Here is a 72,089-nt window from a genome sequence, read left to right on the forward strand (position 1 = left end):
CTCTACAATAGGGGCCGTTACTGCATCAATGCCCTCTACAATAGGGGCGTTACTGCATCAATGCCCTCTACAATAGGGGCCGTTACTGCATCAATGCCCTCTACAATAGGGGCCGTTACTGCATCAATGCCCTCTACAATAGGAGCTGTTACTGCATCAATGCCCTCTACAATAGGGGCTGTTACTGCATCAATGCCCTCTACAATAGGGGCTGTTACTGCATCAATGCCCTCTACAATAGGGGCTGTTACTGCATCAATAACCTCTACAATAGGGGCTGTTACTGCATCAATGCCCTCTACAATAGGGGCTGTTACTGCATCAATGCCCTCTACAATAGGGGCTGTTACTGCATCAATGCCCTCTACAATAGGGGCCGTTACTGCATCAATAACCTCTACAATAGGGGCTGTTACTGCATCAATGCCCTCTACAATAGGGGTTGTTACTGCATCAATGCCCACTACAATAGGGGCTGTTACTGCATCAATGCCCTCTACAATAGGGGCCGTTACTGCATCAATGCCCTCTACAATAGGGGCTGTTACTGCATCAATAACCTCTACAATAGGGGCTGTTACTGCATCAATGCCCTCTACAATAGGGGCTGTTACTGCATCAATGCCCTCTACAATAGGGGTTGTTACTGCATCAATAACCTCTACAATAGGGGCTGTTACTGCATCAATGCCCTCTACAATAGGGGCTGTTACTGCATCAATGCACTCTACAATAGGGGCTGTTACTGCATCAATGCCCTCTACAATAGGGGCTGTTACTGCATCAATGCCCTCTACAATAGGGGCTGTTACTGCATCAATGCCCTCTACAATAGGAGCTGTTACTGCATCAATGCCCTCTACAATAGGGGTTGTTACTGCATCAATGCCCTCTACAATAGGGGTTGTTACTGCATCAATGCCCTCTACAATAGGGGTTGTTACTGCATCAATGCCCTCTACAATAGGGGTTGTTACTGCATCAATGCCCTCTACAATAGGGGCTGTTACTGCATCAATGCCCTCTACAATAGGAGCTGTTACTGCATCAATGCCCTCTACAATAGGGGTTGTTACTGCATCAATGCCCTCTACAATAGGGGTTGTTACTGCATCAATGCCCTCTACAATAGGGGCTGTTACTGCATCAATGCCCTCTACAATAGGAGCTGTTACTGCATCAATGCCCTCTACAATAGGGGTTGTTACTGCATCAATGCCCTCTACAATAGGGCCTGTTACTGCATCAATGCCCTCTACAATAGGAGCTGTTACTGCATCAATGCCCTCTACAATAGGGGTTGTTACTGCATCAATGCCCTCTACAATAGGGGTTGTTACTGCATCAATGCCCTCTACAATAGGGGCTGTTACTGCATCAATGCCCTCTACAATAGGAGCTGTTACTGCATCAATGCCCTCTACAATAGGGGTTGTTACTGCATCAATGCCCTCTACAATAGGGGTTGTTACTGCATCAATGCCCTCTACAATAGGGGCTGTTACTGCATCAATGCCCTCTACAATAGGGGTTGTTACTGCATCAATAACCTCTACAATAGGGGCTGTTACTGCATCAATAACCTCTACAATAGGGGCTGTTACTGCATCAATGCCCTCTACAATAGGGGTTGTTACTGCATCAATGCCCACTACAATAGGGGCTGTTACTGCATCAATGCCCTCTACAATAGGGGCCATTACTGCATCAATGCCCTCTACAATAGGGGCTGTTACTGCATCAATAACCTCTACAATAGGGGCTGTTACTGCATCAATGCCCTCTACAATAGGGGCTGTTACTGCATCAATAACCTCTACAATAGGGACCGTTACTGCATCAATGCCCTCTACAATAGGGGCTGTTACTGCATCAATGCCCTCTACAATAGGGGCTGCTACTGCATCAATGCCCTCTACAATAGGAGCCGTTACTGCATCAATGCCCTCTACAATAGGGGCTGTTACTGCATCAATGCCTTCTACAATAGGAGCTGTTACTGCATCAATGCCCTCTACAATAGGAGCTGTTACTGCATCAATGCCCTCTACAATAGGGGCTGTTACTGGATCAATGCCCACTACAATAGGGGCCGTTACTGCATCAATGCCCTCTACAATAGGGGCCGTTACTGCATCAATGCCCTCTACAATAGGGGCTGTTACTGCATCAATGCCCTCTACAATAGGGGCCGTTACTGCATCAATGCCCTCTACAATAGGGTCCGTTACTGCATCAATGCCCTCTACAATAGGGGCTGTTACTGCATCAATGCCCTCTACAATAGGGGCCGTTACTGCATCAATGCCCTCTACAATAGGGACCGTTACTGCATCAATAACCTCTACAATAGGGGCTGTTACTGGATCAATGCCCTCTACAATAGGGGCTGTTACTGCATCAATGCCCACTACAATAGGGGCCGTTACTGCATCAATGCCCTCTACAATAGGGGCCGTTACTGCATCAATGCCCTCTACAATAGGGGCTGTTACTGCATCAATGCCCTCTACAATAGGGGCTGTTACTGCATCAATGCCCTCTACAATAGGGGATGTTACTGCATCAATGCCCCCTACAATAGGAGCTGTTACTGCATCAATGCCCTCTACAATAGGGGTTGTTACTGCATCAATGCCAGCTACAATAGGGGTTGTTACTGCATCAATGCCCTCTACAATAGGGGTTGTTACTGCATCAATGCCAGCTACAATAGGGGTTGTTACTGCATCAATGCCCTCTACAATAGGGGTTGTTACTGCATCAATACCAGCTACAATAGGGGCCGTTACTGCATCAATACCAGCTACAATAAGGGCCGTTACTGCATCAATACCAGCTACAATAGGGGCAGTTACTGCATCAATGCCAGCTACAATAGGGGCCGTTACTGCATCAATACCAGCTACAATAGGGGCTGTTACTGCATCAATGCCCTCTACAATAGGGGCCGTTACTGCATTAACGCCAGCTACAATAGGGGCCGTTACTGCATCAATGCCCTCTACAATAGGGGCTGTTACTGCATCAATGCCCTCTACAATAGGGGCCGTTACTGCATTAACGCCAGCTACAATAGGAGCTGTTACTGCATCAATGCCCTCTAAAATAGGGACCGTTACTGCATCAATGCCAGCTACAATAGGGGCCGTTACTGCATCAATGCCCTCTACAATAGGGGCTGTTACTGCATCAATGCCCTCTACAATAGGGGCCGTTACTGCATTAACGCCAGCTACAATAGGGGCCGTTACTGCATCAATGCCCTCTACAATAGGGGCCGTTACTGCATTAACGCCAGCTACAATAGGAGCTGTTACTGCATCAATGCCCTCTACAATAGGGGCCGTTACTGCATCAATGCCCTCTACAATAGGGGCTGTTACTGCATCAATGCCTTCTACAATAGGAGCTGTTACTGCATCAATGCCCTCTACAATAGGGGCTGTTACTGCATCAATGCCCTCTACAATAGGGGCTGTTACTGCATCAATGCCCTCTACAATAGGGGCTGTTACTGCATCAATGCCCTCTACAATAGGAGCTGTTACTGCATCAATGCCCTCTACAATAGGGGCCGTTACTGCATCAATGCCCTCTACAATAGGGGCTGTTACTGCATCAATGCCCACTACAATAGGAGCTGTTACTGCATCAATGCCCTCTACAATAGGAGCTGTTACTGCATCAATGCCCTCTACAATAGGAGCTGTTACTGCATCAATGCCCTCTACAATAGGGGTTGTTACTGCATCAATGCCCTCTACAATAGGGGTTGTTACTGCATCAATGCCTTCTACAATAGGGGCTGTTACTGCATCAATGCTCATTACAATAGGGGCCGTTACTGCATCAATGCCCTCTACAATAGGGGCTGTTACTGCATCAATGCCCTCTACAATAGGAGCTGTTACTGCATCAATGCCCTCTACAATAGGGGCTGTTACTGCATCAATGCCCTCTACAATAGGGGCCGTTACTGCATCAATGCCCTCTACAATAGGGGCCGTTACTGCATCAATGCCCTCTACAATAGGGGTTGTTACTGCATCAATGCCCTCTACAATAGGGGCTGTTACTGCATCAATGCCCTCTACAATAGGGGCTGTTACTGCATCAATAACCTCTACAATAGGGGCCGTTACTGCATCAATAACCTCTACAATAGGGGCCGTTACTGCATCAATGCCCTCTACAATAGGGGCTGTTACTGCATCAATGCCCTCTACAATAGGGGTTGTTACTGTATCAATGCCCTCTACAATAGGAGCTGTTACTGCATCAATGCCCTCTACAATAGGAGCTGTTACTGCATCAATGCCCTCTACAATAGGGGCTGTTACTGCATCAATGCCCTCTACAATAGGGGCCGTTACTGCATCAATGCCCTCTACAATAGGGGCCGTTACTGCATCAATGCCCTCTACAATAGGGGTTGTTACTGCATCAATGCCCTCTACAATAGGGGCTGTTACTGCATCAATGCCCTCTACAATAGGGGCTGTTACTGCATCAATAACCTCTACAATAGGGGCCGTTACTGCATCAATAACCTCTACAATAGGGGCCGTTACTGCATCAATGCCCTCTACAATAGGGGCTGTTACTGCATCAATGCCCTCTACAATAGGGGTTGTTACTGCATCAATGCCCTCTACAATAGGGGCTGTTACTGCATCAATAACCTCTACAATAGGGGCTGTTACTGCATTAACGCCAGCTACAATAGGGGCTGTTACTGCATCAATAACCTCTACAATAGGGGCTGTTACTGCATCAATGCCCTCTACAATAGGGGCCGTTACTGCATCAATGCCCTCTACAATAGGGGCTGTTACTGCATCAATGCCCTCTACAATAGGGGCTGTTACTGCATCAATAACCTCTACAATAGGGGCCGTTACTGCATCAATAACCTCTACAATAGGGGCTGTTACTGCATCAATGCCCTCTACAATAGGGGCCGTTACTGCATCAATAACCTCTACAATAGGGGCTGTTACTACATCAATAACCTCTACAATAGGGACCGTTACTGCATCAATAACCTCTACAATAGGGGCTGTTACTGCATCAATAACCTCTACAATAGGGGCCGTTACTGCATCAATAACCTCTACAATAGGGGCTGTTACTGCATCAATGCCCTCTACAATAGGGGCTGTTACTGCATCAATGCCCTCTACAATAGGAGCCGTTACTGCATCAATAACCTCTACAATAGGGGCCGTTACTGCATCAATGCCCTCTACAATAGGAGCCGTTACTGCATCAATGCCCTCTACAATAGGAGCCGTTACTGCATCAATGCCCTCTACAATAGGGGCCGTTACTGCATCAATGCCCTCTACAATAGGGGCCGTTACTGCATCAATGCCCTCTACAATAGGGGCCGTTACTGCATCAATGCCCTCTACAATAGGGGCTGTTACTGCATCAATGCCCTCTACAATAGGGGCCGTTACTGCATCAATGCCCTCTACAATAGGGGCTGTTACTGCATCAATGCCCTCTACAATAGGGGCCGTTACTGCATTAACGCCAGCTACAATAGGAGCTGTTACTGCATCAATGCCCTCTAAAATAGGGACCGTTACTGCATCAATGCCAGCTACAATAGGGGCCGTTACTGCATCAATGCCCTCTACAATAGGGGCTGTTACTGCATCAATGCCCTCTACAATAGGGGCCGTTACTGCATTAACGCCAGCTACAATAGGGGCCGTTACTGCATCAATGCCCTCTACAATAGGGGCCGTTACTGCATTAACGCCAGCTACAATAGGAGCTGTTACTGCATCAATGCCCTCTAAAATAGGGACCGTTACTGCATTAACGCCAGCTACAATAGGGGCCGTTACTGCATCAATGCCCTCTACAATAGGGGCTGTTACTGCATCAATGCCTTCTACAATAGGAGCTGTTACTGCATCAATGCCCTCTACAATAGGGGCTGTTACTGCATCAATGCCCTCTACAATAGGGTCTGTTACTGCATCAATGCCTTCTACAATAGGAGCTGTTACTGCATCAATGCCCTCTAAAATAGGGACCGTTACTGCATCAATGCCCTCTACAATAGGGGCTGTTACTGCATCAATGCCCTCTACAATAGGGGCCGTTACTGCATTAACGCCAGCTACAATAGGAGCTGTTACTGCATCAATGCCCTCTAAAATAGGGACCGTTACTGCATCAATGCCAGCTACAATAGGGGCCGTTACTGCATCAATGCCCTCTACAATAGGGGCTGTTACTGCATCAATGCCCTCTACAATAGGGGCCGTTACTGCATTAACGCCAGCTACAATAGGGGCCGTTACTGCATCAATGCCCTCTACAATAGGGGCCGTTACTGCATTAACGCCAGCTACAATAGGAGCTGTTACTGCATCAATGCCCTCTAAAATAGGGACCGTTACTGCATTAACGCCAGCTACAATAGGGGCCGTTACTGCATCAATGCCCTCTACAATAGGGGCTGTTACTGCATCAATGCCTTCTACAATAGGAGCTGTTACTGCATCAATGCCCTCTACAATAGGGGCTGTTACTGCATCAATGCCCTCTACAATAGGGTCTGTTACTGCATCAATGCCTTCTACAATAGGAGCTGTTACTGCATCAATGCCCTCTAAAATAGGGACCGTTACTGCATCAATGCCCTCTACAATAGGGGCCGTTACTGCATCAACGCCCTCTACAATAGGGGCTGTTACTGCATCAATGCCCTCTACAATAGGGGCTGTTACTGCATCAATGCCCACTACAATAGGAGCTGTTACTGCATCAATGCCCTCTACAATAGGAGCTGTTACTGCATCAATGCCCTCTACAATAGGAGCTGTTACTGCATCAATGCCCTCTACAATAGGGGTTGTTACTGCATCAATGCCCTCTACAATAGGGGTTGTTACTGCATCAATGCCCTCTACAATAGGGGTTGTTACTGCATCAATGCCCTCTACAATAGGGGCCGTTACTGCATCAATAACCTCTACAATAGGGGCCGTTACTGCATCAATGCCCTCTACAATAGGGGCTGTTACTGCATCAATGCCCTCTACAATAGGGGTTGTTACTGCATCAATGCCCTCTACAATAGGGGCTGTTACTGCATCAATAACCTCTACAATAGGGGCTGTTACTGCATTAACGCCAGCTACAATAGGGGCTGTTACTGCATCAATAACCTCTACAATAGGGGCTGTTACTGCATCAATGCCCTCTACAATAGGGGCCGTTACTGCATCAATGCCCTCTACAATAGGGGCTGTTACTGCATCAATGCCCTCTACAATAGGGGCTGTTACTGCATCAATAACCTCTACAATAGGGGCCGTTACTGCATCAATAACCTCTACAATAGGGGCTGTTACTGCATCAATGCCCTCTACAATAGGGGCCGTTACTGCATCAATAACCTCTACAATAGGGGCTGTTACTACATCAATAACCTCTACAATAGGGGCTGTTACTGCATCAATAACCTCTACAATAGGGGCCGTTACTGCATCAATAACCTCTACAATAGGGGCTGTTACTGCATCAATGCCCTCTACAATAGGGGCTGTTACTGCATCAATGCCCTCTACAATAGGAGCCGTTACTGCATCAATAACCTCTACAATAGGGGCCGTTACTGCATCAATGCCCTCTACAATAGGAGCCGTTACTGCATCAATGCCCTCTACAATAGGAGCCGTTACTGCATCAATGCCCTCTACAATAGGGGCCGTTACTGCATCAATGCCCTCTACAATAGGGGCCGTTACTGCATCAATGCCCTCTACAATAGGGGCCGTTACTGCATCAATGCCCTCTACAATAGGGGCTGTTACTGCATCAATGCCCTCTACAATAGGGGCCGTTACTGCATCAATGCCCTCTACAATAGGGGCTGTTACTGCATCAATGCCCTCTACAATAGGGGCCGTTACTGCATTAACGCCAGCTACAATAGGAGCTGTTACTGCATCAATGCCCTCTAAAATAGGGACCGTTACTGCATCAATGCCAGCTACAATAGGGGCCGTTACTGCATCAATGCCCTCTACAATAGGGGCTGTTACTGCATCAATGCCCTCTACAATAGGGGCCGTTACTGCATTAACGCCAGCTACAATAGGGGCCGTTACTGCATCAATGCCCTCTACAATAGGGGCCGTTACTGCATTAACGCCAGCTACAATAGGAGCTGTTACTGCATCAATGCCCTCTAAAATAGGGACCGTTACTGCATTAACGCCAGCTACAATAGGGGCCGTTACTGCATCAATGCCCTCTACAATAGGGGCTGTTACTGCATCAATGCCTTCTACAATAGGAGCTGTTACTGCATCAATGCCCTCTACAATAGGGGCTGTTACTGCATCAATGCCCTCTACAATAGGGTCTGTTACTGCATCAATGCCTTCTACAATAGGAGCTGTTACTGCATCAATGCCCTCTAAAATAGGGACCGTTACTGCATCAATGCCCTCTACAATAGGGGCTGTTACTGCATCAATGCCCTCTACAATAGGGGCCGTTACTGCATTAACGCCAGCTACAATAGGAGCTGTTACTGCATCAATGCCCTCTAAAATAGGGACCGTTACTGCATCAATGCCAGCTACAATAGGGGCCGTTACTGCATCAATGCCCTCTACAATAGGGGCTGTTACTGCATCAATGCCCTCTACAATAGGGGCCGTTACTGCATTAACGCCAGCTACAATAGGGGCCGTTACTGCATCAATGCCCTCTACAATAGGGGCCGTTACTGCATTAACGCCAGCTACAATAGGAGCTGTTACTGCATCAATGCCCTCTAAAATAGGGACCGTTACTGCATTAACGCCAGCTACAATAGGGGCCGTTACTGCATCAATGCCCTCTACAATAGGGGCTGTTACTGCATCAATGCCTTCTACAATAGGAGCTGTTACTGCATCAATGCCCTCTACAATAGGGGCTGTTACTGCATCAATGCCCTCTACAATAGGGTCTGTTACTGCATCAATGCCTTCTACAATAGGAGCTGTTACTGCATCAATGCCCTCTAAAATAGGGACCGTTACTGCATCAATGCCCTCTACAATAGGGGCCGTTACTGCATCAACGCCCTCTACAATAGGGGCTGTTACTGCATCAATGCCCTCTACAATAGGGGCTGTTACTGCATCAATGCCCACTACAATAGGAGCTGTTACTGCATCAATGCCCTCTACAATAGGAGCTGTTACTGCATCAATGCCCTCTACAATAGGAGCTGTTACTGCATCAATGCCCTCTACAATAGGGGTTGTTACTGCATCAATGCCCTCTACAATAGGGGTTGTTACTGCATCAATGCCCTCTACAATAGGGGTTGTTACTGCATCAATGCCCTCTACAATAGGGTCCGTTACTGCATCAATGCCAGCTACAATAGGGGCTGTTACTGCATCAATGCCCTCTACAATAGGGGCCGTTACTGCATCAATGCCCGCTACAATAGGGCGCCCTGGAGGTTTTGTAACATTCTTGTGTAATTTCGGCAAAGTATAGAAAGTGGCAATTTTAGGGTGTTGAACAGCCAAAAAGTCATGTTCTTTTTTGGTTATCTGACTAGAACTTAAATACCCATCTAGGACAGTAAAGATAGTATTCTGTAATTGGGAAGAGGGGTCACTTCTGAGTTTCTTGTAAAAGGTGTTGTCAAGCAGCTGTCTATGACACTCATGTACATAAGCTGTCCTATCCATGAGTACAACCGACCCGCCCTTATCAGCAGGACGAATAAGGACTGACGTATCAGATTGTAAATCAAGCAAAGCCTGTTTTTCATCCTTAGGTAATTATGGAAAGATTTGGACTCCTGTTTGTTCTTAAGGAGATGAGCAACATCTTTTTCAACAAGTCTGCAATATGTCTCAATAGAGTGATTGTGATAGGCTGGAGGTATAAAATAACTCTTGCTTCTAAAAGGAGTCGGAGTATGTGCAGGTGAGTAACCTACTGGTTCAATAGAAACATCAGGATTAGGGGAGCTAAAGTATCCCCTTAAACGGATGTTTCTAAACAACTTAAACATGTCTACCGATAAGAGCTCTCACTGTACAAGACACGGAAATCTAACATACTGTATGCCCAAGTGTGTAAAGTCATTTGGAGCCATAAGGCTGATTTCAATATCCAACATGATGGAAAAGCCTGCTATTCATTTCACTATCAATACCACTGTCTATATTTGACCTTCTACTGTCTGCTATAACATTTACCGTCCTGCATATTTGCTATCGTTTTTCAGTTGGGTTTACAGACACCAATCTACTGAAACCATTTGTCACACTTGACTGGCCATTCATACTTCTGGAGAGTTTATCATCTGAATGTTTACACATAGTTAGATTTTATGTTATGTTAATTTGAAGAGTTTTCAAACGGAATAGTAAAAGGACACTATCACCTATTCTCTCCTCTGTGGCGGTTTTCTGTTGGATTTGAATGTTTAACAATATGCATCTATAAGAGTCACAATGTCATGTTTCTAGCTCAATGTACTGATGTGATGTTAATTACTGAATGATACAAAAATAAAATAAACTATACAAAAGAGGTAGAAAAGCACATTGAATAACCTATTTAATAAAAATGAGTTTAAAAACAAAAATCAAATCAAAGAAGACAAGATATGATGCAACCAATTATCAGGGATCTCATGAGAAACTAAAGCAGGTTCATCTATAGAGGCGTCTCAATTATCAGGGATCTCATGAGAAACTAAAGCAGGTTCATCTATAGAGGCGTCTCAATTATCAGGGATCTCATGAGAAACTAAAGCAGGTTCATCTATAGAGGCGTCTCAATTATCAGGGATCTCATGAGAGACCTAAAGCAGGTTCATCTATAGAGGCGTCTCAATTATCAGGGATCTCATGAGAGAAACTAAAGCAGGTTCACCTATAGAGGCGTCTCAACTGACAGTAGTGAGATAAAACATGGACTTCTAAAACTAAATATGATAAAATATTGTTGTTTAGTGCACCAGCCATAATAGTGTAAGTCGCTCTGGATAAGAGCGTCTACTAAATGACTTAAATGTAAATTTAAATGTAGTGTAGGGATGTGGAACATATCCTGAAATATTTCATCATGTAAGAATTGCAGCCAAAGAAAATGTGATTTTTCTGCCGCTTGGGTAAGAGTGGAGTAGTTCTGCCGCTTGGGTAAGAGTGGAGTAGTTCTGCCGCTTGGGTAAGAGTGGAGTAGTTCTGCCGCTTGGGTAAGAGTGGAGTAGTTCTGCCGCTTGGGTAAGAGTGGAGTAGTTCTGCCGCTTGGGTAAGAGTGGAGTAGTTCTGCCGCTTGGGTAAGAGTGGAGTAGTTCTGCCGCTTGGGTAAGAGTGGAGTAGTTCTGCCGCTTGGGTAAGAGTGGAGTAGTTCTGCCGCTTGGGTAAGAGTGGAGTAGTTCTGCCGCTTGGGTAAGAGTGGAGTAGTTCTGCCGCTTGGGTAAGAGTGGAGTAGTTCTGCCGCTTGGGTAAGAGTGGAGTAGTTCTGCCGCTTGGGTAAGAGTGGAGTAGTTCTGCTGCTTGGGTAAGAGTGGAGTAGTTCTGCCGCTTGGGTAAGAGTGGAGTAGTTCTGCCGCTTGGGTAAGAGTGGAGTAGTTCTGCCGCTTGGGTAAGAGTGGAGTAGTTCTGCCGCTTGGGTAAGAGTGGAGTAGTTCTGCTGCTTGGGTAAGAGTGGAGTAGTTCTGCCGCTTGGGTAAGAGTGGAGTAGTTCTGCCGCTTGGGTAAGAGTGGAGTAGTTCTGCCGCTTGGGTAAGAGTGGAGTAGTTCTGCCGCTTGGGTAAGAGTGGAGTAGTTCTGCTGCTTGGGTAAGAGTGGAGTAGTTCTGCCGCTTGGGTAAGAGTGGAGTAGTTCTGCCGCTTGGGTAAGAGTGGAGTAGTTCTGCCGCTTGGGTAAGAGTGGAGTAGTTCTGCCGCTTGGGTAAGAGTGGAGTAGTTCTGCTGCTTGGGTAAGAGTGGAGTAGTTCTGCCGCTTGGGTAAGAGTGGAGTAGTTCTGCCGCTTGGGTAAGAGTGGAGTAGTTCTGCCGCTTGGGTAAGAGTGGAGTAGTTCTGCCGCTTGGGTAAGAGTGGAGTAGTTCTGCTGCTTGGGTGGAGTGGAGTAGTTCTGCCGCTTGGGTAAGAGTGGAGTAGTTCTGCCGTTTGGGTAAGAGTGGAGTAGTTCTGCTGCTTGGGTAAGAGTGGAGTAGTTCTGTCGCTTGGGTAAGAGTGGAGTAGTTCTGCCGCTTGGGTAAGAGTGGAGTAGTTCCATCACAAGAAGAAATAAATCAAAGTTTCCACATTTCAGAATCTAAAGCAACAAAATGAAGTGAAAACTGTGCAGTGGTTCACCTACTTTATCACCTCACTAGACATTTTGTTTTTATGGCAAACTATTTTAAACATGAGTATATATCTAAACATACAGTAGTATCGTTCTTTGAGTTTTGCCCTTCTCTAAAAAAAGTATTGGATTGTAGAACTATGATCATTTTTCAAGTGTAGATTTTGCTGTAAGGTCTTGTCTGAACATCAGTGAAGACCCCCAGATGGACCACAGATTACTATATCATACTGTATGTATGTGATATGTTAAACACCTATCCAAGCATTGTGAGATTTGTCATGCGTCTGCAATGTAGTCAACCTGGAACTTAGGCATTTACAGTACTGTAATGTGTCTCATTTGCATACATATGCACACTGTGGGTATCAACCCTCATCTAATTAGTCATGTCTCATGGGTATTAAGCCAATCAGCTGTGACTTCTGGGGAGGAGTCAGGTAATCTCATCAGTTCCTCTGTGTTCTTGATTCTAGAGTGAAAGTTGTAACACGTTAATCTGTATGTATGTGAAGGATCAATATCACCACACCAATGTCCAATTGAGTTATAGAGTGGTGATGAACAGAACACAAAGTAACATATCATATTATTGTTCTGTATATTGACAACCTGTGTATGATAGTATATATAGATAGTGTATATAAATAGTGTATATAAATAGTGTATATAAATAGTGTATATAAATAGTGTATATAGATAGTGTATATAGATAGTGTATATAAATAGTGTATATAGATAGTGTATATAAATAGTGTATATAAATAGTGTATATAGATAGTGTATATAAATAGTGTATATAGATAGTGTATATAGATAGTGTATATAAATAGTCTATATAGATAGTGTATAAAGATAGTGTATATAAATAGTGTATATAAATAGTGTATATAGATAGTGTATATAAATAGTGTATATAAATTGTGTATATAGATAGTGTATATAGATAGTGTATATAAATAGTGTATATAAATAGTGTATATAAATAGTGTATATAAATAGTGTATATAGATAGTGTATATAAATAGTGTATATAAATAGTATATATAGATTGTGTATATAAATAGTGTATATAAATAGTGTATATAAATAGTATATATAGATTGTGTATATAAATAGTGTATATAAATAGTATATATAGATAGTGTATATAAATAGTGTATATAAATAGTGTATATAAATAGTGTATATAAATAGTGTATATAGATAGTGTATATAAATAGTGTATATAAATAGTATATATAGATAGTGTATATAAATAGTGTATATAAATAGTGTATATAAATAGTGTATATAGATAGTGAGTATAAATAGTGTATATAAATAGTGTATATAGATAGTGTATATAAATAGTGTATATAAATAGTATATATAGATAGTGTATATAAATAGTGTATATAAATAGTGTATATAAATAGTGTATATAGATAGTGAGTATAAATAGTGTATATAAATAGTGTATATAGATAGTGTATATAAATAGTGTATATAAATAGTATATATAGAGTGTGTATATAAATAGTGTATATAAATAGTGTATATAAATAGTGTATATAGAGTCTGATTCTGTTTCAGCTCTTCACCTGGACTATGTAGGTTAACATCAGGAACTGATACACTAAACCACACTGGACCCTGAACATATTAACTCATCTATTTAAATAAGACCTCAAACTAAAAGGTTTTTACAAAGATGTCATGGCTTCCTCTTCAGTCCACAGTAGAATGTAATGGTTTATCCTCATTTATGGCATGGAAGGTTCTGTGTTCGTTACGTTAATAAGTCTGATTTCATCAATATGAATCAAATGTCTTTGTTCATTCATTTTCACCTTGCTAGTATTTCATTATGTTATTTCTCAGTTTTATTACTAGAAGAGTTTAATCATGTTCCATTCTCTATTCAGACATCAGATAACTCTCATTTGGTTATGCACACTGTGGATATCATATCTCATTTCATTGGTCCGCTCCCATTGGCATTAAGCCAATCTCACGTGACCTGTTAGAAAGAGGGAAGTCCGTGTATGGTCTGTCAAATGAAGTCAAGTTGTATTAGTCACATGCGCCGAATGCCACAGGTGTAGACCTTACAGTGAAATGCTTACAAGCCCCGAAGCAACAATGCGTTTTAAAACATACGAATAAGAAATAAAAGGAACAATAGTGAGACTATATACAGGGGGTACCAGTAAAGAGTCAATGTGCGGGACACCGGTTAGTCGAGGTAATTGAGAGAATGTGTACATGTAGGTAGAGTTATTAAAGTGACTATGCATAGATGATAAAAACAGAGAGTAGGGGGGTGGAGCAATGCAAATAGTCTGGGTAGCCATTTGATTAGATGTTCAGTAGTCTTATGGCTTGGGGGTAGATGCTGGTTAGAAGCCTCTTGGAACTAGACTTGGCGCTCCGGTACAGCTTGCCGTGCGGTAGCAGAGAGAATAATCTATGACAAGGGTGGCTGGAGTCTTTGACAATTTTTAGGGCCTTCCTCTGACACCGCCTGGTATAGAGGTCCTGGAAGGCAGGAAGCTTGGCCCCAGTGATGTACTGGGCCATAAGCACCTCCCTCTGTAGTGCCTTGCGTTCAGAGGCCGAGCAGTTGCCATACCAGGCAGTGATGCAACCAGTCAGGATGCTCTTGATGGTGCAGCTGTAGAACCTTTTGAGGATCAGAGGACCCATGCCAAATCTTTTCAATCTCTTGAGGGGGAATAAGTCTTGTCATGCCCTCTTCACAACTATTTTGATGTATTTGAACCATGTTAGTTTGTTGGTGATGTGAACACCAAGGAACTTAATGCTCTCAACCTGTTCCACGACAGCCCAGTCAATGAGAATGGGGGCGTGCTCGGTCCTCTTTTTCTTGTAGTCCACAATCATCTCCTTTGTCTTGATCACGTTGAAGGAGAAGTTGTTGTACTGGCACCACGCGGCAAGGTCTCTGACCTCCTCCCTATAGGCTGTCTCGTTGCTGTCGGTGATTTGCCTCATCGGCAAATTGAATGATGGCGTTGGAGTCGTGCCTGGCCGAGCAGTCATGAGTCAGGGAGTATAGGAGGGAACTGAGCACACACTCCTGAAGGGCCCCTGTGTTGAGGATCAGTGTGACGGATGTGTTGTTACCTACCCTTACCACCTGGGAGCGGCCCGTCAGGAAGTCCAGGATCCAGGGCACTATGGTGTTAAACGCTGAGCTGTAGTCAATGAATAGCATTCTCAAATAGCAGGGCATTGTGGAGTGCAATAGAGATTGCATCATCTGTGGATCTGTTAGGGTGGTATGCAAATTGGAGTGGGTCTGGGGTTTCTGGGATAATGGTGTTGATGTGATCCATGACCAGCCTTTCAAAGCACTTCACGGCTACAGACGTGAGTGCTACAGATCGATAGCCACTATGGTGGTCTGCTTAAAACATGTTGGTATTACAGAGAGGTTGAAAATGTCAGTGAAGACACTTGCCAGTTGGTTAGCGCATGCTCACAGTACATGTCCTGGTAATCCGTCTGGCCCTGCGGCCTTGTGAATGTTGACCTGTTTAAAGGTCTTACTCACATCGGCTGCGGAGAGCGTGATCACACAGTCGTCCGGAACAGCTGGTGCTCTCATGCATGTTTCAGTGTTATTTACCTCGAAGCCAGCATAGAAGTAGTTTAGCTCGTCTGGTAGGCTCGTATCACTGGGCAGCTCTTGACTGTGCTTCCCTTTGTAGTCTGTAATGGTCTGCAAGCTCTGCCACATCCCAATGAGCATCGGAGCTGCTGTAATACGATTTGATCTTAGTCCTGTGTTGACGCTTTGCCTGTTTGATGTTTCGTCGGAGGGCATAGCGGGATTTCTTATAAGCGTCCGGGTTAGAATCCCGCTCCTTGAAATCAGCAACTCTGGCCTTTAGCTCAGTGAGGATGTTGCCTGTAATCCATGGCTTTTGGTTGGGGTATGTACGCACAGTCACTGTGGGGACAATGTCATCAATGCACTTATTGATGAAGCCAATGACTGATATGGTGTCAGAGGAATCCCGGAACATATTCCAGTCTGTGCTGGCAAAACAATCCTGTAGCTTAGCATCTGCTTCATCTGACCACTTTTTTATTGACCAAGTCACTGGTGCTTCCTGCTTTAGTTTGTGCTTGAAAGCAGGAATCGGGAGGTTAGAATTACGGTCAGATTTGCCAAATGGAGGGCGAGGGAGAGCTTTGTATGTGTCTGTGTGTGGAGGTAAAGTGGTCTTGAGTTTTTTTCCCCTCTGGTTGCATATTTAACGTACTGATAGGAATTTGGTAAAACGGAATTAAGTTTCCCTGCATTAAAGTCCCCGGGCCACTAGGAGCGCCATACAGATGAAAAACTCTCTAGGTAGATAGTGTGGTCTACAGATACACTACCTCATGCGAGCAAAACTTTGAGACTTCCTTAGATATCGTGCACCAGCTGTTGTTTACAAATACACATAGACCACCCCCCTTGTCTTACCAGAAGCTGTTATTCTATCCTGCCGATACAGCGCATAACCAGCCAGCTGTATGTTGATAATGTTGTCGTTCAGCCACAACTCCGTGAAACACAAGATAGTAGAGTTTTTAATGTCATGTCCTCTTTTTCTCCGTCTTCTCTTCACGCAAATGATGGGGATTTGGTCCTGTTCCGATAAAGGGAAAAAAAGCTTTTGCCAGTCCGTGGTGAATAATCGCTGCTCTGATGTCCAGAAGTTATTTTCCGTCATAAGAGACAGTAGCAGCAACATTATGTACACAATAAGTAAAAAAACAAGTTACAAACAACGCAAAATAACGATTTAAAAATCACAGTTGGTTAGGTGCACATAAAACGTCAGCCACCTTCTCCGGCATCAGCCACCTTCTCATGATACATGATTGGTTCTTTTGTATTCCAACCCCCTCCTCTGTATTCTACCCCCCTTCCTCTGTATTCTACCCCCCTCCTCTGTATTCTAACCCCCTCCTCTGTATTCTAACCCCCTCCTCTGTATTCTAACCCCCTCCTCTGTATTCTACCCCCTCCTCTGTATTCTAACCCCCTCCTCTGTATTCTAACCCCCTCCTCTGTATTCTAACCCCTCTCCTCTGTATTCTAACCCCCTCCTCTGTATTCTACCCCCCCCTCCTCTGTATTCTACCCCCTCCTCTGTATTCCAACCCCCCTCCTCTGTATTCTACCCCCCTCCTCTGTATTCTACCCCTCCCCCCATTCCTGCCCGTTACCCCGTCTGCTAATGATAATAAAACACCGGTCTAATGAAGTGTATGCTCTGAACTTAACTAAACACCAGAAATATCCATTTAATTTTGAGAAATTTGTTTGGGATTCCTTCCATTTCAAAATAATTAATTAAAATGTATTTAAAATTGAAACCTGTAAAAAGTTCAGTTGTATAGTAGCCTAAATTAACATGGCATTATGCTAATGAGAAGCATCATTCCCCCAAAATATACAATATTACTTTTTTGTTTTACTTGAACTTTTGTGCAGTTGAACAGAAATGTACAAGATGTTGACAACATATTCTCCATCTTGTCTTTCTCCATCTAAAATGGAGGAGAATAAAGGACCTAAAAGCAATAATATTTAAAGCAGCTGATAACGACTTTATGGGATACATGTCTCTCTCCATCTGGACCTAAAATCAGAACATATTCAAAGCAACTGATAACTAATTAAAGTGTTACAATTGTTAAGGTCAGAGTAGTTGGAGAAAGACTGAAGGTCCATTGTCACAGGTCTGGTCAGAACAGTATTTAAAGGGTCACCTCTTCCAGCTTTAGTAGGCTCTGACCATCATAGAGAAGACCCTTCACTCTCTCCTCTCAACAGGGAAGACCCGTCACTCTCTCCTCTCAACAGGGAAGATCCTTCACTCTCTCCTCTCAACAGGGAAGACCCTTCACTCTCTCCTCTCAACAGGGAAGACCCTTCACTCACCTCTCAACAGGGAAGACCCTTCACTCTCTCCTCTCAACAGAGAAGACCCGTCACTCTCTCCTCTCAACAGGGAAGACCCTTCACCTCAACTCAAAATTCACTTGTCTGACTCTCTAGAGGTGAGCTCAACGTAATGGGGGAGCAGTGTGTCTTTTCATCAGTCTGTCTCACCTATATCTTTTAGTCAAGGGGAGAGTGGGGTATGTTCAGCCACTTTAGGGTAAGTGGCTGATGGTGTCCTGTTATGATGCTTGATAGGTCAAATTTTAATTCATGGAATGGGGGTGTGGTATATTGTATAAATAAAGTATGCCTACATTCAGATATAGATCTCTCTGTTCAATATCGCTCAGAGTTCCGTTTATTGACCAGTTGCATTTGAGGCAACTAAGCCCATTAAACTGGTCCGTGAGATTCTTGATATGATTATCAAGCTCAGACTCCACGACATCAGATAAAACCTTGTGTTCCCCTGCTACTCTATCATAGCCTCTCTTTATCAAGCTCAGACTTTTAGACAGGTGTATGTTCATATGATCAAGTTTGAAGTTGTATTGGTCATATGTACAGGATACACATGGTATACAAGTCCAATGACAGAATGCTTACTTGCAGGTTCCTTCTGGACAATGCAACAACAAACATAAATAATAAAATATATGAATATATACATAAAGTAGATGGTTCAGTAGAATAGAATAAACATTTTAACATATATATATAATACAGGAAGGCACAGTGCAGTATTTAACGATCATAAATAAGAGTCAGGTAGCAGCAGTTGTGATGTGTGTGAAGTATGAATGTGTGTGTGTGTGTGTATAAGTGTGTGTGGATGAGTGGATGTCTGTGTGGGAGTGCCTGAGTTCTAAAGTGTGGAGAATCAGAGCAGGTGGTCCGTCCAGTTGTGAAGAGTTCCTGGGGTGGCATGCGGGATTTCTTCAGCCGCCTTAGTCAGTAAAGGCGCTGTTGTGGCCTCTTGACAAGAGTGGTGGTGTTGCTGGTCCATATCAAGTCCTTGGTTATGGGGAAGCAGTGGAGGAAAAAGGACTTGAGTAAAAGTAAAGATACCTTGATAGAAAATTACTCAGGTAAAAGTGAAAGTCTTCCAGTAAAATACTACTTAAGTATAAGTCTAAAAGAATTTTGGTTTTAGATATATTTAAGTCTCAAAGTAAAAAATAATTGCTAAAATATACTTAAGTATCAAAAGAAAAAGTAAAGGTATAAATCATTTCAAATTCAGCAAACCAGATGGCACAATTATTTATTTACATTTTTTATGGAGAGCCCGGGTCAATCTCCAACACTCAGACATCATTTACATCCAATTTTCAAAATGTACATTTTAGGGTCAAGGAAAATTTGTGGAGTAAAAAGTACATTCTTTTCTTTAGGAACACTCAGACATCATTTACAAACAAAGCATGTGTGTTTAGTGAGTCTGCCAGATCAGAGGCAGTATGGATGACCAGGGATGTTCTCTTGATAAGTGCGTGAATTGGACAATTTTCCTGTCCTGCTAAGCATTCAAAATGTACATTTTAGGGTCAGGGAGAATTTGTGGAGTAAAAAGTACACTATTTTCTTTACGAAGGTAATGAAGTAAAAGTAAAACTTGAAAATATAAAAATACCCCCAAAAAACTACTAGATAATTACTCAAGTATTTTCACTTGAGTACTTTACACAACTGTGTAGATGATAAGGAAGTTAAAACTGCTGACTCTCTCTACTGCAGTCCCATTGATGTGGATCGTGGGCATGTTCCCTTCTCTGCTTCCTAAAGTCAACAATCATCTGTTTTGCAGATGTTGAGGGATGCCTGTTCCTCAATGCCTGTTCCTCCTCCCTATAGGCTGACTCGTTGTTGTTAGTTATTAGGGCTATTGCCGTGGTGTCGTTAGCAAACTTGATGATGGATTTGGTGACGCGCAAAGCCACGCAGTTGTGGTGGAACAGGGAGTTGGGCAGAGGGCTGAGGACACAACCCTGTGTTAAAAACGTTTTTGGGCTGTTTATAAAAACTATCTATTTTCACCAGTAATTTTGAGGTTGTGTTGTATTACTATAAATTTAGCAACACGTTCATGTTTCAATCACTGTCAGTCTGACATTTGACTGTAGCTCCTACAACTCTCAGATAACTCCATTAACTCCAGTGGTAAGCTACTGTACCCTATAGCTAGAAATGGGTTATTGAGATTCAAATGTCATTTGAAGAGTCATAGTTACAGTGGCCAAAATGAATGCGAAGACACTTAGTGCCCTCTGAAATTAACATGTGCTTGACTCCTCTTTAATTAGCATCTCTGTTTGATCCTGTCCAGCATTTCCCCTGGACAGCCATGAAGATGACAATAAAGCAGACCTTAACTTTGGCCATTTTGCTTTTTCAACTGACCATCTCGGTTGAAGGAGGGGTAAGTGACGTTAAATAAATAATCTCCTAATCTACTAGTATGATATATACCGTCTCGTTAGTAGGTATCAAACAAAAGTGAGAAACGCTTTTGCTAATTGAACATGTTATTTTAATTGAAAATAGTTACTGTTTTGTTATGAATCAATTGCCTCTCTGTTTTACGAACAGGGGCCTGGGTCTGTGCCGGTTCAACAGGTAAAACAACCAGAACTACAAACACTACATTATTGATTTACTGAATAATATGGCATACTGTGTGCTGGTAGTCCATTTAAAAACGAGTCATTCAAGTAATATCGTTACGATAATGCATTTGTAGTATTATTAATTTAGTTTATTATTATTAATTCACTTTTTAGAGAAAAGTTTCTGAAGTAATTAACAGTAAATTACTAACTGAACATGTTTTTATTTGAAAAGTAGTTTTTTGTTCTGAATATATAACTTGGGACTCCAACACACTTACACTTTGTGAAAATGTGCCATAATTGTCAGTTGCATTAGCATTATACATTGTCAATGAATACAGTGAAATTATTGCCTGCTCTGGGTGTAACTACTTTTTAAAATATATGGATTATGTGATTTACAGGCAAATATCAATGTAAATAGCAATTAGCGTCAGACAATTCAGGTATTACTTGTTCCTATAATGTTTCTATTTATTTATTTAATCATCTTTTAGTATAATTTTGGGGATATCATCAAATTTGATCGAACTGGGTTCAACCACTATGCAATTTGGGTGGGTGATGAAGTGTTTGGCGATCCCAACATAAGAAAAAATGGACAGAATATTTTTCACTTCCCAGGTAAGTTTAAAATATGAACAATATGAAACATGAGCCTATACAATCCAAAATATTATTATAAAGTCACCAATTACAAAAATGTCTGATTTCATTTCCATTTCTCTATCAGGTGAAGTAATCTCCACAGTTACAAAATGTGCCTTTGATTCACTGGATGCGGTTAAAGGCAGTAGTACCCCTGTGAAGGCCAATTATCTAGATGGAAAAGACCATTTTATTATCAGAACACGTAACGAGATGATTCAAGATATTCTGACCCTGAATAACGATTGTGGGAAATACTTTGTTATCGACAACAATTGTGAGCATATTGCCACAACTATTCGCTACGGTGAGGCTGTCTGCTTGCAGGTACGTGTGTTTATTTAATCAGACTCTGAAGAGGCTATACAACAACTGAAGTGTGTAGTGAACTTCCATTCCATCAAACACAAACTCTCTTTCTTGTCTTGACAACTGGATTTTGGGGGATTTTGGATATGGATCAATTTATTACTGAGCATATTTAAATGAGGTGAAGGCTCGCCATCAATGTAGCTAGAACCATGACGGCATTATGCTGAATTGCTGGCCTGACTTTTCTCTCCTTCAATGGTCCATAGCAAGGTTCCAATCTACTTACTGAAACTGTGGCGAGATTCTGCTGTGCTACCAATAGAGTTGCTGAAACACTCAAGAAGAATCAGAAGAGGGGGCGTGGCAGAAGAGGTCTTGGTCTCCTATAGGATGAAACCAGTGCCAACCAGGGTGCACCAGCTGCTTGAGTTCTAAACCTTTCAGATGTTCTCTCTCTCTTCCATCCTCTCTGTCTCTGTATGAAGTGAGGTCTAAACCTCTCAGATGTTCTCTCTCTCTCTTCCATCTTCTCTGTCTCTGTATGAGGTGAGCTCTAAACCTCTCAGATGTTCTCTCTCTATTCCATCCTCTCTGTCTCTGTATGAAGTGAGGTCTAAACCTCTCAGATGTTTTCTCTCTCTCTTCCATCCTCTCTGTCTCTGTATGAAGTGAGGTCTAAACCTCTCAGATGTTCTCTCTCTCTCTTCCATCCTCTCTGTCTCTGTCTCTGTATGAAGTGAGGTCTTAATAATAATAAAACATGAGCAAGAATTCTGTTTCCTGTCTGTTTTAATAAATGGGTAAGCCGTCAATTAAGAGTTACATTTTTTTAAATATGTTATAACTCACTTATTAACATTCATCTCGTGTTAATTGATTTATTGGTAATATGGTGTTTTACTGTAAGATGAGGAAATGTTGGAGACATTACTGTTAGCAGCACATGGACATGATTATCACTGATGTAATAGTTGAATCCCAACACCAGATGGCACACAATGTACAACCTAAAGACCTTTGGTCTCGTGCTCTTAAATTATATTCTGGACCTTTGTGCCAGTTTGACTGCATTTTTTAAATTCTTCCCTTCTAATCAGGGACTGATTTATACCTGGGACACCAGGTGGATGCAATTCATTATCAGGTAGAACAGAAAACCAGCAGCAATCTGGACCTCCAGGGTAGTTTTGGATACCCCTGGTCTAGTGTATTACAGTGGACTATTTATAATAAAACTACATGATAACTAATTGAGAACTAACTGATAACTAATCTATAACTAAATGAGAACTACCTGATAACTAATTATAACTAAGTGATAACTGCACAATCACTAATAGGTGATATGATGATAACTGCTAATATGAGCTAAGTACTATTGGATTCTAAATTGACCCCTGACCCACAGCCGCAGGAAGTTGTTTGGGGTTTTGGGGGGAGCTGAGGACTACTTTCCTGGAGTAATAAAGGGCCATTTCATAAAGTACAGAGGAGTAATGTTTCTCCACTTATACAGGAGTAATAAAGCCCCTCCCCCAAACAAGCCCTGCTTGTTATCTAATTTGTAAATCCTCTAAGAATGCTGGTGACATCACACGTATTCCACAGAGAGGACACACTCAGTTTGTGTTCACCTGTGAGTGCATGCGTATGTCTGTGTGTTAGCCATGCTCTTCTGTCAAGATTTGTCATCCAGTAGCCCAGTAAAGTCCCACTGGAAGGTGAAGGTTTTATGGAGGGTATACAGTAGGTATGATGGAGGGTCTACAGTAGGTATGATGGAGGGTATACAGTAGGTATTATGGAGGGTATACAGTAGGTATGATGGAGGGTATACAGTAGGTATGATGGAGGGTATACAGTAGGTATGATGGAGGGTCTACAGTAGGTATGATGGAGGGTATACAGTAGGTATGATGGAGGGTATACAGTAGGTATGATGGAGGGTATACAGTAGGTATGATGGAGGGTCTACAGTAGGTATGATGGAGGGTATACAGTAGGTATGATGGAGGGTATACAGTAGGTATGATGGAGGGTATACAGTAGGTATGAGGGAGGGTAAACAGTAGGTATGATGGAGGGTATACAGTAGGTATGATGGAGGATATACAGTAGGTATGATGGAAGGTACATAAGGTATGATGGAGGGAATACAGTAGGTATGATGGAAGGTATACAGTAGGTATGATGGAGGGTATACAGTAGGTATGATGGAGGGTATACAGTAGGCATGATGGAGGGTATACAGTAGGTATGATGGAGGGTATACAGCAGGTATGATGGAGGGTATACAGTAGGTATGATGGAGGGTATACAGTAGGTATAGGGGCTACAATAGGGGCTGTTACTGCATCAATGCCAGCTACAATAGGAGCTGTTACTGCATCAATGCCCTCTACAATAGGGGCTGTTACTGCATTAATGCCAGCTACAATAGGGGCCATTACTGCATCAATGCCCTCTACAATAGGGGCCGTTACTGCATCAATGCCAGCTACAATAGGAGCTGTTACTGCATCAATGCCCTCTACAATAGGGGCTGTTACTGCATCAATGCCCTCTACAATAGGGGTTGTTACTGCATCAATGCCCTCTACAATAGGGGTTGTTACTGCATCAATGCCCTCTACAATAGGGGTTGTTACTGCATCAATGCCCTCTACAATAGGGGCCGTTACTGCATCAATGCCAGCTACAATAGGAGCTGTTACTGCATCAATGCCAGCTACAATAGGAGCTGTTACTGCATCAATGCCCTCTACAATAGGAGCTGTTACTGCATCAATGCCAGCTACAATAGGGGTTGTTACTGCATCAATGCCCTCTACAATAGGGGTTGTTACTGCATCAATGCCCTCTACAATAGGGGTTGTTACAGCATCAATGCCAGCTACAATAGGGGTTGTTACTGCATCAATGCACTCTACAATAGGGGTTGTTACTGCATCAATGCCCTCTACAATAGGGGCTGTTACTGCATCAATGCCCTCTACAATAGGGGCCGTTACTGCATCAATGCCAGCTACAATAGGGGTTGTTACAGCATCAATGCCAGCTACAATAGGGGTTGTTACTGCATCAATGCACTCTACAATAGGGGTTGTTACTGCATCAATGCCAGCTACAATAGGAGCTGTTACTGCATCAATGCCATCTACAATAGGGGTTGTTACTGCATCAATGCCCTCTACAATAGGAGCTGTTACTGCATCAATGCCCTCTACAATAGGGGTTGTTACTGCATCAATGCCCTCTACAATAGGAGCTGTTACTGCATCAATGCCCTCTACAATAGGGGCTGTTACTGCATCAATGCCCTCTACAATAGGGGCTGTTACTGCATCAATGCCAGCTACAATAGGGGCTGTTACTGCATCAATGCCAGCTACAATAGGGGCCGTTACTGCATCAATGCCCGCTACAATAGGGCGCCCTGGAGGTTTTGTAACATTCTTGTGTAATTTCGGCAAAGTATAGAAAGTGGCAATTTTAGGGTGTTGAACAGCCAAAAAGTCATGTTCTTTTTTGGTTATCTGACTAGAACTGAAATACCCATCTAGGACAGTAAAGATAGTATTCTGTAATTGGGAAGAGGGGTCACTTCTGAGTTTCTTGTAAAAGGTGTTGTCAAGCAGCTGTCTATGACACTCATGTACATAAGCTGTCCTATCCATGAGTACAACCGACCCGCCCTTATCAGCAGGACGAATAAGGACTGACGTATCAGATTGTAAATCAAGCAAAGCCTGTTTTTCATCCTTAGGTAATTATGGAAAGATTTGGACTCCTGTTTGTTCTTAAGGAGATGAGCAACATCTTTTTCAACAAGTCTGCAATATGTCTCAATAGAGTGATTGTGATAGGCTGGAGGTATACAATAACTCTTGCTTCTAAAAGGAGTCGGAGTATGTGCAGGTGAGTAACCTACTGGTTCAATAGAAACATCAGGATTAGGGGAGGATGTTTCTAAACAACTTAAACATGTCTACCGATAAGAGCTCTCACTGTACAAGACACGGAAATCTAACATACTGTATGCCCAAGTGTGTAAAGTCATTTGGAGCCATAAGGCTGATTTCAATATCCAACATGATGGAAAAGCCTGCTATTCATTTCACTCTCAATACAACTGTCTATATTTGACCTTCTACTGTCTGCTATAACATTTACCGTCCTGCATATTTGCTATCGTTTTTCAGTTGGGTTTACAGCCACCAATCTACTGAAACCATTTGTCACACTTGACTGACCATTCATACTTCTGGAGAGTTTATCATCTGAATGTTTACACATAGTTAGATTTTATGTTATGTTAATTTGAAGAGTTTTCAAACGGAATAGTAAAATGACACTATCACCTATTCTCTCCCCTGTGGCGGTTTTCTGTTGGATTTGAATGTTTAACGATATGCATCTATAAGAGTCACAATGTCATGTTTCTAGCTCAATGTACTGATGTGATGTTTATTACTGAATGATTAAAACAAATAAAACATATACAAAAGAGGTAGAAAAGCACATTGAATAACCTATTTAATAAAAATGAGTTTAAAAACAAAATTGAATCAAAGAAGACAAGATATGATGCAACCAATTATCTGGGATCTCATGAGAGAGAACTACTCCACTCTTAGGTTCATCTATAGAGGGGTCTCAACTGACAGTAGTCAGATAAAACATGGAATTCTAAAACAAAATATGATATGGCACCAGCCATAATAGTTTAGGGAATATTTCATCATGTAAGAATTGCAGCCAAAGAACAAGTGATTTTTCTGCCGCTTGGGTAAGAGTGGAGTAGTTCTGCCGCTTGGGTAAGAGTGGAGTAGTTCTGCTGCTTGGGTAAGAGTGGAGTAGTTCTGCCGCTTGGGTAAGAGTGGAGTAGTTCTGCCGCTTGGGTAAGAGTGGAGTAGTTCTGCCGCTTGGGTAAGAGTGGAGTAGTTCTGCCGCTTGGGTAAGAGTGGAGTAGTTCTGCTGCTTGGGTAAGAGTGGAGTAGTTCTGCTGCTTGGGTAAGAGTGGAGTAGTTCTGCTGCTTGGGTAAGAGTGGAGTAGTTCTGCCGCTTGGGTTGGGTAAGAGTGGAGTAGTTCTGCCGCTTGGGTAAGAGTGGAGTAGTTCTGCGCTTGGGTAAGAGTGGAGTAGTTCTGCTGCTTGGGTAAGAGTGGAGTAGTTCTGCTGCTTGGGTAAGAGTGGAGTAGTTCTGCCGCTTGGGTAAGAGTGGAGTAGTTCTGCGCTTGGGTAAGTGGAGTAGCTTGGGTAAGAGTGGAGTAGTTCTGCTGCTTGGGTAAGAGTGGAGTAGTTCTGCTGCTTGGGTAAGAGTGGAGTAGTTCTGCTGCTTGGGTAAGAGTGGAGTAGTTCTGCTGCTTGGGTAAGAGTGGAGTAGTTCTGCTGCTTGGGTAAGAGTGGCCGCTTGGGTAAGTAGTTCTGCCGCTTGGGTAAGAGTGGAGTAGTTCTGCTGCTTGGGTAAGAGTGGAGTAGTTCTGCCGCTTGGGTAAGAGTGGAGTAGTTCTGCTGCTTGGGTAAGAGTGGAGTAGTTCTGCTGCTTGGGTAAGAGTGGAGTAGTTCTGCTGCTTGGGTAAGAGTGGAGTAGTTCTGCTGCTTGGGTAAGAGTGGAGTAGTTCTGCTGCTTGGGTAAGAGTGGAGTAGTTCTGCTGCTTGGGTAAGAGTGGAGTAGTTCTGCTGCTTGGGTAAGAGTGGAGTAGTTCTGCTGCTTGGGTAAGAGTGGAGTAGTTCTGCTGCTTGGGTAAGAGTGGAGTAGTTCTGCTGCTTGGGTAAGAGTGGAGTAGTTCTGCTGCTTGGGTAAGAGTGGAGTAGTTCTGCCGCTTGGGTAAGAGTGGAGTAGTTCTGCTGCTTGGGTAAGAGTGGAGTAGTTCTGCCGCTTGGGTAAGAGTGGAGTAGTTCTGCTGCTTGGGTAAGAGTGGAGTAGTTCTGCTGCTTGGGTGGAAGAGTGGAGTAGTTCTGCTGCTTGGGTAAGAGTGGTAGTTCTGCCGCTTGGGTAAGAGTAGTAGTTCTGCCGCTTGGGTAAGAGTGGAGTAGTTCTGCTGCTTGGGTAAGAGTGGAGTAGTTCTGCTGCTTGGGTAAGAGTGGAGTAGTTCTGCTGCTTGGGTAAGAGTGGAGTAGTTCTGCTGCTTGGGTAAGAGTGGAGTAGTTCTGCTGCTTGGGTAAGAGTGGAGTAGTTCTGCGCTTGGGTAAGAGTGGAGTAGTTCTGCTGCTTGGGTAAGAGTGGAGTAGTTCTGCTGCTTGGGTAAGAGTGGAGTAGTTCTGCCGCTTGGGTAAGAGTGGAGTAGTTCTGCTGCTTGGGTAAGAGTGGGTAGTTCTGCCGCTTGGGTAAGAGTGGAGTAGTTCTGCTGCTTGGGTAAGAGTGGAGTAGTTCTGCTGCTTGGGTAAGAGTGGAGTAGTTCTGCTGCTTGGGTAAGAGTGGAGTAGTTCTGCTGCTTGGGTAAGAGTGGAGTAGTTCTGCTGCTTGGGTAAGAGTGGAGTAGTTCTGCCGCTTGGGTTCTGCCGCTTGGGTAAAAGGAGTAGTTCTGCTGCTTGTGGTAAGAGTGGAGTAGTTCTGCTGCTTGGGTAAGAGTGGAGTAGTTCTGCCGCTTGGGTAAGAGTGGGAGTAGTTCTGCTGCTTGGGTAAGAGTGGAGTAGTTCTGCTGCTTGGGTAAGAGTGGAGTAGTTCTGCTGCTTGGGTAAGAGTGGAGTAGTTCTGCTGCTTGGGTAAGAGTGGAGTAGTTCTGCTGCTTGGGTAAGAGTGGAGTAGTTCTGCGCTTGGGTAAGAGTGGAGTAGTTCTGCTGCTTGGGTAAGAGTGGAGTAGTTCTGCTGCTTGGGTAAGAGTGGAGTAGTTCTGCTGCTTGGGTAAGAGTGGAGTAGTTCTGCTGCTTGGGTAAGAGTGGAGTAGTTCTGCTGCTTGGGTAAGAGTGGAGTAGTTCTGCTGCTTGGGTAAGAGTTCTGCCGCTTGGGTGGAGTAGTTCTGCTGCTTGGGTAAGAGTGGAGTAGTTCTGCTGCTTGGGTAAGAGTGGAGTAGTTCTGCTGCTTGGGTAAGAGTGGAGTAGTTCTGCTGCTTGGGTAAGAGTGGAGTAGTTCTGCTGCTTGGGTAAGAGTGGAGTAGTTCTGCTGCTTGGGTAAGAGTGGAGTAGTTCTGCTGCTTGGGTAAGAGTGGAGTAGTTCTGCTGCTTGGGTTGGGTAAGAGTGGAGTAGTTCTGCTGCTTGGGTAAGAGTGGAGTAGTTCTGCTGCTTGGGTAAGAGTGGAGTAGTTCTGCTGCTTGGGTAAGAGTGGAGTAGTTCTGCTGCTTGGGTAAGGTAAGCCGCTTGGGTAAGAGTGGAGTAGTTCTGCTGCTTGGGTAAGAGTGGAGTAGTTCTGCTGCTTGGGTAAGAGTGGAGTAGTTCTGCTGCTTGGGTAAGAGTGGAGTAGTTCTGCTGCTTGGGTAAGAGTGGAGTAGTTCTGCTGCTTGGGTAAGAGTGGAGTAGTTCTGCTTGGGTAAGAGTGGAGTAGTTCTGCTGCTTGGGTAAGAGTGGAGTAGTTCTGCTGCTTGGGTAAGAGTGGAGTAGTTCTGCCGCTTGGGTAAGAGTGGAGTAGTTCTGCTGCTTGGGTAAGAGTGGAGTAGTTCTGCCGCTTGGGTAAGAGTGGAGTAGTTCTGCTGCTTGGTAAGAGGTAAGAGTGGAGTAGTTCTGCCGCTTGGGTAAGAGTGGAGTAGTTCTGCTGCTTGGGTAAGAGTGGAGTAGTTCTGCTGCTTGGGTAAGAGTGGAGTAGTTCTGCTGCTTGGGTAAGAGTGGAGTAGTTCTGCTGCTTGGGTAAGAGTGGAGTAGTTCTGCTGCTTGGGTAAGAGTGGAGTAGTTCTGCCGCTTGGGTAAGAGTGGAGTAGTTCTGCTGCTTGGGTAAGAGTGGAGTAGTTCTGCTGCTTGGGTAAGAGTGGAGTAGTTCTGCTGCTTGGGTAAGAGTGGAGTAGTTCTGCTGCTTGGGTAAGAGTGGAGTAGTTCTGCCGCTTGGGTAAGAGTGGAGTAGTTCTGCTGCTTGGGTAAGAGTGGAGTAGTTCTGCTGCTTGGGTAAGAGTGGAGTAGTTCTGCTGCTTGGGTAAGAGTGGAGTAGTTCTGCCGCTTGGGTAAGAGTGGAGTAGTTCTGCCGCTTGGGTAAGAGTGGAGTAGTTCTGCTGTTCTGCTGCTGGGTAAGAGTGGGTAGTTCTGCTGCTTAAGAGTGGAGTAGTTCTGCTGCTTGGGTAAGAGTGGAGTAGTTCTGCTGCTTGGGTAAGAGTGGAGTAGTTCTGCTTGCTTGGGTAAGAGTGGAGTAGTTCTGCCGCTTGGGTAAGAGTGGAGTAGTTCTGCTGCTTGGGTAAGAGTGGAGTAGTTCTGCTGCTTGGGTAAGAGTGGAGTAGTTCTGCTGCTTGGGTAAGAGTGGAGTAGTTCTGCCGCTTGGGTAAGAGTGGAGTAGTTCTGCCGCTTGGGTAAGAGTGGAGTAGTTCTGCTGCTTGGGTAAGAGTGGAGTAGTTCTGCCGCTTGGGTAAGAGTGGAGTAGTTCTGCTGCTTGGGTAAGAGTGGAGTAGTTCTGCTGCTTGGGTAAGAGTGGAGTAGTTCTGCTGCTTGGGTAAGAGTGGAGTAGTTCTGCTGCTTGGGTAAGAGTGGAGTAGTTCTGCGCTTGGGTAAGAGTGGAGTAGTTCTGCTGCTTGGGTAAGAGTGGAGTAGTTCTGCTGCTTGGGTAAGAGTGGAGTAGTTCTGCCGCTTGGGTAAGAGTGGAGTAGTTCTGCTGCTTGGGTAAGAGTGGAGTAGTTCTGCTGCTTGGGTAAGAGTGGAGTAGTTCTGCTGCTTGGGTAAGAGTGGAGTAGTTCTGCCGCTTGGGTAAGAGTGGAGTAGTTCTGCTGCTTGGGTAAGAGTGGAGTAGTTCTGCTGCTTGGGTAAGAGTGGAGTAGTTCTGCTGCTTGGGTAGAGTGGAGTAGTTCTGCTGCTTGGGTAAGAGTGGAGTAGTTCTGCTGCTTGGGTAAGAGTGGAGTAGTTCTGCCGCTTGGGTAAGAGTGGAGTAGTTCTGCTGCTTGGGTAAGAGTGGAGTAGTGTAAGAGTAGTTCTGCTGCTTGGGTAAGAGTGGAGTAGTTCTGCTGCTTGGGTAAGAGTGGAGTAGTTCTGCCGCTTGGGTAAGAGTGGAGTAGTTCTGCTGCTTGGGTAAGAGTGGAGTAGTTCTGCTGCTTGGGTAAGAGTGGAGTAGTTCTGCCGCTTGGGTAAGAGTGGGTAAGAGTAGTTCTGCTGCTTGGGTAAGAGTGGAGTAGTTCTGCTGCTTGGGTAAGAGTGGAGTAGTTCTGCCGCTTGGGTAAGAGTGGAGTAGTTCTGCTGCTTGGGTAAGAGTGGAGTAGTTCTGCCGCTTGGGTAAGAGTGGAGTAGTTCTGCTGCTTGGGTAAGAGTGGAGTAGTTCTGCTGTTCTAGTTCTGCTGCTTGGGTAAGAGTGGAGTAGTTCTGCCGCTTGGGTAAGAGTGGAGTAGTTCTGCTGCTTGGGTAAGAGTGGAGTAGTTCTGCTGCTTGGGTAAGAGTGGAGTAGTTCTGCTGCTTGGGTAAGAGTGGAGTAGTTCTGCTGCTTGGGTAAGAGTGGAGTAGTTCTGCTGCTTGGGTGGAGTAGTTCTGAGTGGAGTAGTTCTGCCGCTTGGGTAAGAGTGGAGTAGTTCTGCCGCTTGGGTAAGAGTGGAGTAGTTCTGCTGCTTGGGTAAGAGTGGAGTAGTTCTGCTGCTTGGGTAAGAGTGGAGTAGTTCTGCCGCTTGGGTAAGAGTGGAGTAGTTCTGCTGCTTGGGTAAGAGTGGAGTAGTTCTGCTGCTTGGGTAAGAGTGGAGTAGTTCTGCCGCTTGGGTAAGAGTGGAGTAGTTCTGCCGCTTGGGTAAGAGTGGAGTAGTTCTGCCGCTTGGGTAAGAGTGGAGTAGTTCTGCTGCTTGGGTAAGAGTGGAGTAGTTCTCGCTTGGGTAAGAGTGGAGTAGTTCTGCCGCTTGGGTAAGAGTGGAGTAGTTCTGCTGCTTGGGTAAGAGTGGAGTAGTTCTGCTGCTTGGGTAAGAGTGGAGTAGTTCTGCCGCTTGGGTAAGAGTGGAGTAGTTCTGCGCTTGGGTAAGAGTGGAGTAGTTCTGCTGCTTGGGTAAGAGTGGAGTAGTTCTGCCGCTTGGGTAAGAGTGGAGTAGTTCTGCTGCTTGGGTAAGAGTGGAGTAGTTCTGCTGCTTGGGTAAGAGTGGAGTAGTTCTGCTGCTTGGGTAAGAGTGGAGTAGTTCTGCCGCTTGGGTAAGAGTGGAGTAGTTCTGCTGCTTGGGTAAGAGTGGAGTAGTTCTGCGGCTTGGGTGGAGTGGAGTAGTTCTGCTGCTTGGGTAAGAGTGGAGTAGTTCTGCTGCTTGGGTAAGAGTGGAGTAGTTCTGCTGCTTGGGTAAGAGTGGAGTAGTTCTGCGGCTTGGGTAGAGTGGAGTAGTTCTGCCGCTTGGGTAAGAGTGGAGTAGTTCTGCTGCTTGGGTAAGAGTGGAGTAGTTCTGCTGCTTGGGTAAGAGTGGAGTAGTTCTGCCGCTTGGGTAAGAGTGGAGTAGTTCTGCCGCTTGGGTAAGAGTGGAGTAGTTCTGCTGCTTGGGTAAGAGTGGAGTAGCTTGGAGTAGTTCTGTAGTTCCGCTTGGGTAAGAGTGGAGTAGTTCTGCCGCTTGGGTAAGAGTGGAGTAGTTCTGCTGCTTGGGTAAGAGTGGAGTAGTTCTGCCGCTTGGGTAAGAGTGGAGTAGTTCTGCTGCTTGGGCTTAAGAGTGGAGTAGTTCTGCCGCTTGGGTAAGAGTGGAGTAGTTCTGCCGCTTGGGTAAGAGTGGAGTAGTTCTGCTGCTTGGGTAAGAGTGGAGTAGTTCTGTAAGAGTGGAGTAGTTCGCGCTTGGGTAGAGTGGAGAGTGGGTAAGAGTGGAGTAGTTCTGCCGCTTGGGTAAGAGTGGAGTAGTTCTGCCGCTTGGGTAAGAGTGGAGTAGTTCTGCCGCTTGGGTAAGAGTGGAGTAGTTCTGCCGCTTGGGTAAGGTGAGTAGTTCTGCTGCTTGGGTAAGAGGAGTAGTTCTGCTGCTTGGGTAAGAGTGGAGTAGTTCTGCCGCTTGGGTAAGAGTGGAGTAGTTCTGCTGCTTGGGTAAGAGTGGAGTAGTTCTGCTGCTTGGGTAAGAGTGGAGTAGTTCTGCCGTAAGAGTGGAGTAGTTCTGCCTGCTTGGGTAAGAGTGGAGTAGTTCTGCTGCTTGGGTAAGAGTGGAGTAGTTCTGCCGCTTGGGTAAGAGTGGAGTAGTTCTGCCGCTTGGGTAAGAGTGGAGTAGTTCTGCTGCTTGGGTAAGAGTGGAGTAGTTCTGCCGCTTGGGTAAGAGTGGAGTAGTTCTGCTGCTTGGGTAAGAGTGGAGTAGTTCTGCCGCTTGGGTAAGGTAAGAGTGGAGTAGTTCTGCTGCTTGGGTAAGAGTGGGTAGTAGTTCTGCCGCTTGGGCAAGAAGAGTGGAGTAGTTCTGCCGCTTGGGTAAGAAGAGTGGAGTAGTTCTGCTGCTTGGGTAAGAGTAGGCTGCTTGGGTAGTTCTGCTGCTTGGGTAAGAGTGGAGTAGTTCTGCTGCTTGGGTAAGAGTGGAGTAGTTCTGCTGCTTGGGTAAGAGTGGAGTAGTTCTGCCGCTTGGGTAAGAGTGGAGTAGTTCTGCTGCTTGGGTAAGAGTGGAGTAGTTCTGCTGCTTGGGTAAGAGTGGAGTAGTTCTGCCGCTTGGGTAAGAGTGGAGTAGTTCTGCCGCTTGGGTAAGAGTGGAGTAGTTCTGCCGCTTGGGTAAGAGTGGAGTAGTTCTGCTGCTTGGGTAAGAGTGGAGTAGTTCTGCTGCTTGGGTAAGAGTGGAGTAGTTCTGCCGCTTGGGTAAGAGTGGAGTAGTTCTGCCGCTTGGGTAAGAGTGGAGTAGTTCTGCTGCTTGGGTAAGAGTGGAGTAGTTCTGCTGCTTGGGTAAGAGTGGAGTAGTTCTGCCGCTTGGGTAAGAGTGGAGTAGTTCTGCTGCTTGGGTAAGAGTGGAGTAGTTCTGCTGCTTGGGTAAGAGTGGAGTAGTTCTGCCGCTTGGGTAAGAGTGGAGTAGTTCTGCTGCTTGGGTAAGAGTGGAGTAGTTCTGCTGCTTGGGTAAGAGTGGAGTAGTTCTGCTGCTTGGGTAAGAGTAAGAGGAGTAGTTCTGCTGCTTGGGTAAGAGTGGAGTAGTTCTGCTGCTTGGGTAAGAGTGGAGTAGTTCTGCCGCTTGGGTAAGAGTGGAGTAGTTCTGCCGCTTGGGTAAGAGTGGAGTAGTTCTGCCGCTTGGGTAAGAGTGGAGTAGTTCTGCTGCTTTGGGTAAGAGTGGAGTAGTTCTGCTGCTTGGGTAAGAGTGGGGTAAGAGTGGAGTAGTTCTGCTGCTTGGGTAAGAGTGGAGTAGTTCTGCTGCTTGGGTAAGAGTGGAGTAGTTCTGCCGCTTGGGAGAGGAGTAGTTCTGTTCTGTTCTGCTTGGGTAAGAGTGGAGTAGTTCTGCCGCTTGGGTAAGAGTGGAGTAGTTCTGCCGCTTGGGTAAGAGTGGAGTAGTTCTGCTGCTTGGGTAAGAGTGGAGTAGTTCTGCTGCTTGGGTAAGAGTGGAGTAGTTCTGCTGCTTGGGTAAGAGTGGAGTAGTTCTGCCGCTTGGGTAAGAGTGGAGTAGTTCTGCCGCTTGGGTAAGAGTGGAGTAGTTCTGCCGCTTGGGTAAGAGTGGAGTAGTTCTGCTGCTTGGGTAAGAGTGGAGTAGTTCTGCTGCTTGGGTAAGAGTGGAGTAGTTCTGCCGCTTGGGTAAGAGTGGAGTAGTTCTGCTGCTTGGGTAAGAGTGGAGTAGTTCTGCTGCTTGGGTAAGAGTGGAGTAGTTCTGCTTGGGTAAGAGTGGAGTAGTTCTGCTTGGGTAAGAGTGGAGTAGTTCTGCCGCTTGGGTAAGAGTGGAGTAGTTCTGCCGCTTGGGTAAGAGTGGAGTAGTTCTGCTGCTTGGGTAAGAGTGGAGTAGTTCTGGGTAAGAGTGGAGTAGTTGCTTGGGTAAGAGTGGAGTAGTTCTGCCGCTTGGGTAAGAGTGGAGTAGTTCTGCCGCTTGGGTAAGAGTGGAGTAGTTCTGCCGCTTGGGTAAGAGTGGAGTAGTTCTGCTGCTTGGGTAAGAGTGGAGTAGTTCTGCTGCTTGGGTAAGAGTGGAGTAGTTCTGCTGCTTGGGTAAGAGTGGAGTAGTTCTGCTGCTTGGGTAAGAGTGGAGTAGTTCTGCTGCTTGGGTAAGAGTGGAGTAGTTCTGCTGCTTGGGTAAGAGTGGAGTAGTTCTGCTGCTTGGGTGGGTAAGAGTGGAGTAGTTCTGCTGCTTGGGTAAGAGTGGAGTAGTTCTGCCGCTTGGGTAAGTAGTTCTGCCGCTTGGGTGGAGTAGTTCTGCTGCTTGGGTAAGAGTGGAGTAGTTCTGCTGCTTGGGTAAGAGTGGAGTAGTTCTGCTGCTTGGGTAAGAGTGGAGTAGTTCTGCTGCTTGGGTAAGAGTGGAGTAGTTCTGCTGCTTGGGTAAGAGTGAGTAGGCTTGGGTAAGAGTGGAGTAGTTCTGCTGCTTGGGTAAGAGTGGAGTAGTTCTGCCGCTTGGGTAAGAGTGGAGTAGTTCTGCCGCTTGGGTAAGAGTGGAGTAGTTCTGCTGCTTGGGTAAGAGTGGAGTAGTTCTGCTGCTTGGGTAAGAGTGGAGTAGTTCTGCCGCTTGGGTAAGAGTGGAGTAGTTCTGCCGCTTGGGTAAGAGTGGAGTAGTTCTGCCGCTTGGGTAAGAGTGGAGTAGTTCTGCTGCTTGGGTAAGAGTGGAGTAGTTCTGCTGCTTGGGTAAGAGTGGAGTAGTTCTGCTGCTTGGGTAAGAGTGGAGTAGTTCTGCTGCTTGGGTAAGAGTGGAGTAGTTCTGCTGCTTGGGTAAGAGTGGAGTAGTTCTGCCGCTTGGGTAAGAGTGGAGTAGTTCTGCCGCTTGGGTAAGAGTGGAGTAGTTCTGCCGCTTGGGTAAGAGTGGGTAGTTCTGCTGCTTGGGTAAGAGGAGTAGTTCTGCCACTTGGGTAAGAGTGGAGTAGTTCTGCCGCTTGGGTAAGAGTGGAGTAGTTCTGCCGCTTGGGTAAGAGTGGAGTAGTTCTGCCGCTTGGGTAAGAGTGGAGTAGTTCTGCCGCTTGGGTAAGAGTGGAGTAGTTCTGCTGCTTGGGTAAGAGTGGAGTAGTTCTGCCGCTTGGGTAAGAGTGGAGTAGTTCTGCTGCTTGGGTAAGAGTGGAGTAGTTCTGCTGCTTGGGTAAGAGTGGAGTAGTTCTGCCGCTTGGGTAAGAGTGGAGTAGTTCTGCCGCTTGGGTAAGAGTGGAGTAGTTCTGCCGCTTGGGTAAGAGTGGAGTAGTTCTGCTGCTTGGGTAAGAGTGGAGTAGTTCTGCCGCTTGGGTAAGAGTGGAGTAGTTCTGCCGCTTGGGTAAGAGTGGAGTAGTTCTGCTGCTTGGGTAAGAGTGGAGTAGTTCTGCCGCTTGGGTAAGAGTGGAGTAGTTCTGCCGCTTGGGTAAGAGTGGAGTAGTTCTGCTGCTTGGGTAAGAGTGGAGTAGTTCTGCCACTTGGGTAAGAGTGGAGTAGTTCTGCCACTTGGGTAAGAGTGGAGTAGTTCTGCCACTTGGGTAAGAGTGGAGTAGTTCTGCCACTTGGGTAAGAGTGGAGTAGTTCTGCCGCTTGGGTAAGAGTGGAGTAGTTCTGCCGCTTGGGTAAGAGTGGAGTAGTTCTGCCACTTGGGTAAGAGTGGAGTAGTTCTGCCGCTTGGGTAAGAGTGGAGTAGTTCTGCCGCTTGGGTAAGAGTGGAGTAGTTCTGCCGCTTGGGTAAGAGTGGAGTAGTTCTGCCGCTTGGGTAGTTCTGCTGCTTGGGTAAGAGTGGAGTAGTTCTGCCGCTTGGGTAAGAGTGGAGTAGTTCTGCCGCTTGGGTAAGAGTGGAGTAGTTCTGCCGCTTGGGTAAGAGTGGAGTAGTTCTGCCGCTTGGGTAAGAGTGGAGTAGTTCTGCCGCTTGGGTAAGAGTGGAGTAGTTCTGCTGCTTGGGTAAGAGTGGAGTAGTTCTGCTGCTTGGGTAAGAGTGGAGTAGTTCTGCCGCTTGGGTAAGAGTGGAGTAGTTCTGCCGCTTGGGTAAGAGTGGAGTAGTTCTGCTGCTTGGGTAAGAGTGGAGTAGTTCTGCTGCTTGGGTAGAGAGTAGTTCTGTAGTTCTGTTCGCTTGGGTAAGAGTGGAGTAGTTCTGCTGCTTGGGTAAGAGTGGAGTAGTTCTGCCGCTTGGGTAAGAGTGGAGTAGTTCTGCTGCTTGGGTAAGGTGGAGTAGTTCTGCTGCTTGGGTAAGAGTGGAGTAGTTCTGCTGCTTGGGTAAGAGTGGAGTAGTTCTGCTGCTTGGGTAAGAGTTCTGCCGCTTGGGTAAGTGGAGTAGTTCTGCTGCTTGGGTAAGAGTGGAGTAGTTCTGCCGCTTGGGTAAGAGTGGAGTAGTTCTGCTGCTTGGGTAAGAGTGGAGTAGTTCTGCTGCTTGGGTAAGAGTGGAGTAGTTCTGCTGCTTGGGTAAGAGTGGAGTAGTTCTGCCGCTTGGGTAAGAGTGGAGTAGTTCTGCCGCTTGGGTAAGAGTGGAGTAGTTCTGCTGCTTGGGTAAGAGTGGAGTAGTTCTGCTGCTTGGGTAAGAGTGGAGTAGTTCTGCCGCTTGGGTAAGAGTGGAGTAGTTCTGCCGCTTGGGTGGAAGAGTGGAGTAGTTCTGCCGCTTGGGTAAGAGTGGAGTAGTTCTGCCGCTTGGGTAAGAGTGGAGTAGTTCTGTCGCTTGGGTAAGAGTGGAGTAGTTCTGCTGCTTGGGTAAGAGTGGAGTAGTTCTGCCGAGTAGTTCTGGGTAAGAGTGGAGTAGTTCTGCTGCTTGGGTAAGAGTGGAGTAGTTCTGCCGCTTGGGTAAGAGTGGAGTTCTGCTGCTTGGGTGGAGTAGTTCTGCCGCTTGGGTAAGAGTGGAGTAGTTCTGCCGCTTGGGTAAGAGTGGAGTAGTTCTGCTGCTTGGGTAAGAGTGGAGTAGTTCTGCCGCTTGGGTAAGAGTTCTGCCGCTTGGGTGGAGTAGTTCTGCTGCTTGGGTAAGAGTGGAGTAGTTCTGCTGCTTGGGTAAGAGTGGAGTAGTTCTGCTTGGGTAAGAGTGGAGTAGTTCGCTTGGGTAAGAGTGGAGTAGTTCTGCTGCTTGGGTAAGAGTGGAGTAGTTCTGCTGCTTGGGTAAGAGTGGAGTAGTTCTGCTGCTTGGGTAAGAGTGGAGTAGTTCTGCCGCTTGGGTAAGAGTGGAGTAGTTCTGCCGCTTGGGTAAGAGTGGAGTAGTTCTGCCGCTTGGGTAAGAGTGGAGTAGTTCTGCTGCTTGGGTAAGAGTGGAGTAGTTCTGCCGCTTGGGTAAGAGTGGAGTAGTTCTGCCGCTTGGGTAAAGAGTGGAGTAGTTCTGCCGCTTGGGTGAGAGCTTGGGGAGTAGTTCTGCTGCTTGGGTAGAGAGTGGAGTAGTTCTGCCGCTTGGGTAAGAGTGGAGTAGTTCTGCCGCTTGGGTAAGAGTGGAGTAGTTCTGCCGCTTGGGTAAGAGTGGAGTAGTTCTGCCGCTTGGGTAAGAGTGGAGTAGTTCTGCTGCTTGGGTAAGAGTGGAGTAGTTCTGCCGCTTGGGTAAGAGTGGAGTAGTTCTGCTGCTTGGGTAAGAGTGGAGTAGTTCTGCCGCTTGGGTAAGAGTGGAGTAGTTCTGCCGCTTGGGTAAGAGTGGAGTAGTTCTGCCGCTTGGGTAAGAGTGGAGTAGTTCTGCCGCTTGGGTAAGAGTGGAGTAGTTCTGCCGCTTGGGTAAGAGTGGAGTAGTTCTGCCGCTTGGGTAAGAGTGGAGTAGTTCTGCTGCTTGGGTAAGAGTGGAGTAGTTCTGCCGCTTGGGTAAGAGTGGAGTAGTTCTGCCGCTTGGGTAAGAGTTCTGCTGCTTGGGTAAGAGTGGAGTAGTTCTGCCGCTTGGGTAAGAGTGGAGTAGTTCTGCTGCTTGGGTAAGAGTGGAGTAGTTCTGCCGCTTGGGTAAGAGTGGAGTAGTTCTGCTGCTTGGGTAAGAGTGGAGTAGTTCTGCTGCTGTAGTTTGGGTAAGAGTGGAGTAGTTCTGCCGCTTGGGTAGAGTGGAGTAGTTCTGCCGCTTGGGTAAGAGTGGAGTAGTTCTGCTGCTTGGGTAAGAGTGGAGTAGTTCTGCCGCTTGGGTAAGAGTGGAGTAGTTCTGCCGCTTGGGTAAGAGTGGAGTAGTTCTGCCGCTTGGGTAGTTCTGCTGCTTGGGTAAGAGTGGAGTAGTTCTGCCGCTTGGGTAAGAGTGGAGTAGTTCTGCCGCTTGGGTAAGAGTGGAGTAGTTCTGCCGCTTGGGTAAGAGTGGAGTAGTTCTGCCGCTTGGGTGCTTGGGTAAGAGTGGAGTAGTTCTGCCGCTTGGGTAAGAGTGGAGTAGTTCTGCCGCTTGGGTAAGAGTGGAGTAGTTCTGCCGCTTGGGTAAGAGTGGAGTAGTTCTGCCGCTTGGGTAAGAGTGGAGTAGTTCTGCCGCTTGGGTAAGAGTGGAGTAGTTCTGCCGCTTGGGTAAGAGTGGAGTAGTTCTGCCGCTTGGGTAAGAGTGGAGTAGTTCTGCCGCTTGGGTAAGAGTGGAGTAGTTCTGCCGCTTGGGTAAGAGTGGAGTAGTTCTGCCGCTTTGGGGGAGTGGAGTAGTTCTGCCGCTTGGGTAAGAGTGGAGTAGTTCTGCCGCTTGGGTAAGAGTGGAGTAGTTCTGCCGCTTGGGTAAGAGTGGAGTAGTTCTGCTGCTTGGGTAAGAGTGGAGTAGTTCTGCCGCTTGGGTAAGAGTGGAGTAGTTCTGCCGCTTGGGTAAGAGTGGAGTAGTTCTGCCGCTTGGGTAAGAGTGGAGTAGTTCTGCTGCTTGGGTGGAGTGGAGTAGTTCTGCCGCTTGGGTAAGAGTGGAGTAGTTCTGCTGCTTGGGTAAGAGTGGAGTAGTTCTGCCGCTTGGGTGGAGTGGAGTAGTTCTGCCGCTTGGGTAAGAAGAGCTTGGGGAGTAGTTCTGCTGCTTGGGTAAGAGTGGAGTAGTTCTGCCGCTTGGGTAAGAGTGGAGTAGTTCTGCCGCTTGGGTGGAAGAGGAGTAGTTCTGCCGCTTGGGTGGAGTGGAGTAGTTCTGCCGCTTGGGTAAGAGTGGAGTAGTTCTGCCGCTTGGGTAAGAGTGGAGTAGTTCTGCTGCTTGGGTAAGAGTGGAGTAGTTCTGCCGCTTGGGTAAGAGTGGAGTAGTTCTGCCACTTGGGTGGAGTGGAGTAGTTCTGCCGCTTGGGTAAGAGTGGAGTAGTTCTGCCGCTTGGGTAAGAGTGGAGTAGTTCTGCCGCTTGGGTAAGAGTGGAGTAGTTCTGCCGCTTGGGTAGGAGTGGAGTAGTTCTGCCGCTTGGGTGGAGTGGAGTAGTTCTGCCGCTTGGGTAAGAGTGGAGTAGTTCTGCCGCTTGGGTAAGAGTGGAGTAGTTCTGCCGCTTGGGTGGAGTGGAGTAGTTCTGCCGCTTGGGTGGAGTGGAGTAGTTCTGCCGCTTGGGTGGAGTGGAGTAGTTCTGCCGCTTGGGTAAGAGTGGAGTAGTTCTGCCACTTGGGTGGAGTGGAGTAGTTCTGCCGCTTGGGTAAGAGTGGGTAGTTCTGCCACTTGGGTGGAGTGGAGTAGTTCTGCCGCTTGGGTAAGAGTGGAGTAGTTCTGCCACTTGGGTAAGAGTGGAGTAGTTCTGCCGCTTGGGTAAGAGTGGAGTAGTTCTGCCACTTGGGTAAGAGTGGAGTAGTTCTGCCGCTTGGGTAAGAGTGGAGTAGTTCTGCCGCTTGGGTAAGAGTGGAGTAGTTCTGCCGCTTGGGTAAGAGTGGAGTAGTTCTGCCGCTTGGGTAAGAGTGGAGTAGTTCTGCCGCTTGGGTAAGAGTGGAGTAGTTCTGCCGCTTGGGTAAGAGTGGAGTAGTTCTGCCGCTTGGGTGGAGTGGAGTAGTTCTGCCGCTTGGGTAAGAGTGGAGTAGTTCTGCCGCTTGGGTAAAAGTGGAGTAGTTCTGCCGCTTGGGTGGAGTGGAGTAGTTCTGCCGCTTGGGTAAAAGTGGAGTAGTTCTGCCGCTTGGGTGGAGTGGAGTAGTTCTGCCGCTTGGGTAAGAGTGGAGTAGTTCTGCCGCTTGGGTAAGAGTGGAGTAGTTCTGCCGCTTGGGTAAGAGTGGAGTAGTTCTGCCGCTTGGGTAAGAGTGGAGTAGTTCTGCCGCTTGGGTAAGAGTGGAGTAGTTCTGCCGCTTGGGTAAGAGTGGAGTAGTTCTGCCGCTTGGGTAAGAGTGGAGTAGTTCTGCTGCTTGGGTAAGAGTGGAGTAGTTCTGCCGCTTGGGTGGAGTGGAGTAGTTCTGCCGCGTGGGTAAGAGTGGAGTAGTTCTGCCGCTTGGGTAAGAGTGGAGTAGTTCTGCTGCTTGGGTGGAGTGGAGTAGTTCTGCCGCTTGGGTAAGAGTGGAGTAGTTCTGCTGCTTGGGTAAGAGTGGAGTAGTTCTGCTGCTTGGGTGGAGTGGAGTAGTTCTGCCGCTTGGGTAAGAGTGGAGTAGTTCTGCTGCTTAGGTAAGAGTGGAGTAGTTCTGCCGCTTGGGTAAGAGTGGAGTAGTTCTGCCGCTTGGGTAAGAGTGGAGTAGTTCTGCCGCTTGGGTGGAGTGGAGTAGTTCTGCCGCTTGGGTGGAGTGGAGTAGTTCTGCCGCTTGGGTAAGAGTGGAGTAGTTCTGCCGCTTGGGTAAGAGTGGAGTAGTTCTGCCGCTTGGGTAAGAGTGGAGTAGTTCTGCCGCTTGGGTGGAGTGGAGTAGTTCTGCCGCTTGGGTAAGAGTGGAGTAGTTCTGCCGCTTAGGTAAGAGTGGAGTAGTTCTGCCGCTTGGGTGGAGTGGAGTAGTTCTGCCGCTTAGGTAAAAGTGGAGTAGTTCTGCCGCTTGGGTGGAGTGGAGTAGTTCTGCCGCTTGGGTAAGAGTGGAGTAGTTCTGCCGCTTGGATAAGAGTGGAGTAGTTCTGCCGCTTGGGTAAGAGTGGAGTAGTTCTGCCGCTTGGGTGGAGTGGAGTAGTTCTGCCGCTTGGGTAGAGTGGAGTAGTTCTGCCGCTTGGGTAAGAGTGGAGTAGTTCTGCCGCTTGGGTAAGAGTGGAGTAGTTCTGCCGCTTGGGTGGAGTGGAGTAGTTCTGCCGCTTGGGTAAGAGTGGAGTACTTCTGCCGCTTGGGTAAGAGTGGAGTAGTTTTGCCGCTTGGGTGGAGTGGAGTAGTTCTGCCGCTTGGGTGGAGTGGAGTAGTTCTGCCGCTTGGGTAAGAGTGGAGTAGTTCTGCCGCTTAGGCAAGAGTGGAGTAGTTCTGCCGCTTGGGTGGAGTGGAGTAGTTCTGCCGCTTGGGTAAGAGTGGAGTAGTTCTGCCGCTTGGGTAAGAGTGGAGTAGTTCTGCCGCTTGGGTAAGAGTGGAGTAGTTCTGCCGCTTGGGTAAGAGTGGAGTAGTTCTGCCGCTTGGGTAAGAGTGGAGTAGTTCTGCCGCTTGGGTAAGAGTGGAGTAGTTCCGCCGTTTGGGTAAGAGTGGAGTAGTTCTGCCTGCTTAGGTAAGAGTGGAGTAGTTCTGCCGCTTGGGTAAGAGTGGAGTAGTTCCATCACAAGAATAAATACAGTGCCCTGCGAAAGTATTCGGCCCCCTTGAACTTTGCGACCTTTTGCCACATTTCTGGCTTCAAACATAAAGATATAAGACTGTATTTTTTTGTGAAGAATTAACAACAAGTGGGACACAATCATGAAGTGGAACGACATTTATTGGATATTTCAAACTTTTTTAACAAATCAAAAACTGAAAAATTGGGCGTGCAAAATGAACCCTCATCTAATTAGTCATGTCTCATGGGTATTAAGCCAATCAGCTGTAGCTCAGTTGGTAGAGCATGGCGCTTGTAACGCCAGGGTAGTGGGTTCAATCCCCGGGACCACCCATACGTAGAATGTATGCACACATGACTGTAAGTCGCTTTGGATAAAAGCGTCTGCTAAATGGCATATATTATTATATTATTACTTCTGGGGAGGAGTCAGGTAATCTCATCAGTTCCTCTGTGTTCTTGATTCTAGAGTGAAAGTTGTAACACGTTAATCTGTATGTATGTGAAGGATCAATATCACCACACCAATGTCCAATTGAGTTATAGAGTGGTGATGAACAGAACACAAAGTAACATATCATATTATTGTTCTGTATACTGACAACCTGTGTATGATAGTATATATATATATAGTGTATATATATAGTGTATATAAATAGTGTATATAGATAGTGTATATAAATAGTGTATATAGATAGTGTATATAGATAGTGTATATAAATAGTGTATATAAATAGTGTATATAAATAGTGTATATAGATAGTGTATATAAATAGTGTATATAAATAGTGTATATAAATAGTGTATATAGATAGTGTATATAAATAGTGTATATAGATAGTGTATATAGATAGTGTATGTAAATAGTGTATATAGATAGTGTATATAGATAGTGTATATAAATAGTGTATATAAATAGTGTATATAAATAGTGTATATAAATAGTGTATATAGATAGTGTATATAAATAGTGTATATAAATAGTGTATATAAATCTCCACCTGGGCCTCCACCTGCACCATCACGTCTCTCTCCACCTGGGCCTCCACCTGCACCATCATGTCTCTCTCCACCTGGGCCTCCACCTGCACCATCATGTCTCTCTCCACCTGGGCCTCCACCTGCACCATCATGTCTCTCTCCACCTGGGCCTCCACCTGCACCATCACGTCTCTCTCCACCTGGGCCTCCACCTGCACCATCATGTCTCTCTCCACCTGGGCCTCCACCTGCACCATCATGTCTCTCTCCACCTGGGCCTAATATCAGAACACATTCAAAGCAGCTGATAACTAGTTCACGTGTTATATTTGTTAAGGTCAGAGTAGCTGGAGGAAGACTAAGGCTCCATTGTCACGGGTCTGGTCAGAACAGTATTTAAAGGGTCACATCTCCCAGTTTCAGAAGACTGACCATCACAGAGAAGATCCTTCACTCTCTCCTCTCAACAGAGAAGACCCTTCACTCTCTCCTCTCAACAGGGAAGACCCTTCACTCTCTCCTCTCAACAGGGAAGACCCTTCACTCTCTCCTCTCAACAGGGAAGACCCTTCACTCTCTCCTCTCAACAGGGAAGACCCTTCACTCTCTCCTCTCAACAGGGAAGACCCTTTCACTCTCTCCTCTCAACAGGGAAGACCCTTCACTCTCTCCTCTCAACAGGGAAGACCCTTCACTCTCTCCTCTCAACAGGGAAGACCCTTCACTCTCTCCTTCAACAGGGAAGACCCTTCACTCTCTCCTCTCAACAGGAAGACCCTTCACCCTCTCAACAGGGAAGACCCTTCACTCTCTCCTCTCAACAGGGAAGAGCCTTCACTCTCTCCTCTCAACAGGGAAGACCCTTCACTCTCTCCTCTCAACAGGGAAGACCCTTCACTCTCTCCTCTCAACAGGAAGACCCTTCACTCTCTCCTCTCAACAGGGAAGACCCTTCACTCTCTCCTCTCAACAGGGAAGACCCTTCACTCTCTCCTCTCAACAGGGAAGACCCTTCACTCTCTCCTCTCAACAGGGAAGACCCTTCACTCTCTCCTCTCAACAGGGAAGACCCTTCACTCTCTCCTCTCAACAGGGAAGACCCTTCACTCTCTCCTCTCAACAGGGAAGACCCTTCACTCTCTCCTCTCAACAGGGAAGACCCTTCACTCTCTCCTCTCAACAGGAAGAGCCTTCACTCTCTCCTCTCAACAGGGAAGACCCTTCACTCTCTCCTCTCAACAGGGAAGACCCTTCACTCTCTCCTCTCAACAGGGAAGACCCTTCACTCTCTCCTCTCAACAGGGAAGACCCTTCACTCTCTCCTCTCAACAGGGAAGAGCCTTCACTCTCTCCTCTCAACAGGGAAGACCCTTCACTCTCTCCTCTCAACAGGGAAGACCCTTCACTCTCTCCTCTCAACAGGGAAGACCCTTCACTCTCTCCTCTCAACAGGGAAGACCCTTCACTCTCTCCCTCTCAACAGGGAAGACCCTTCACTCTCTCCTCTCAACAGGGAAGACCCTTCACTCTCTCTTCAACAGGGAAGACCCTTCACTCTCTCCTCTCAACAGGGAAGACCCTTCACTCTCTCCTCTCAACAGGAAGAGCCTTCACTCTCTCCTCTCAACAGGGAAGAGCCTTCACTCTCTCCTTCAACAGGGAAGAGCCTTCACTCTCTCCTCTCAACAGGGAAGACCCTTCACTCTCTCCTCTCAACAGGGAAGACCCTTCACTCTCTCCTCTCAACAGGGAAGACCCTTCACTCTCTCCCTCTCAACAGGGAAGACCCTTCACTCTCTCCTCTCAACAGGGAAGACCCTTCACTCTCTCCTCTCAACAGGGAAGACCCTTCACTCTCTCCTCTCAACAGGGAAGACCCTTCACTCTCTCCTCTCAACAGGGAAGACCCTTCACTCTCTCCTCTCAACAGGGAAGACCCTTCACTCTCTCCTCTCAACAGGGAAGACCCTTCACTCTCACCTCTCAACAGGGAAGACCCTTCACTCTCTCCTCTCAACAGGGAAGACCCTTCACTCACCTCTCAACAGGGAAGACCCTTCACTCTCTCCTCTCAACAGGGAAGACCCTTCACTCTCTCCTCTCAACAGGGAAGACCCTTCACTCTCTCCTCTCTCAACAGGGAAGACCCTTCACTCTCTCCTCTCAACAGGGAAGAGCCTTCACTCTCTCCTCTCAACAGGGAAGACCCTTCACTCTCTCCTCTCAACAGGAAGACCCTTCACTCTCTCCTGTCTCAACAGGGAAGAGCCTTCACTCTCTCCTCTCAACAGGGAAGACCCTTCACTCTCTCCTCTCAACAGGGAAGACCCTTCACTCTCTCCTCTCAACAGGGAAGAGCCTTCACTCTCTCCTCTCAACAGGGAAGACCCTTCACTCTCTCCTCTCAACAGGGAAGACCCTTCACTCTCTCCTCTCAACAGGGAAGACCCTTCACTCTCTCCTCTCAACAGGGAAGACCCTTCACTCTCTCCTCTCAACAGGGAAGACCCTTCACTCTCTCCTCTCAACAGGGAAGAGCCTTCACTCTCTCCTCTCAACAGGGAAGACCCTTCACTCACCTCTCAACTCAAGGTCCACTCGTGTTACAGAGGTTAGTCAAACTTCATGCAGTGGTTTCCTCATCGTTCTGTCTCAGCTGCTGACCTGGGAACAACTAGATGCTTATTTAAGTATTTGTATTTTAAATATTTATTTCCTGTGTGTTTGAGTACTTTCCAAGAATGTGGCCATATTCAACTTCTTCAATTTGAAAGTATTTTTTAAAGTAAATTTATCAAGTATACTAGTATTTATCTAAAATTATTTTTAAATACTTTCAAATATCTTATATATATATAATAATAATTGAAGATGAATTTGGCTACATTCTTGGAAAATACTCAAACACACAGAAAATAAGTCTACTTGTTTCCAAATACATTACAAATAGTCCTAGGGCCAAAGAGACCGAGGTCCAAATACAGTACATGGAGTATTAAAGTATTTGTATAATGAAAAATACACTTGTATGCAGGATTTTACAATGTTTTTGTAAATGTTTGTCAGTTAGTTTTTACAATCTATTTACACATATTCCTTTTGGAGGCTGTGTTGTTACTGTGATGAACTAAACTATTCTATGCTTTCATGTTTCAGTTACTGTCTATCTGTCTGACATTTAACAAAGCTGCTACAGTTGATCTCTCAGCTCTCAGCTAACTCCATCAACTCCAATGATAAGCTACCCTATAGTTAGAAAACAAGTGTTTAAACACTGAAATTGCGTCTTGAGATAAGAATGTCATATAGAAGAGATACCAGTAGAGATACATTAGCCTAAATAAATACTAAGACATGTCGTCCTCATCAGTGGCCTTTCAAGAAAAAGATGTTCATGACTTCTCTATGTATTTCTGGATGTTGTTATGGTTTTGAAGTCTCAAGTCGGAATTCAACCAGCAGTGTCCCGGTGTGTGAACAGTGCAGTACTGACAGAAAGCCCAATTATGAAATCATATGTAAATTCACTGTAACAATTTCGGGTGAAAACCAAACACCCTTCTGAAGGAACAGTGCAGCAGAGTCACATTGACTGATATGTTTCTTCCCAGCATTTCCCCTGGACTGCCATGATGATGAGAATGAAGCTGACCTTCCTTTTGGCCATCTTACTTTTTCAACTGACCATCTCAGTTAAAGGGGTAAGTGACATAAAATACATGCATCAACTATGACAGACAAAATGAGATTGTTTTTTCCAGAAAATCACATTGTAGGATTTTTAATGAATTTATTTGCAAATTATGGTGGAAAATAAATATTTGGTCAATAACAAAAGTTTATCTCAATACTTTGTTATACACCCTTTGTTGGCAATGACAGAGGTCAAACGTTTTCTGTACGTCTTCACAAGGTTTTCACAAACTGTTGCTGGTATTTTGGCCCATTCCTCCATGCAGATCTCCTCTAGAGCAGTGATGTTTTTGGGCTGTTGCTGGGCAACACGGACTTTCAACTCCCTCCAAAGATTTTCTATGGGGTTGAGATCTGGAGACTGGCTAGGCCACTCCAGGACCTTGAAATGCTTCTTACGAAGCCACTCCTTCGTTGCCCGGGCGGTATGTTTGGGATCATTGTCATGCTGAAAGACCCAGCCACGTTTCATCTTCAATGCCCTTGCTGATGGAAGGAGGTTTTCACTCAAAATCTCACGATACATGGCCCCATTCATTCTTTCCTTTACACGAATCAGTCGTCCTGGTCCCTTTGCAGAAAAACAGCCCCAAAGCATGATGTTTCCACCCCATGCTTCACAGTAGGTATGGTGTTCTTTGGATGCATCTCAGCATTCTTTGTCCCTCCAAACACGACGAGTTGAGTTTTTACCAAAAAGTTCTATTTGGTTTCATCTGACCATATGACATTCTCCCAATCTTCTTCTGGATCATCCAAATGCTCTCTAGCAAACTTCAGACGGGCCTGGACATGTACTGACTTAAGCAGGGGGACTCGTCTGGTACTGCATGATTTGAGTCCCTGGCGGCGTAGTGTGTTACTGATGGTAGGCTGTGTTACTTTGTTCCCAGCTCTCTGTAGGTCATTCACTAGGTCCACCCATGTGGTTCTGGGATTTTTGCTCACCGTTCTTGTGATCATTTTGACCCCACGGGGTGAGATCTTGTGTGGAGCCCCAGATCGAGGGAGATTATCAATGGTCTTGTATGTCTTCCATTTCCTAATAATTGCTCCCACAGTTGATTTCTTCAAACCAAGCTGCTTACCTATTGCAGATTCAGTCTTCCCAGCCTGGTGCAAGTCTACAATTTTGTTTCTGGTGTCCTTTGACAGCTCTTTGGTCTTGGCCATAGTGGAGTTTGGAGTGTGACTGTTTGAGGTTGTGGACAGGTGTCCTTTATACTGATAACAAGTTCAAACAGGTGCCATTAATACAGGTAACGAGTGGAGGACAGAGGAGCCTCTTAAAGAAGAGGTCTGTGAGAGCCAGAAATTCATTAAAAATCCTACAATGTGATTTTCTGGATATTTTTTTCTCATTTTGTCTGTCATAGTTGAAGTGTACCTATGATGAAAATTACAGGCCTCTCTCATCTTTTTAAGTGGGAGAACTTGCACAATTGGAAGGTGACTAAATACTTTTTTGCCCCACTGTAATTCGTGCCTTACCTTTGAAGATCTTCTATTGTTGGCACTCTAAAATGTCCCATAAACATCACAAAAGGTCCCTTTGTTCGATAAATTCGTTATATTCCCAAAATGTCCATTTATTTGGCACGTTTGATTCAGAAAAACACTGGTTCCAACTAGCCCAACATGACTACAAATAATCTAATAAATTACCTGTAAACTTGTTCCAAACATTTCAAACAACTTTCTTAATCCAACGTTAGGTATTTTTAAACGTAAACAATCGATAAAATTTAAGACGGAATGCACTATATTCAAATAAAATGTAAGTGGAGCGAGCTTCAGGTCACGCGCCCCAAACAAAAAACTACACTAGGCTGGACCCTCATTCTGAATAGCCGTACTTCTTAATTTCTCTAAAGAAAAACATCAACCATTTTATAAAGACTGTTGACATCTAGTGGAAGCAATAGGAACTGCAACCAAGTGCCACAGAAATCTAGGTTCCCATAGAAATTTCATTGAAATTATGGTTCCAGCCCTTCTTACCAGAGAGATGTTTGCGTGAAAGAACTGGGTGGCTGTACAGACTCTGATAACATATCCGGAGCGAGCCATGTTTCCGTGAAACCCTGTTGTCAAGAGACTGGACATTGGCAAATAGTATACTCGAGAGTGATGTGCCCGTCTAAGGAGCCTGACCAGAAGACCGCTCCGTCTGCCCCTTCTGCGACATCGTTGTTTTGGGTCGCGTACTGGGATCAGATCCATTGTCCTGGGTGGTGGTCCAAACAGAGGATCTGTTTTTGGGAAAGTCGTATTCCTGGTCGTAATGTTGGTAAGTTGACTTTGCTCTTATATCCAATAGTTCCTCCCGGCTGTATGTAATAAGACTTAAGATGTCCTAGGGTACCAATGTAAGAAATAATACATAAAAAAACATACTGCATAGTTTCCTAAGAACGCGAAGCGAGGAGACCATCTCTTCTTTGTCCGTCATCTAGGAAATATCAACTGTTCATATAATTATATATACAGTACCATTCAAAAGTTTGGACACCTACTAATTTCAGTTTGATTTATTTATTTTTAAAACTATTTTCTACATCGTAGAATAACAGTGAAGACATCAAAACTATGAAATAACATATGGAATTATGTAGTAACCTAAATGTAAAACATGGAAATTAGCATATCTATGTGCTCACTTGCCACAAAATGTAAAACATGCGTCATATTCTTCCTAAGGGTGTATATGAACAGATTTTCATGAGATGCAATGGTTATAATGGTCGCCAGACCCACTGGCTCCAGGTCATCTACAAGTCCATGCTAGGTAAAGCTCCGCCTTATCTCAGTTCACTGGTCACGATGGCAACACCCATCCGTAGCACGCGCTCCAGCAGGTGTATCTCACTGATCATCCCTGAAAGTTCCAACACCTCATTTGGCCCCCTTCCAGTACTCTGCTGCCTGTGACTGGAAAATTGCAAAAATCGCATGAGAGACTTTTATCCCTCACCAACTTCAAACATCAGCTATCCCCAGTAACCGAGTCGCTGCAGCTGTACATAGTCTATAGGTAAATAGCTCTGCCCATTTTCACCTACCTCATTCCCATACTGTTTTATACTGTTTTATTTATTTACTTTTCTGCTCTGTTTTTGCACACCAATATCTCTACCTGTACATGCCCATCTGATCATTTATCACTCCAGTGTTAATCTGCAAAAATTGTATTATTAAATGTACCTCCTCATGCCTTTTGCACACATTGTATATAGACTGCCCATTTTTTCTACTGTGTTATTGACTTGCTAATTGTTTACTCCATGTGTAACTCTGTGTTGTCTGTTCACACTGCTATGCTTTATCTTGGCCAGGTCGCAGTTGCAAATGAGAACTTGTTCTCAACTAGCCTACCTGGTTAAATAAAGGTGAAATAAAATAAAAAAATAATAAATAAATCTGTGTCAGTTCCTCTTTTAGTTGACCAGTTCTCTAAACACATTGGATTCTGCTGCATTGCTGCTTCACTAACCTATGCCAGGAGTTCCCAACTTTTTTGATGACAGTACCACCAACTGAATGTTGTTCTGCCTGGAGTACCCCTGAAGTATCCTGTCATGTGCATTGTATCAGTAAGCATATGGTCTCATGAGTCTTCTCCAGTTCCCCTTCTGAATAGGCCCAGTACTCCCCAGTGATCCTAGTCCCCCCTGGTTGGGAACCACTGACCTATGCGATTGGCTGTTCTTTGCTGCTTAATATTGCCGCTGCCATCCTCTATGCGTTGTCTGTTTTATGCTGATCCACCACCACCCCTACAGCCTGTTTGGTTCTGCTGTTAACAAATTAAAGATGCAATACGTTTTGCAAGAGTGTGAGAGGAACATCAAATTGTTTAAATGTAGAATTTATGAATTCATAACTGTCTTTCTGTTTTCCTCTTTCTTTTAACAGTATACGTTTGGAGATATAATAGCATTTCCCAGAAAACTAAATGCTTATAAGCACTATGCCATATATGTGGGAGGAACCACGAATCCATTTCAGAATAAAAATGATAATGAAGATATTTTTCATTTCACAGGTAAATAGGCTATGTAATTCAACATAACAAGAGATATCTTATACTAGTTCAATATTTACTGAAACTTTTCCTGAAAATGTCCTTAAAACTATTCTAAATTTGTGCTATTGCTTTTACAGGTGATGCACCAAACCGTAGGTGCGAATTTACTCAGTTAACTGGTGATGAAGGGACCCATAAGAAAGACAATTACCTTGACAATGACACTAATATTGAGGTCAGGTCTGATGAAGAAATGATTGAGGTTATTGACAAGCTCTACCGAAATTGTGGGGAATATGACAAATTGAAAAGCAACTGTGAACATCTTGCCACGTTCATCCGCTATGGGGTAAAAATATCAAAACAGGTAATAATTATAGTTTTTTGCTGTTGTTGATTTTTTAATTTGTTTGTTGTTGTTGAACAAATTTAAAAAGACATAACACATTGATTGCTTTCACACTTTTCAAAGGTTTTTGTCAACATTATACAATAGTTGAATTGTTAAATCAAATATATTTGGATATGTGACTAAAACATGCAGTGATGAATATATATGATATGTGTACAGTACAGTGCTAACACTACAATTAGTGGTTCATACCATACCTCATATCCTCTTTCTTTTTTTCAATCACAGCGAAACACACTTGCGTGGATCTTTTGCAGTGGTAAAGAAAGTGATCACGAATACCCAATGCAGAAAGATTTGGCAAAGGAAGTTGATAAAAGAGGCCTTCTCAATCGTCTCAATCAGGGTGCACCAGCTGCTTGAGGTCTAAACCTCTCAGATGTTCTCTCTCTCTTCCATCTTCTCTGTCTCTGTATGAAGTGAGGTCTAAACCTCTCAGATGTTCTCTCTCTCTCTTCCATCCTCTCTGTCTCTGTATGAAGTGAGTTCTAAACCTCTCAGATGTTCTCTCTCTATTACATCCTCTCTGTCTCTGTATGTAGTGAGGTCTAAACCTCTCAGATGTTCTCTCTCTCTATTCCATCCTCTCTGTCTCTGTATGAAGTGAGGTCTAAACCTCTCAGATGTTCTCTCTCTCTTCCATCCTCTCTGTCTCTGTATGAAGTGAGGTCTAAACCTCTCAGATGTTCTCTCTCTCTTCCATCCTCTCTGTCTCTGTATGAAGTGAGGTCTAAACCTCTCAGATGTTCTCTCTCTCTTCCATCCTCTCTGTCTCTGTATGTAGTGAGGTCTAAACCTCTCAGATGTTCTCTCTCTCTCTTCCATCCTCTCTGTCTCTGTATGTAGTGAGGTCTAAACCTCTCAGATGTTCTCTCTCTCTATTCCATCCTCTCTGTCTCTGTATGAAGTGAGGTCTAAACCTCTCAGATGTTCTCTCTCTCTCTTCCATCCTCTCTGTCTCTGTATGAAGTGAGTTCTAAACCTCTCAGATGTTCTCTCTCTCTTCCATCCTCTCTGTCTCTGTATGAAGTGAGGTCTTAATAATAATAAAACATGAGCAAGAATTCTGTTTCCTGTCTGTTTTAATAAATGGGTAAGCCGTCAATTAAGAGTTACATTTTTTAAAATATGTTATAACTCACTTATTAACATTAATCTCGTGTTAATTGATTTATTGGTAATATGGTGTTTTACTGTAAGATGAGGAAATGTTGGAGACATTACTGTTAGCAGCACATGGACATGATTATCACTGATGTAATAGTTGAATCCCAACACCAGATGGCACACAATGTACAACCTAAAGACCTTTGGTCTCGTGCTCTTAAATTATATTCTGGACCTTTGTGCCAGTTTGACTGCATTTTTTCATTCTTCCCTTCTAATCAGGGACTGATTTATACCCGGGACACCAGGTGGATGCAATTTATTATCAGGTAGAACAGAAAACCAGCAGCAATCTGGACCTCCAGGGTAGTTTTGGATACCCCTGGTTTAGTGTATTACAGTGGACTATTTATAATAAAACTACATGATAACTAATGAACTACCTGATAACTAATTTATAACTACATGTTAACTAATTGATAACTTTGAAAACTAATTGATAACTGGAGGGTATACAGTAGGTATGATGGAGGGTATACAGTAGGTATGATGGAGGGTATACAGTAGGTATGACGGAGGATATACAGTATGTATGACAGATGGTATACAGTAGGTATGATAGAGGGTATACAGTAGGTATGATGGAGGGTATACAGTAGGTATGACAGATGGTATACAGTAGGTATGATGGAGGGTATACAGTAGGTATGATGGAGGGTATACAGTAGGTATGATGGAGGGTATACAGTAGGTATGACGGAGGATATACAGTATGTATGACAGATGGTATACAGTAGGTAGGTTAGAGGGTATACAGTAGGTATGATGGAGGGTATACAGTAGGTATGATGGAGGATATAGAATAGGTATGATGGAGGGTATACAGTAGGTATGATGGAGGGTATACAGTAGGTATGATGGAGGGTATACAGTAGGTATGATGGAGGGTATACAGTAGGTATGCTGGAGGATATACAGTAGGTATGATGGAGGGTATACAGTAGGTATGATGGAGGATATAGAATAGGTATGATGGAGGGTATACAGTAGGTATGATGGAGGGTATACAGTAGGTATGATGGAGGGTATACAGTAGGTATGATGGAGGGTATACAGTAGGTATGATGGAGGGTATACAGTATGAATGATGGAGGATATACAGTAGTTATGATGGAGTGTACATAAGGTATGATGGAGGGTATACAGTAGTAGGTATGATGGAGGATATACAGCAGGTATGATGGAGGGTATACAGTAGGTATTATGGAGGGTACATAATGTATGAGGGAGGGTATACAGTAGGTATGATGGAGGATATACAGTATATATGACAGAGGGTATACAGTAGGTATGATGGAGGGTATACAGTAGGTATGATGGATATACAACAGGCATGATGGAGGGTACATAATGTATGAGTGAGGGTATACAGTAGGTATGATGGAGGGTATACAGTAGGAATGATGGAGGGTATACAGTAGGGATGATGGAGGATATAGAATAGGTATGATGGAGGGTATACAGTAGGTATGATGGAGGGTATACAGTAGGAATGATGTAGGGTATACAGCAGGTATGATGGAGCGTATACAGTAGGTATGATGGATGGGTATACAGTAGGTATGATGGAGGGTATACAGTAGGTATTATGGAGGGTACATAATGTATGAGGGAGGGTATACAGTAGGTATGATGGAGGATATACAGTATATGACAGAGGGTATACAGTAGGTATGATGGAGGGTATACAGTAGGTATGATGGAGGGTATACAGTAGGTTTGATGGAGGATATAGAAGGTATGATGGAGGGTATACAGTAGGTATGATGGAGGGTATACAGTAGGTATGATGGAGGGTATACAGTAGGTATGATGGAGGTACATAGTAGGTATGATGGAGGGTATACAGTAGGTATGATGGAGGGTATACAGTAGGTATGATGGAGGGCATACATAAAGGTATGATGGAGGGTATACAGTAGGTATGATGGAGGTATACAGTAGGTATGATGGAGGATATACAGTAGGTATGATGGAGGGTATACAGTAGGTATGATGGAGGTATACAGTAGGTATGATGGAGGGTATACAGTAGGTATGATGGAGGATATACAGTAGGTATGATGGAGGGTATACAGTAGGTATGATGGAGGGTATACAGTAGGTATGATGGAGGGTATACAGTAGGTATGATGGAGGGTATACAGTAGGTATGATGGAGGGTATACAGTAGGTATGATGGAGGGTATACAGTAGGTATGATGGAGGGTATACAGTAGGTATGATGGAGGGTATACAGTATGAATGATGGAGGATATACAGTAGTTATGATGGAGTGTACATAAGGTATGATGGAGGGTATACAGTAGTAGGTATGATGGAGGATATACAGCAGGTATGATGGAGGGTATACAGTAGGTATGATGGAGGATATACAGTATATATGACAGAGGGTATACAGTAGGTATGATGGAGGGTATACAGTAGGTATGATGGATATACAATAGGCATGATGGAGGGTACATAATGTATGAGTGAGGGTATACAGTAGGTATGATGGAGGGTATACAGTAGGAATGATGGAGGGTATACAGTAGGTATGATGGAGGGTATACAGTAGGTATGATGGAGGGTATACAGTAGGTATGATGGAGGGTATACAGCAGGTATGATGGAGGGTATACAGTAGGTATGATGGAGGGTATACAGTATATATGACAGAGGGTATACAGTAGGTATGATGGAAGGTATACAGTAGGTATGGTGGAGGGTATACATTAGGTATGATGGAGGGTATACAGTAGGTATGATGGAGGGTATACAGTAGGTATGATGGAGGGTATACAGTAGGTATGATGGAGGATATACAGTATATATGACAGAGGGTATACAGTAGGTATGATGGAGGGTATACAGTAGGTATGATGGAGGGTATACAGTAGGTATGATGGAGGATATAGAGAAGGTATGATGGAGGGTATACAGTAGGTATGATGGAGGGTATACAGTAGGTATGATGGAGCGTACACAGTAGGTATGATGGAGGGTACACAGTAGGTATGATGGAGGGTATACAGTAGGTATGATGGAGGGTATACAGTAGGTATGATGGAGGGTATACAGTAGGTATGATGGAGGGTACAGAAGGTATGATGGAGGGTATACAGTAGGTATGATGGAGGGTATACAGTAGGTATTATGGAGGATATACAGTAGGCATGATGTAAGGTATACAGTAGGTATGATGGAGGGCATACAGTAGCTATGATGGAGGGTATACAGTAGGTATGATGGAGGGTACATAAGGTATGATGGAGGGTATACAGTAGGTATGATGGAGGGTATACAGTAGGTATGATGGAGGGTATACAGTAGGTATGATGGAGGATATACAGTAGGTATGATGGAGGGTATACAGTAGGTATGATGGAGGGTATACAGTAGGTATGATGGAGCGTATACAGTAGGTATGATGGAGGGTATACAGTAGGTATGATGGAGGGTATACAGTAGGTATGATGGAGGTATACAGTAGGTATGATGGAGGGTATACAGTAGGTATGATGGAGGGTATGACATCAGGTATGATGGAGGGTATACAGTAGGTATGATGGAGGATATACACTAGGTATGATGGAGGGTATACAGTAGGTATGATGGAGGGTATACAGTAGGTATGATGGAGGATATACAGTAGGTATGATGGAGGGTATACAGTAGGTATGATGGAGGATATAAGTAGGTATGATGGAGGGTATACAGTAGGTATGATGGAGGGTATACAGTAGGTATGATGGAGGGTATACAGTAGGTATGATGGAGGGTATACAGTAGGTATGATGGAGGGTATACAGTAGGTATGATGGAGGGTATACAGTAGGTATGATGGAGGGTATACAGTAGGTATGATGGAGGGTATACAGTAGGTATGATGGAGGGTATAGAGTAGGTATTATGGAGGGTACATAATGTATGAGGGAGGGTATACAGTAGGTATGATGGAGGATATACAGTATATATGACAGAGGGTATACAGTAGGTATGATGGAGGGTATACAGTAGGTATGATGGAGGGTATACAGTAGGCATGATGGAGGGTATACAGTCATGATGGAGGTATACAGTAGGTATGATGGAGGGTATACAGTAGGTATGATGGAGGGTATACAGTAGGTATGATGGAGGTATACAGTAGGTATGATGGAGGTATACAGTAGGTATGATGGAGGGTATACATAATGTATGATGGAGGGTATACAGTAGGAATGATGGAGGGTATACATCAGGTATGATGGAGCGTATACAGTAGGTATGATGGAGGGTATACAGTAGGTATGATGGAGGTACATAATGTATGAGGAGGGTATACAGTAGGTATGATGGAGGATATACAGTATATGATGGAGGGTATACAGTAGGTATGATGGAGGGTATACAGTAGGTATGATGGAGGGTATACAGTAGGTATGATGGAGGATATACAGTAGGTATGATGGAGGGTATACAGTAGGTATGATGGAGGGTATACAGTAGGTATGATGGAGGGTATACAGTAGGTATGATGGAGGGTATACAGTAGGTATGATGGAGGGTATACAGTAGGTATGATGGAGGGTATACAGTAGGTATGATGGAGGGTATACAGTAGGTATGATGGAGGGTATACAGTAGGTATGATGGAGGGTATACAGTAGGTATGATGGAGGATATACAGTAGGTATGATGGAGGGTATACAGTAGGTATGATGGAGGGTATACAGTAGGTATGATGGAGGGTATACAGTAGGTATGATGGAGGTATACAGTAGGTATGATGGAGGTATACAGTAGGTATGATGGAGGGTATACAGTAGGTATGATGGAGGGTATACAGTAGGTATGATGGAGGATATACAATAGGTATGATGGAGGGTATACAGTAGGTATGATGGAGGGTATACAGTAGGTATGATGGAGGGTATACAGTAGGTATGATGGAGGGTATACAGTAGGTATGATGGAGGGTATACAGTAGGAATGATGGAGGATATACAGTAGTTATGATGGAGTGTACATAAGGTATGATGGAGGTAGTAGTAGTAGGTATGATGGAGGATATACAGCAGGTATGATGGAGGGTATACAGTAGGTATGATGGAGGATATACAGTAGGTATGATGGAGGGTATACAGTAGGTATGATGGAGGGTATACAGTAGGTATGATGGAGGATATACACTAGATATGATGGAGCGTATACAGTAGGTATGATGGAGGGTATACAGTAGGTATGATGGAGGATATACAGATAGGTATGATGGATGGGTATACAGTAGGTATGATGGAGGATATACATAGGTATGATGGAGGGTATACAGTAGGTATGATGGAGGGTATACAGTAGGTATGATGGAGGGTATACAGTAGGTATGATGGAGGGTATACAGTAGGTATGATGGAGGGTATACAGTAGGTATGATGGAGGGTATACAGTAGAATGATGGAGGATATACAGTAGGTATGATGGAGGGTATACATAGGTATGATGGAGGGATATACAGTAGGTATGATGGAGGGTATACAGTAGGTATGATGGAGGGTATACAATGTATGATGGAGGTATACAGTAGGTATGATGGAGGATATACAGTAGGTATGATATGACAGAGGGTATACAGTAGGTATGATGGAGGGTATACAGTAGGTATGATGGATATACAACAGGCATGATGGAGGGTACATCATGTATGAGTGAGGGTATACAGTAGGTATGATGGAGGGTATACAGTAGGAATGATGGAGGTATACAGTAGGTATGATGGAGGTATACAGTAGGTATGATGGAGGGTATACAGTAGGTATGATGGAGGGTACATAATGTTATATGAGGTATGATGGGTATACAGTAGGTATGATGGAGGGTATACAGTAGGTATGATGGATGGTATACAGTAGGTATGATGGAGGGTATACAGTAGGTATGATGGAGGGTACATAAGGTATGATGGAGGGTATACAGTAGGTATGATGGAGGGTATACAGTAGGTATGATGGAGGGTATACAGTAGGTATGATGGAGGGTATACAGTAGGTATGATGGAGGGTATACAGTAGGTATGATGGAGGATATACAGTAGGTATGATGGAGGGTATACAGTAGGTATGATGGAGGGTATACAGTAGGTATGATGGAGGGTATACAGTAGGTATGATGGAGGGTACATAAGGTATGATGGAGGTATACAGTAGGTATGATGGAGGGTATACAGTAGGTATGATGGAGTGTATACAGTAGGTATGATGGAGGGTATACAGTAGGTATGATGGAGGGTATACAGTAGGTATGATGGAGGGTATACAGTAGGTATGATGGAGGGTATACAGTAGGTATGATGGAGGGTATACAGTAGGTATGATGGAGGGTATACAGTAGGTATGATGGAGGATATACAGTAGGTATGATGGAGGGTATACAGTAGGTATGATGGAGGGTATACAGTAGGTATGATGGAGGTATACAGTAGGTATGATGGAGGATATACAGTAGGTATGATGGAGGGTATACAGTAGGTATGATGGAGGGTATACAGTAGGTATGATGGAGGGTATACAGTAGGTATGATGGAGGGTATACAGTAGGTATGATGGAGGGTATACATGATAGGAATGATGGAGGATATACAGTAGTTATGATGGAGTGTACATAGGTATGATGGAGGGTATACAGTAGGTATAGTAGGTATGATGGAGGATATACAGCAGGTATGATGGAGGGTATACAGTAGGTATGATGGAGGATATACAGTATATATGACAGAGGGTATACAGTAGGTATGATGGAGGGTATACAGTAGGTATGATGGATATACAATAGGCATGATGGATACAGTAGGTATAATAATGTATGATGAGGGTATACAGTAGGTATGATGGAGGTATACAGTAGGTATGATGGAGGGTATACAGTAGGTATGATGGAGGGTATACAGTAGGTATGATGGAGGTATACAGTAGGTATGATGGAGGGTATACAGTAGGTATGATGGAGGTATACAGTAGGTATGATGGAGGTATACAGAAGGTATGATGGAGGTATACAGTAGGTATGATGGAGGGTATACAGTAGGTATGATGGAGGTATACAGTAGGTATGATGGAGGGTATACAGTAGGTATGATGGAGGGTATACAGTAGGTATGATGGAGGGTATACAGTAGGTATGATGGAGGGTATACAGTAGGTATGATGGAGGTTATATATACATGATATATACAGTAGGTATGATGGAGGGTATACAGTAGGTATGATGGAGGTATATACAGTAGGTATGATGGAGGTTATACAGTAGGTATGATGGAGGATATACAGTAGGTATGATGGAGGTATACAGTAGGTATGATGGAGGGTATACAGTAGGTATGATGGAGCGTATACAGTAGGTATGATGGAGGGTATACAGTAGGTATGATGGAGGGTATACAGTAGGTATGATGGAGGGTATACAGTAGGTATGATGGAGGGTACACAGTAGGTATGATGGAGGGTATACAGTAGGTATGATGGAGGTATACAGTAGGTATGATGGAGGGTATACAGTAGGTATGATGGAGGATATACAGTAGGTATGATGGTATGATGGAGGGCATACAGTAGGCTATGATGGAGGGTATACAGTAGGTATGATGGAGGATATACAGTAGGTATGATGGAGGGTATACAGTAGGTATGATGGAGGTATACAGTAGGTATGATGGTAGGTATGATATACAGTAGGTATGATGGAGGTATACAGTAGGTATGATGGAGGGTATACAGTAGGTATGATGGAGGTATACAGTAGGTATGATGGAGGGGTGATACAGTAGGTATGATGGAGGGTATACAGTAGGTATGATGGAGGGTATACAGTAGGTATGATGGAGGGTATACAGTAGGTATGATGGAGGGTATACAGTAGGTATGATGGAGGGTATACAGTAGGTATGATGGAGGGTATACAGTAGGTATGATGGAGGGTATACAGTATAATGGAGGTATGATGGAGGGTATACAGTAGGTATGATGGAGGGTATACAGTAGGTATGATGGAGGATATACAGTAGGTATGATGGAGGGTATACAGTAGGTATGATGGAGGGTATACAGTAGGTATGATGGAGGTATATAAGTAGGTATGATGGAGGGTATACAGTAGGTATGATGGAGGGTATACAGTAGGTATGATGGAGGGTATACAGTAGGTATGATGGAGGGTATACAGTAGGTATATGATGGAGGGTATACAGTAGGTATGATGGAGGGTATACAGTAGGTATGATGGAGGGTATACAGTAGGTATGATGGAGGTATACAGTAGGTATGATGGAGGGTATACAGTAGGTATGATGGAGGGTATACAGTAGGTATGATGGAGGGTATACAGTAGGTATGATGGAGGTATAAGTAGGTATGATGGAGGTATACACAGGTATGATGGAGGGTATACAGTAGGTATGATGGAGGGTATACAGTAGGTATGATGGAGGTATACAGTAGGTATGATGGAGGGTATACATACATGTAGGTATGATGGAGGGTATACAGTAGGTATGATGGAGGGTATACAGTAGGTATGATGGAGGGTATACAGTAGGTATGATGGAGGGTATACAGTAGGTATGATGGAGGGTATACAGTAGGTATGATGGAGCGTATACAGTAGGTATGATGGAGGTATACAGTAGGTATGATGGAGGGTATACAGTAGGTATGATGGAGGTATACAGTAGGTATGATGGAGGGTATACAGTAGGTATGATGGAGGATATACAGTAGGTATGATGGAGGGTATACAGTAGGTATGATGGAGGGTATACAGTAGGTATGATGGAGGGTATACAGTAGGTATGATGGAGGTATACAGTAGGTATGATGGAGGGTATACAGTAGGTATGATGGAGGGTATACAGTAGGTATGATGGAGGTATACAGTAGGTATGATGGAGGGTATACAGTAGGTATGATGGAGGGTATACAGTAGGTATGATGGAGGTACATAAGGTAGGTATAATGGAGGATATACAGTAGGTTTGATGGAGGTATACAGTAGGTATGATGGAGGGTATACAGTAGGTATGATGGAGGGTATACAGTAGGTATGATGTAGGTATACAGTAGTATGATGGAGGATATACAGTAGGCATGATGGAAGGTATACAGTAGGTATGATGGAGGGTATACAGTAGGTATGATGGAGGTATATATGATGTAGGTATGATGGAGGGTATACAGGTATGATGGAGGTATAGATGGAGATGGGTATACAGTAGGTATGATGGAGTATACAGTAGGTATGATGGAGGGTATACAGTAGGTATGATGGAGGTATACAGTAGGTATGATGGAGGGTATACAGCAGGTACGATGATGGAGGGTATACAGTAGGTATGATGGAGGGTATACAGCAGGTATGATGGAGGGTATACAGTAGGTATGATGGAGGATATACAGTAGGTATGATGGAGGGTATACAGTAGGTATGATGGAGGGTATACAGTAGGTATGATGGAGGGTATACAGTAGGTATGATGGAGGGTATACAGTAGGGAGATGGAGGGTATACAGTAGGTATGATGGAGGATACAGTAGGTATGATGGATAGGTATGATATGGTATACAGTAGGTAGATGGAGGGTATACAGTAGGTATGATGGAGGTATATACAGTAGGTATGATGGAGGTATACAGTAGGTATGATGGAGGTATACAGTAGGTATGATGGAGGGTATACAGTAGGTATGATGGAGGATATACAGTAGGTATGATGGAGGGTATACAGTAGGTATGATGGAGGGTATACAGTAGGTATGATGGAGGGTATACAGTAGGTATGATGGAGGATATACAGTAGGTATGATGGAGGGTATACAGTAGGTATGATGGAGGGTATACAGTAGGTATGATGGAGGGTATACAGTAGGTATGATGGAGGGTATACAGTAGGTATGATGGAGGGTACATAAGGTATGATACAGTAGGTATGATGGAGGGTATACAGTAGGTATGATGGAGGGTATACAGTAGGTATGATGGAGGTATACAGTAGGTATGATGGAGGGTATACAGTAGGTATGATGGAGGGTATACAGTAGGTATGATGGAGGATATAGTAGGTATGATGTATGATGGAGGGTATACAGTAGGTATGATGGAGGGTATACAGTAGGTATGATGGAGGATATACAGTAGGTATGATGGAGGTATACAGTAGGTATGATGGAGGGTATACAGTAGGCATGATGGAGGTATACAGCAGGCATGATGGAGGTATACAGTAGGTATGATGGAGGTATACAGTAGGTATGATGGAGGTATACAGTAGGTATGATGGAGGATATACAGTAGGTATGATGGAGGGTATACAGTAGGTATGATGGAGGTATACAGTAGGTATGATGGAGGGTATACAGTAGGTATGATGGAGGGGTATACAGTAGGTATGATGGAGGGTATACAGTAGGTATGATGGAGGGTATACAGTAGGTATGATGGAGGATATACAGTAGGTATGATGGAGGGTATACAGTAGGTATGATGGAGGTATGATGGAGGTATGAGGTATGATGGAGGGTATACAGTAGGTATGATGGAGGGTATACAGTAGGTATGATGGAGGGTATACAGTAGGTATGATGGAGGGTATACAGTAGGTATGATGGAGGGTATACAGTAGGTATGATGGAGATATACAGTAGGTATGATGGAGGGTATACAGTAGGTATGATGGAGTAGGGATATACAGTAGGTATGATGGAGGGTATACATAAGGTATGATGGAGGGTATACAGTAGGTATGATGGAGGGTATACAGTAGGTATGATGGAGGGTATACAGTAGGTATGATGGAGGGTATACATGTAGGTATGATGGAGGATATACAGTAGGTATGATGGAGGGTATACAGTAGGTATGATGGAGGGTATACAGTAGGTATGATGGAGGTATACAGTAGGTATGATGGAGGTATACAGTAGGTATGATGGAGGGTATACAGTAGGTATGATGGAGGGTATACAGTAGGTATGATGGAGTATAGGGTATACAGTAGGTATGATGGAGTTATGGTATACAGTAGTAGGTATGATGGAGGATATACAGTAGGTATGATGGAGGTATACATAGGTATGATGGAGATATACATAAGGTATGATGGAGGGTATACAGCAGGTATGATGGAGGTATACAGTAGGTATGATGGAGGGTATACAGTAGGTATGATGGAGGGTATACAGTAGGTATGATGGAGGGTATACAGTAGGTATGATGGAGGGTATACAGTAGGTATGATGGAGGGTATACAGTAGGTATGATGGAGGGTATACAGTAGGTATGATGGAGGGTATACAGTAGGTATGATGGAGGGTATACAGTAGGTATGATGGAGTGTATACAGTAGGTATGATGGAGGATGTACAGTAGGTATGATGGAGGGTATACAGTAGATATTATGGAGGATATACAGTAGGCATGATGGAAGGTATACAGTAGGCATGATGGAGGGTATACAGTAGGTATGATGGAGGGTATACAGTAGGTATGATGGAGGGTACATAAGGTATAATGGAGGATATACAGTAGGTTTGATGGAGGGTATCCAGTAGGTATGATGGAGGGTATACAGTAGGTATGATGTAGGGTATACAGTAGGTATGATGTAGGTTATACAGTAGATATGATGGAGGATATACAGTAGGCATGATGGAAGGTATACAGTAGGTATGATGGAGGGTATATACAGTAGGTATGATGGAGGGTATATACAGTAGGTATGATGGAGGGTATACAGTAGGTACGATGGAGGTATACAGTAGGTATGATGGAAGTATACAGTAGGTATGATGGAGAGTATACAGTAGGTATGATGGAGGTATATACAGTAGGTATGATGGAGAGTATACAGTAGGTATGATGGAGGTATACGATGATGTATACAGTAGGTATGATGGAGGGTATACAGTAGGTATGATGGAGGGTATACAGTAGGTATGATGGAGGATATACAGTAGGTATGATGGAGGGTATACAGTAGGTATGATGGAGGGTATACAGTAGGTATGATGGAGGGTATACAGTAGGTATGATGGAGGGTATACAGTAGGTATGATGGAGGGTATACAGTAGGTATGATGGAGGGTATACAGTAGGTATGATGGAGGGTATACAGTAGGTATGATGGAGGGTATACAGTAGGTATGATGGAGGGTATACAGTAGGTATGATGGAGGATATACAGTAGGTATGATGGAGGGTATATACAGTAGGTATGATGGAGGGTATACAGTAGGTATGATGGAGGGTATACAGTAGGTATGATGGAGGGTATACAGTAGGTATGATGGAGGATATACAGTAGGTATGATGGAGGGTATACAGTAGGTATGATGGAGGGTATACAGTAGGTATGATGGAGGGTATACAGTATGAGAGATGGAGGATATACAGTAGTTATGATGGAGTGTACATAAGCTATGATGGAGGGTATACAGTAGTAGGTATGATGGAGGATATACATCAGGTATGATGGAGGGTATACAGTAGGTATGATGGAGGGTATAGAGTAGGTATTATGGAGGGTATACATAATGTATGAGGAGGGTATACAGTAGGTATGATGGAGGATATACAGTATATATGACAGAGGGTATACAGTAGGTATGATGGAGGGTATACAGTAGGTATGATGGATATACAATAGGCATGATGGAGGTACATAATGTATGATGGAGGGTATACAGTAGGTATGATGGAGGGTATACAGTAGGAATGATGGAGGTATACAGTAGGTATGATGGAGGGTATACAGTAGATATGATACAGTAGGTATGATGGAGGGTATACAGGATATACAGTAGGTATGATGGAGGGTACATAATGTATGATGAGGAGGGTATACAGTAGGAATGATGGAGGGTATACATAGGTATGTTGGGGTATACAGTAGGTATGATGGAGGTATACAGTAGGTATGATGGAGGGTATACAGTAGGTATGATGGAGGGTATACAGTATAGGTATGATGGAGGTATGATGTATGATGGGAGGTATACAGTAGGTATGATGGAGGATATACAGTAGTATATGATGGAGGGTATACAGTAGGTATGATGGAGGGTATACAGTAGGTATGATGGAGGTATACAGTAGGTATGATGGAGGGTATACAGTAGGTATGATGGAGGGTATATAGCAGTAGGTATGATGGAGGGTATACAGTAGGTATGATGGAGGGTATACAGTAGGTATGATGGAGGATATACAGTAGGTATGATGGAGGGTATACAGTAGGTATGATGGAGGGTATACAGTAGGTATGATGGAGGGTATACAGTAGGTATGATGGAGGTATATACAGTAGGTATGATGGAGGGTATACAGTAGGTATGATGGAGGGTATACAGTAGGTATGATGGAGGGTATATGGTAGGTATGATGGAGGATATACAGTAGGTATGATGGAGGTACACAGTAGGTATGATGGAGGTATACAGGTATGAGGTATGATGGAGGATATACAGTAGGTTTGATGGAGGGTATACAGTAGGTATGATGGAGGGTATACAGTAGGTATGATGGAGGGTATACAGTAGGTATGATGGAGGTTATACAGTAGGTATGATGGAGGATATACAGTAGGTATGATGGAAGGTATACAGTAGGTATGATGGAGGGTATATACAGTAGGTATGATGGAGGTATATACAGTAGGTATGATGGAGGGTATACAGTAGGTATGATGGAGGGTATACAGTAGGTATGATGGAGAGTATACAGTAGGTATGATGGAGAGTATACAGTAGGTATGATGTATAGTATGATGGAGGTATACAGTAGGTATGATACAGTAGGTATGATGGAGAGTATACAGCAGGTACGATGTATGGGTATACAGTAGGTATGATGGAGGGTATACAGCAGGTATGATGGAGGTATACAGTAGGTATGATGGAGGATATACAGTAGGTATGATGGAGGGTATACAGTAGGTATGATGGAGGGTGTACAGTAGGTATGATGGAGGTATACAGTAGGTAGATGGAGGGTATACAGTAGGTAAGATGGAGGGTATACAGTAGGTATGATGGAGGGTATACAGTAGGTATGATGGAGGATATACAGTAGGTATGATGGAGGTATATACAGTAGGTATGATGGAGGGTATACAGTAGGTATGATGGAGGATATACAGTAGGTATGATGGAGGTATATACAGTAGGTATGATGGAGGGTATACAGTAGGTATGATGGAGGGTATACAGTAGGTATGATGGAGGGTATACAGTAGGTATGATGGAGGTATACAGTAGGTATGATGGAGGGTATACAGTAGGTATGATGGAGGGTATACAGTAGGTATGATGGAGGGTATACAGTATGTATGATGGAGGATATACAGTAGGTATGATGGAGTGTACATAAGGTATGATGGAGGGTATACAGTAGGTATGATGGAGGATATACAGTAGGTATGATGGAGGGTATACAGTAGGTATGATGGAGGGTATAGAGTAGGTATTATGGAGGGTACATAATGTAGGTATGATGGAGGGTATACAGTAGGTATGATGGAGGATATACAGTATATATGACAGAGGGTATACAGTAGGTATGATGGAGGGTATACAGTAGGTATGATGGATATACAATAGGCATGATGGAGGTACATAATGTATGAGTGAGGGTATACAGTAGGTATGATGGAGGGTATACAGTAGGATGATGGAGGGTATACAGTAGGTATGATGGAGGGTATACAGTAGGTATGATGGAGGGTATACAGTAGGTATGATGGAGGGTATACAGTAGGTATGATGGAGGGTACATAATGTATGAGGAGGGTATACAGTAGGAATGATGGAGGGTATACAGTAGGTATGATGGAGCGTATACAGTAGGTATGATGGAGGGTATACAGCAGGTATGATGGAGGGTATACAGTAGGTATGATGGAGGGTATACAGTAGGTATTATGGAGGATATACATAATGTATGATGGGGGTATACAGTAGGTATGATGGAGGATATACAGTAGGTATATGACAGAGGGTATACAGTGGTGGAGGGTATACAGTAGGTATGATGGAGCGTATACAGTAGGTATGATGGAGGGTATACAGTAGGTATGATGGAGGGTATAGAGTAGGTATGATGGAGGGTATACAGTAGGTATGATGGAGGGTATACAGTAGGTATGATGGAGGATATACAGTAGGTATGATGGAGGGTATACAGTAGGTATGATGGAGTGTATACAGTAGGTATGATGGAGGGTATACAGTAGGTATGATGGAGGGTATATACAGTAGGTATGATGGAGGGTATACAGTAGGTATGATGGAGGGTATACAGTAGGTATGATGGAGGGTATATGGTAGGTATGATGGAGCGTATACAGTAGGTATGATGGAGGGTACACAGTAGGTATGATGGAGGGTATACAGTAGGTATGATGGAGAGTATACAGCAGGTACGATGTAGGGTATACAGTAGGTATGATGGAGGGTATACAGCAGGTACGATGGAGGGTATACAGTAGGTATGATGGAGGATATACAGTAGGTATGATGGAGGGTATACAGTAGGTATGATGGAGGGTATACAGTAGGTATGATGGAGGGTATACAGTAGGTATTATGGAGGATATACAGTAGGTATGATGGAAGGTATACAGTAGGTATGATGGAGGGTATACAGTAGGTATGATGGAGGGTATACAGTAGGTATGATGGAGGGTATACAGTAGGTATGATGGAGGGTATACAGTATGAATGATGGAGGATACACAGTAGTTATGATGGAGTGTACATAAGGTATGATGGAGGGTATACAGTAGTAGTTATGATGGAGGATATACAGTAGGTATGATGGATATACAATAGGCATGATGGAGGGTACATAATGTATGAGTGAGGGTATACAGTAGGTATGATGGAGGGTATACAGTAGGAATGATGGAGGGTATACAGTAGGTATGATGGAGGGTATACAGTAGGTATGATAGGTATGATGGGGTATACAGTAGGTATGATGTAGGGTATACAGTAGGTATGATGTAGGTTATACAGTAGATATGATGGAGGATATACAGTAGGCATGATGGAAGGTATACAGTAGGTATGATGGAGGGTATACAGTAGGTATGATGGAGGGTATATACAGTAGGTATGATGGAGGGTATACAGTAGGTACGATGGAGGGTATACAGTAGGTATGATGGAGAGTATACAGTAGGTATGATGGAGAGTATACAGTAGGTATGATGTAGGTTATACAGTAGGTATGATGGAGAGTATACAGCAGGTACGATGTAGGGTATACAGTAGGTATGATGGAGGGTATACAGCAGGTACGATGGAGGGTATACAGTAGGTATGATGGAGGATATACAGTAGGTATGATGGAGGGTATACAGTAGGTATGATGGAGGGTGTACAGTAGGTATGATGGAGGGTATACAGTAGGTAGATGGAGGGTATACAGTAGGTAAGATGGAGGGTATACAGTAGGTATGATGGAGGGTATACAGTAGGTATGATGGAGGATATACAGTAGGTATGATGGAGGGTATATACAGTAGGTATGATGGAGGGTATACAGTAGGTATGATGGAGGGTATACAGTAGGTATGATGGAGGGTATATACAGTAGGTATGATGGAGGGTATACAGTAGGTAGATGGAGGGTATACAGTAGGTAAGATGGAGGGTATACAGTAGGTATGATGGAGGATATACAGTAGGTATGATGGAGGGTATACAGTAGGTATGATGGAGGGTATACAGTAGGTATGATGGAGGGTATACAGTATGAGAGATGGAGGATATACAGTAGTTATGATGGAGTGTACATAAGGTATGATGGAGGGTATACAGTAGTAGGTATGATGGAGGATATACAGCAGGTATGATGGAGGGTATACAGTAGGTATGATGGAGGGTATAGAGTAGGTATTATGGAGGGTACATAATGTATGAGGGAGGGTATACAGTAGGTATGATGGAGGATATACAGTATATATGACAGAGGGTATACAGTAGGTATGATGGAGGGTATACAGTAGGTATGATGGATATACAATAGGCATGATGGAGGGTACATAATGTATGAGTGAGGGTATACAGTAGGTATGATGGAGGGTATACAGTAGGAATGATGGAGGGTATACAGTAGGTATGATGGAGGGTATACAGTAGATATGATGGAGGGTATACAGTAGGTATGATGGAGGGTACATAATGTATGAGGGAGGGTATACAGTAGGAATGATGTAGGGTATACAGCAGGTATGTTGGAGCGTATACAGTAGGTATGATAGAGGGTATACAGTAGGTATGATGGAGGGTATACAGTAGGTATGATGGAGGGTATACAGTAGGTATTATGGAGGGTACATAATGTATGATGGAGGGTATACAGTAGGTATGATGGAGGATATACAGTGTATATGACAGAGGGTATACAGTAGGTATGATGGAGGGTATACAGTAGGTATGATGGAGCGTACACAGTAGGTATGATGGAGGGTACACCGTAGGTATGATGGAGGGTATAGAGTAGGTATGATGGAGGGTATACAGTAGGTATGATGGAGGGTATACAGTAGGTATGATGGAGGATATACAGTAGGTATGATGGAGGGTATACAGTAGGTATGATGGAGTGTATACAGTAGGTATGATGGAGGGTATACAGTAGGTATGATGGAGGGTATATACAGTAGGTATGATGGAGGGTATACAGTAGGTATGATGGAGGGTATACAGTAGGTATGATGGAGGGTATATGGTAGGTATGATGGAGCGTATACAGTAGGTATGATGGAGGGTACACAGTAGGTATGATGGAGGGTATACAGTAGGTATGATGGAGGGTATACAGTAGGTATGATGGAGAGTACATCAGGTATGATGGAGGGTATACAGTAGGTATGATGGAGGGTATACAGTAGGTATGATGGAGGATATACACTAGATATGATGGAGCGTATACAGTAGGTATGATGGAGGGTATACAGTAGGTATGATGGAGGGTATACAGTAGGTATGATGGAGGATATACAGTAGGTATGATGGAGGGTATACAGTAGGTATGATGGAGGGTATACAGTAGGTATGATGGAGGGTATACAGTAGGTATGATGGAGGGTATACAGTAGGTATGATGGAGGGTATACAGTATGAATGATGGAGGATACACAGTAGTTATGATGGAGTGTACATAAGGTATGATGGAGGGTATACAGTAGTAGATATGATGGAGGATATACAATAGGTATGATGGATATACAATAGGCATGATGGAGGGTACATAATGTATGAGTGAGGGTATACAGTAGGTATGATGGAGGGTATACAGTAGGAATGATGGAGGGTATACAGTAGGTATGATGGAGGGTATACAGTAGGTATGATGGAGGGTATACAGTAGGTATGATGGAGGGTACATAATGTATGAGGGAGGGTATACAGTAGGAATGATGTAGGGTATACAGCAGGTATGATGGAGGGTATACAGTAGGTATGATGGAGGGTATAGAGTAGGTATTATGGAGGGTACATAATGTATGAGGGAGGGTATACAGTAGGTATGATGGAGGATATACAGTATATATGACAGAGGGTATACAGTAGGTATGATGGAGGGTATACAGTAGGTATGATGGAGGGTATACAGTAGGTATGATGGAGGATATAGAGAAGGTATGATGGAGGGTATACAGTAGGTATGATGGAGGGTACACAGTAGGTATGATGGAGGGTACACCGTAGGTATGATGGAGGGTACATAAGGTATGATGGAGGGAATACAGTAGGTATGATGGAGGGTATACAGTAGGTATGATGGAGGGTATACAGTAGGTATGATGGAGGATATACAGTAGGTATGATGGAGGGTATACAGTAGGTATGATGGAGTGTATACAGTAGGTATGATGGAGGGTATACAGTAGGTATGATGGAGGGTATACAGTAGGTATGATGGAGTGTATACAGTAGGTATGATGGAGGATGTACAGTAGGTATGATGGAGGGTATACAGTAGATATTATGGAGGATATACAGTAGGCATGATGGAGGGTATACAGTAGGTATGATGGAGGGTATACAGTAGGTATGATGGAGGGTACATAAGGTATGATGGAGGGTATACAGTAGGTATGATGGAGGGTATACAGTAGGTATGATGGAGTGTATACAGTAGGTATGATGGAGGATGTACAGTAGGTATGATGGAGGGTATACAGTAGGTAGATGGAGGGTATACAGTAGGTATGATGGAGGATATACAGTAGGTATGATGGAGGGTATACAGTAGGCATGATGGAGGGTATACAGTAGGTATGATGGAGGGTATACAGTATGAATGATGGAGGATACACAGTAGTTATGATGGAGTGTACATAAGGTATGATGGAGGGTATACAGTAGT

At 44.3% G+C, this 72,089-nt stretch overlaps 2 long non-coding RNA genes across 12 annotated transcripts; one reads left to right on the forward strand and one right to left on the reverse strand.

The window, feature by feature from the left end:
- Positions 1-18,125: 18,125 nt before the first annotated feature.
- Positions 18,126-52,604, forward strand: LOC118381112 (uncharacterized). Of its 11 annotated transcripts, none has more exons than XR_008077017.1 (8): positions 18,126-18,414; positions 20,625-20,717; positions 20,888-20,914; positions 21,405-21,531; positions 21,641-21,882; positions 22,134-22,478; positions 51,905-52,452; positions 52,515-52,604. It is a non-coding gene; the product is annotated as an uncharacterized LOC118381112 (long non-coding RNA). The 11 variants fall into 11 exon arrangements; XR_008077018.1 differs by having other exon boundaries at positions 51,905-52,328; positions 52,391-52,604; XR_008077015.1 differs by having other exon boundaries at positions 22,134-22,351; positions 22,414-22,478; positions 51,905-52,604.
- Positions 18,238-45,522, reverse strand: LOC127910965 (uncharacterized). Its single transcript, XR_008077022.1, has 3 exons — positions 45,389-45,522; positions 43,953-44,018; positions 18,238-18,379 (listed from the first exon to the last, which is right to left on the reverse strand). It is a non-coding gene; the product is annotated as an uncharacterized LOC127910965 (long non-coding RNA).
- Positions 52,605-72,089: the final 19,485 nt, after the last annotated feature.

This window comes from Oncorhynchus keta, chromosome 23, assembly GCF_023373465.1.
Source record: "Oncorhynchus keta strain PuntledgeMale-10-30-2019 chromosome 23, Oket_V2, whole genome shotgun sequence".
NCBI lineage: Eukaryota > Metazoa > Chordata > Actinopteri > Salmoniformes > Salmonidae > Oncorhynchus > Oncorhynchus keta.